General features: G+C 40.4%; 2 protein-coding genes across 2 annotated transcripts; both read right to left on the bottom strand.

Moving 5' to 3' along the window:
• Positions 1-34,804: 34,804 nt before the first annotated feature.
• Positions 34,805-39,897, bottom strand: LOC134503514 (protein NKG7-like). Its single transcript, XM_063312314.1, has 5 exons — positions 39,633-39,897; positions 38,093-38,177; positions 37,629-37,775; positions 35,585-35,722; positions 34,805-35,115 (listed from the first exon to the last, which is right to left on the bottom strand). The coding sequence occupies exons 1-5, from the start codon at positions 39,858-39,860 to the stop codon at positions 35,069-35,071; spliced, it is 645 nt and encodes a 214-aa protein (XP_063168384.1). The 5' UTR covers positions 39,861-39,897; the 3' UTR covers positions 34,805-35,068.
• Positions 39,898-53,406: 13,509 nt separating this feature from the next.
• Positions 53,407-57,792, bottom strand: LOC134503253 (galectin-7-like). The gene is made up of 4 exons (XM_063312004.1): positions 57,665-57,792; positions 55,813-55,901; positions 55,191-55,395; positions 53,407-54,337 (listed from the first exon to the last, which is right to left on the bottom strand). The coding sequence occupies exons 1-4, from the start codon at positions 57,689-57,691 to the stop codon at positions 54,032-54,034; spliced, it is 627 nt and encodes a 208-aa protein (XP_063168074.1). The 5' UTR covers positions 57,692-57,792; the 3' UTR covers positions 53,407-54,031.
• Positions 57,793-72,089: the final 14,297 nt, after the last annotated feature.

Below are 72,089 nucleotides of genomic sequence, written 5' to 3'. Positions count from 1 at the left end.
TCAAAGCTGGGGGAGGAAAACGGAAATGACCGCCAAAGAGTTTGTTCCTCATCACCACCTGTGTCCACAGTACAGATGTGACAGATGCAACAAGACCTAATATCAAGAAGACTCGACCGATATTCATGTACACTGAAAGAAAGGGGTTGGGGAAGAGAAAAAGCGATACAGCAGGTCCTCGGTTGAAGAACATCTGGCTTTACAGACAACTCCTAGTTAAGAACGGACGGCTATAAAGCCTCTTATATTAAGAATCCAAGTTAAGGACAATGTTTCAAGTTAAATACCCAATACTACTTTGTGTATTATTATGTTTAAGATGTCTTAGTGTATTTGGAAATGTTGCTTTATATGCATAGGAAGGTAAAATATAGACTATACACTAAGACAAACATTTGACTGACTGATGCTAATAACTGTTCCGACTTACATCCAAATTCGACTTAAGGTCAGACTTAGGAATGGAATTCGTTCTTGAAACGGGGACCTGCTGGAATGAAATCCCTAGTGCAGCCAGATCAGTTTCTGTGTGAACTGGCGGAGGGTGCTGTTTAATTTAATTATGGATGGCCCTCCCATCCATCGGTCTGATATTCCCATCTGCCTCTGTTTAAAAGTCTGAATTGTAACTGCTGAGTAGATTCCTGTAAGTTCCATCCCTAGGGACTGAGTAGGAATGGTCAAAGTCAGAGAAGCAGCTGACTTTTAAAGCTGTCCCTATAAAATGAAAAGCAGGACAATGCAGCTGGGAGGCCAGGGTCCTGCATTTTACCCAGGTGGATTTCAGGGAAATCTCCTGCACTTTGGAGTTAAAAAATAGAAAAAAAATCCCCCCCAATCTTTATTCAACTCAGTCTAATTATTATTTTTATTTTAAAACATGCATATATACAGGCTGGCTTTGCTGAACATTCTGTCTCAAATTAAAATGAGGTTGGCTAGTTGGTCATTCAGCGCACCATGAAAACCCAGCTACTGACTTAGCATATTAGGTGAATCAGGCCACTGCATTAAGCCATAATATGATTTGGAGGGAGGGAGGAACATGGTATATTATGTGAACACAGCAGTTGTGGTTTGATCATTCTGGTTGAGGGTTTAGTGTTTTAAGGAACCCTTCTACAGAGAAGATCTTTTATGGCACCACACTTCTACACCTATGAAACTTTAAGTTAAGTTTACCCCATATACCATACCATCAACATCTTTCATAAATCGGCATCCAAATTTTTCTGAGCAGATGGTCCAGAGGCCAATAAAATAGAGATCTATATTTGCATAATATGCAAACCAGTTGGGAGATAAGACAACGATTAGGAGGAGCAAAAAGTTAAAGAAGGTGAAGATGGAACTGATGGTTTTGTAAGAAGTCATGGGGTCTCCTGTTACAATGATCTTTTGCTCCTTGTTTTACCAGCTGTGTATCTCTGCAGGAAGACATAAGTGTGGGTGAAAGCAGCATATAGAGACAAGATGGGAAGGGGAAGAAAGGTTTGGAAGAGGAGGGAACCCAAGAAGAGATTTTTCTTGGTTTCCTCTCTATGGTGACAGTTGTCTTCTTCCATCTTGGGTTCCAACTGTCATGGAATGGTGGTTCCGCTGCTAGAACCAGATCCACAAGAATGTAATGGGTGCTAAACTCCCTCACTGGTGAAAGAAATGTAATTACAGAAAAGAAGTATTGGACATTATTTTCTTATTGATGTAGTTTCTGCTTCTCATCAAGAACAATCCCAAAGAGCTTTCCAGGAACAGTAAAACATTTTAGAATAAATGCAGAATTTTAAAAAAATCATTAAAAAAAGACATACACTAAAGAAAATTACTGGTTGGGGATAAAAATATACAGTTTTTTGTTTTTTTTAAGGAGGCATAAAATTCATTAACCACCATAGAAAGTGGCAGGGCTGCAATCACTGCACCAAGCCTGCCATTTTATAGATTTAGGCACACATATACAGTACACATCTGTGTAGAAGCCCCCGAGCTGGGGAAGGGGACGGACCTGCATGTAGCTTATTTCAATGCTAAGGAGCAGCAGAACTGAAAGTATATATTGTTGCAAACTAAAGAGACTGGACTACTAGATTTTTGTATAGCTTTTGTACAGGTGAAAAAAAATTGCTTAGGGTATACAAGTGCAGACACCCAAAAGTATTTGGTGAAAACTCTGATTTCCTCCAAAGGCTGCCACCAGATTGTAAGTGTTAATGTGATAGTAGGGGAAATGATTAAATACAAAATCCATGCCTGGGGAAGAATCCTATCAATTGTTTAATTAATATTATTTACATTACATTGAAATTAAAATTTAATTTATATAACATTGAAATTGAACCCAATGTAGTTTTTGCCTACTACTCTTGTTTCTAATTCTTGGAGTGTAAAGCCAACATGTCATTCCAAGGCCATGCTGGCTAATGATTCTGGGTTTTGAAGACAACGCAAGTCTGGATCAGACCAGGTTGGGAAAGACTAATATGTTGGTGCTCAATGAATCCCTTCCATCTGTTCCACATGTTTATGGTAATAAAATAGGTTGTTGCAAACATGGAACTCACTTATTTGAAATAAAACCAAATAAGGGAAGGCTCTCTGGAATGTCCTGTCACTTGGGCCTCTTAAAGTTGCTTTAAAATGAAGGAAAGGAGGAGTATCTGAATGAATGAATGAACGAACGAACGAATGAACGAATGAATGAACAAATACACTCCTGTCTGTTGTTTAGAATGTAGAGGTGATAATCTTATTATACATCATGGACCTTGGACCTTTTAGTTTGGAGGTTCCTTGTTTTATATTACACTGTTACAATTTATTTAAATATGTCATGGTGTCAACTGCTGTTTTATTCTAGGTCTGCACTTTGCTTAGCTATAAGCACATAAATAATATTTATTATTATTATTATTACTACTAGGAGGAGCAAGCTACAGTCAAGTGCAAAGAACAAATAGATGCATTCTGTAACAGTTTTTGGAACAAGCCACAATGGCATCATCACGGAGAAAATTTATCTATGTGGTCCCCAAGAATCGACAATAACTTGATGGCACATAATCAGTAAATCATAATGATATCATCTGCCTCGTGATGTCATCATGCAATTTACATCAATCACAATGGACACAAATTCTATAATGTGTGTCATTGGTGTATGTCATGACATACATGACATCACTTCCTCTCAAATTGGAATGCCCATGGCATTCCATTCTCCCCCAGAAGGGTTTTCAGCTGTTGCAGAGTTTTTAGTTATGACAATTCCCTTGTCTGTTGTACTTTGAAAGGTAATAAGGAAATGAGCAATTCCTACTCCAAGCATTTAATGTTCAAGTGGGGAACACAAGGACATTAGCAGGCATGGCTCCATGTTCACAGCACTATATCTCAATTCAGAAATATTTCAAATCAGAAGCATCTGCTAGACTAGTTTCACCTGGACAAGCTTAATTTATTTTCTTAGCAAACCCCGATAGTTCTGTAACTCCCATTCAGAGACTTCTCAGGGAAGAGAACTGCAGCTATGGGGAAATAATGCATGATATGTCTTTAGAAACACGGATAACATAGGCCACACATCCTTACCTTTTCTGGTTTTTATTATTGTTGCGAGCCACCCAGGGTTGTGTTCTTAAGATGGGCGGCCATACACAACTTATAAACAAACAAACAAAACAAATAAATGTGCAATGAACAAGGTAGAAGTCATATCATAATGGAAAGATCCACGTGTAGTTTTCTGTAAGAGGATATTTAATAATTGTACACAAACTTGAGAAAGCACAAGAGATGGTGCAGGAAAATAATAAATATTTATGTAGGAAATTCATTGAATGTAAGTTTAATAAAAAGGAAAGAAGTCTTGGAATATTTCCCTGAATAATCTCTGCAGTTGCAAGGCACGGAATTGAAAAATGTGATGACAGCCAAAAAGATCTTCTGCTTAGGGGAGATTATCCCCCCCACCACCACTTAGAAGGCCCATGGTCCAAACTGATTCAGATGTAGAAAGGTAATTTGTTCTATGCAGTTAAGTTGGGGCAACTTTAGATTCTTTTCTAGGCATCTCTGAAGACATTTCTATAGTTGATATTGCTGTTCCCCAAAGTGCCCACTTGTAGTTCAGTAAGTTATAGACACCTGGGAGAAACAGGGACAAAATTAGGTTAGTTTGAGAGGAACAGCTCAGTAGGTGTTCTTAAACCAGTGTGGGCACTAATGCCAAGACATCCCTGGGGTGAGGTGGGCATCTCTTTGGGGCTCCCCAAGTGATTGCAGACACACAGTGCCTTCAGGAGCTGATCTCATCACCTCCTCATTTGAGGGACCACCTCCACCCAATTACATCTGCTCGTCCCACCAGGTTGGGCAGAAGACATATGCTGCAGGTCCCATCTGCAAAAAAGTTTCATCTGGTGGGACCTAGAAGGGCTTTTTTGTCATAGTGCCTTCCCTGTGGAACATCATCCCCCCGAGGTGAGATTGGCCCCATCATGGACACCCTTCCAGAAGTCCCTCAAAACCTGGCTGGGTCAGCAGGCCTGGGGATCTCAAGGCAATCGCAATTTGATGAGATGGCTGCATTGCATTAATTTTCTCAACTATCTTGTTATCAATAATATTGTTGATGTCTTTAAAATTGTATTTGTTTTAATATTTTGATTTTATGATTGTTTTTACTGTCACTTTACTGTGAGATGGATGGCTATATAAATATGATAGATGATAGATAGATAGATAGATAGATAGATAGATAGATAGATAGATAGATAGATAGATAGATAGATAGATAGATAGATAGATACCCACCTGACACAAAGCAGAGAATGCTAATGATGTAGCTTAAGTAAAAAGCCCATTTCCGTGATGCTGGCACAGAATCTGACTTCTGATTATATCTGATTTCAAAAATCAACACCGCTACCAGCACAGAGAACCCTAGAAGAGACCATGGAGAAAGTTGAGGAGGTGTTGCTCTATCAATGCAAGAAGATTTCTGTTGTGCCCAGAACACCGGTTCTCAAGTTCCACTGAAAATGTACAGTATTTTGTCTGCAATGCATTAGGGTCAATGTTCATTTCTGGTACTGGTCTAAGAAAATATCCTACTATTTCATTCATCTGGATGAAAGAAAGTTTACCTTAGAAAGTGTTTCCAAGGATTTCAGAATTTCAGAGAAATCCTGATGAGTGGAATAGTATTCTTGAACTTCTATAGTTATAAAGGGGCCACTGGAGTGGGTGTATTATAAGGTCATCTGCCATGCTTCCATTAAATCCCAAGGGAAAAAAAACATCGAACACTTGATATTTCACACAAATATTCATCAAACACTTTCCATAAGCCTTTTTCAGGCTTCCATGTTTCAGACTATTCCACGCTTCCATGAAACAATAGAAGGCTTTTGTTCCACTGAAATATATGCAACACGACACATCATCACCACCAGCAGCATGCTGGACCATTTTAAACAATAAAATCAACTCAAAAACATATCCAAGAAAAACTTGAAAGAAACTTTCAAGCACCTTGAGATTAAGAGAGAAAGAACGAACGTTTCTTTGCAGAGGATGGTGGGTTTTTTTGTTCTGGTCTTTATTTATTTTTGTCCGGTCTTTAGCTTCACCTTAGCTTTTCTCTGGAATTCTAATCAGAAATTCAGATTTACAAGAGTATCTACAGGGTCCAGTCAAACAAGTTGTGATGGTGTGATTGCAGCTTCGATCACAGCATTACAGCTGCTGCCTTGACTTGTTTGACTGGACCATGTGGACACCTCTGTAGATTGAAAAAAATCATTAAATTATTTGAAGGACAGGAGACTGGATTTCCTTTTATGAGTGTAGAGGGTTTTCCTATGTTTTCTTCTTTCAGCTGTAAAAATGCTGGGTCCTTTTTGAAGGAGCCCCTGCTGTTTCTTACATTTTTAAAAAGGTGTTTGTAGGTTAAAATAAAGGCCATGGTTTATTTATAGGTTAATAAGGTTAGTAAAGAGAGGTTTTGTTCCTGCTGGCTTTTGTCCCATCCTGGATCTGCTGGAAACAAAACACCGGCCAACGTTGATATTCCTACCTGAAATAAACCCAGCCTTTTCCTCACGCTGGTTAGACTTTGCTTCTGAACCAAAAGACATGGCCAGGTAGTCCTCACTTAATGACTATTTGTTTAGCGGTGATTTGAAGTTATGACAGTGCTGAAAAAGCCAACATGTGACTGGTCTTCGCACTTAGGACTGTTGCAGCATCCTCGCAGTCACATGATCACAATTTGGGCACTTGGCAACTGTTTCACATTTACAACTGTGGCAGCATCCCGTGGTCACATAATCGCCATTTTCAACCTTCCCAGCTGGCTTCCAGCAAGCAAAGTCAATGGGGAACCGTGTGATTTGCTTAATGATCACATGGTTCACTTTATGACCATGACAATTCACTTAACAACTCCCACAAAAAAGGTTGTAAAATCAGGTCAGATTCACTTAATGACTGCTTCACTTAGCAACTGAAATTCTGGTCCCAATTGTGGTCATTAAGTGAGGACTACCTGTACAACTTCACAAATCAACTGCTTTTCCTTATGATCCTGTTATTTACAGGAGGCTGCATTACAGGGAGTCAGAATATAACCAGGTCCTCCCAATTAGCCAGTTTAATTTCTCTTCTCCAACTCTACCGAGAATCCTTCTGTCTGGGGAAATCTGCCTTTGTCTTCTAACAAAAATTATGAAGTCCTAAGAGGTCCACCTGCCCAGCTCATAAAACTATTGTCACTGTTACTGATGCCCAAGCAACTGAATTAGCTAAAAAGGTGTGGCTTTTTTTTAAAAGAAAGCTACCAATTACGTTTACTTTTCTGTGTGGTCATTATCAATATTTCTTTCTTCCCAATTGCACAACTGCAACCTGAAAATTATTATTTGTCCAGCCCCAGGGAATTGATTTTATCCACGTATCAATTTTCACATGTAATTTTTAAGAGGAATGTCCAGGAGTACCACAGACCTGAGCATTCAATAAAGAGTTATTAACAACCAGAAGTGGTGGCAGGGCATCTGTCTCTGAAATAAATGAGACGTGGGAATCTTGCTGGTTGCTCTACAGGGTTAGTGATGCAGGATTCTGTCTCTCACATGGCACAAACGCCATAAGGATGGTGCCTGTTCTCTTTCATGTTTCAGCCCCCTAATTACATTATGTTTCTGCACAAATCTACATCATCATCATCATCATCATCATCATCATCATCATCATCATCATCATTATTTTAAAAAGGGATGGATTATGAACCAATTCTGAGCAGCCTTTCCTTTGAGCTCTGCCCAGACAGCAGCATCTTATGCAGCAGACCCTGAGTACTACAGACATCAATTCATTTCACAACGAACAGTACCTGCAATATAGCTGAAGATGGCAGTCATCAAGGACTTTGGGAGAAAAACATGTTTGCAGTGGATGACATGATCCCATTCCACCGACCAAAGCATTGCTATGGCAGCTGCAAGAAGCCCTAGTACCATGAAACCACGAATGGTATTCAGGTAAACTAAAAGCAAAGAAGACAGACCGATTGTGAATCTTACGGCAAATAAACTCATATTTCCTGCCACCAACACAGAGAGAAAAGCTCATTATTTCAAGAATGGTACAAAAGAGCCAAGGCTGGATTCTATTGCTCCCTGCTCAAAGAGCATGAAAGTCTGAATCCATTCTTAAGCAGAGATTACCTGGTTTGGAAAAGAATATAGCTCAGCTTACTGCCAGCCAATAGAAGTTGACCTGGCTTTGCTCTAGAACGCAAAACTACAGCGCATTAAACAATGCAGGGTGTAAAAATCAGAAGAGGGTGCAAATGGTTTTTTGGAAGGCTACACTCTGCTTTTGGACAGAAAAACAGCCGATTTGTCAAGGACAAGGGTGGGCAACCTGTGTCCCTCCCTCCCCCGCCCTTCTCTGACTGCACTGCCAACATCCAGCCTGCTATCTGGAGGCAGGCAACAAAGAAAGATAGCATAAGCTGTAACTTAGGCTTAATGTCTTTTTGAAAACATCAGGAGAAGATTTCTAATTCCCCCAAATTTTCATCAAAGAACACCCCGAACTTTGCCCCCATGTCTGCTGCACTTTGCTCCATCACCCCACTCACTCTGACCCTTCCTTCTTCTAAAAAAAGCGATGTTCTTGGCCACTGTAAAATGTCCCACTTCTACCCTGCAGGGAGAGAGTGTAATCTAGAGTTGATCATCATTAGTCCTGGCCAGAATAGAGCCTCCCTTCTGCATAGCCCACCATATTTGGGACCTCGTGCCCAGTAGGGGAAAAATCAGTGATTGCTATCAATTATATATGAAAAAAAAAAGGAAGAACATACTGGATGAAAATTTAGCAATATGCTCTTTTCCCCCAAGGTGAAAAATGGGTATTTTTTGGCTTTCTGCTTGACAGAAGATGGGAGCACCTGTTTTGCAACTTAAACTGATTTTAAAAAGACCAGCAAAAACCATGCTGTGAAAGGTCATCATTTTGCTACTAAACGTCACTTGTCCTCTGGCGACTGAAATCGTTGGCCACCAAAGCGGAAGAGCTGGGGAGCACAGGCTGCCTATCCCAAATTAATTTTAGCCTGGATCTAACTAGTGATAAGGAAGGCCTTCATTTAAGTGAATGAACTCCTGAATTAGTTGAACATGGACATCTAATTCCACATTTTTCAGCCATTCCCCAAACTTGCTTATTGCTGAAAATATACAGGTGTCCAAATTATGCAATACAGTTGACCAAGGATTACATATGGTTATGAAAACATGCAGTCTGCCCAGCATTCTTTCTACTCTCTCTACCAGCCATGCACTTAGGAGTCCTCTGTATTTTCTTTTGGGTAACAAAGTCACATGTTGCATGGGTGTGCATGAGTCTAATCAGGATAGGTCTATGTGTGTGCTCCTGAGTGTGTATGTCTCTCCTTGGGTTGTTTCTCTGTGTTTCTGTGTGGCTATGTGCCCTAGGAAGCACAGGACAGGCTGCCAATCCACTGTTCTGGGTCACATAACTGAGGAAGACTTAGAATGCACCAATTACCTATATTCCAAACCAATGCCCAACTAACTATTCCCACACCCAATTTTGTCCCATTCTCTTCAGTGGAGAGTTATCCTGCTGATGGGCAGACCAAATCCAGTGCCCCTTGTACATTATTTATTGCAAACATTCTGTTGAGCTGGAAAGAATCAAAAGTAATATGCTTTAGTGAAACGTCCATACCAAAAGGGATCAGTTTCTGAAAATAATAGGCAAAATGTTCCAGTTAGGACAAACAGCAAAGAATTATGTACTTTTGGCAAAATGCAAAGAAAATTAATATGTTTGAGAGCTTGGTGCTTTGAGACGGAGCAAATTTCATATTCTGCTTTGCAGTTGGCTAGTTGATAGCCCTGAAAAATACATAGGAGCCCACTCGTGGTTTAAACGTGTAATGGAACTATACAGGTGGAACCTTAGCAATAGGAAAGAGAAAGGGGAGGAATACATTTGCTTAGTCCTTAGGTTATATTTAAAAATTATGTCAGAAGTTCATAAATAATACTCCAGATGTGAACATACTGCAGAGTCAATATTCTACTGTCTACCAATGTTACACAGTCATTGTTTACTGAACCAATCCATCATGTCAATGACGAGCAAATTGTGGATTACAGACTATGCTGTCAGTTTAATGATAAATCCCTCTACAAATCATCTGTCCATTCTTGGTAAGAGTGATCGGGCTCTTCCCCAGCAGCCTGCAGGGCAGAGAAAGAGGAAGAGAGCTAGAAGTGAATACCAGAGAAAGGGAGAGAAAAGACAGAGAAACAGATCAACAGACAGAAGGATAGGTGATAAATGGTAGGTACTGTAGTTCAACCACGTCTATCTACTGCATGTTCCCTACCCATACCTTAGACATTATACAGGTAGTCCTTGTTTAATGACTACAATTGGGACCCCGCAGCTTGGTCGTTAAGTGAAGCAGTCACTAAGTGAAACCACAGCTGTACTTATGATCTTACTTCAGTTTTTTTTTGCTTTACAGACCTGCGAAGGTCACAAATGCAAGGATTGGTCACAAAGTTGCTTTTTCATCACTGTTTTCACCTGAACATTTATTACAGCCCTAAGGCCAGACAATAGTAACAATCTTACAATAGTAACAATCTTACATTAATACATATATATATATATATATATATATAAACAAAAGCAATTAATATATTACAATCCAAAATTAATTAAGAATGAAAATACTAGAATGAATTGAAATAAAATACTATGTTAAGAAATCCAAAATCTAAGTGATGGTGCGGTGTATTGTGCAGATGGTAGCACATGACTGGGCAACCTGGGAGGATATTTTTGGGTCCTTGTCCTTAAGAAGTAACATTAGATAGAAGTCACTCTCCCTGCCTGGAAATTTCTTCAATAATGGATATATAAGGATCCGTCTAGAGTCCTTATATAGGGAACAATATAACAACATATGGCTTAGGGTTTCTACTGAGCCGTCACCACATGGACATAGTCGAAGGTGCATAGGATAGTACCCTTAAAATGTCCAGAAAGGACTGCTGAGGGCAGAGCATCCAGCCTGGCATTTTTGATACTTTTTGGTACCATCAATATGGCTCTAATAAACTTATTCTGAGAGCCATAGAGAAGCTGAGGGACTACCTTAGCTTGAAAGACCTTGCATTTCACTGGATGCCAGAGCATGGTTCCTTCTTCTTACCTTCTGGCTAAAATTAATTATGTTGCCTATAGGTTTAGCCCCATGAATATTTAGAGATCATTTTAAGTCATCTTGGCTAAAAAAACCTTAGACTAAATTAAATTGTTGGGCTTCTCTATGGAAAGTCTGTGCTCATTAGGATTTGATAATGCTAGAACTGCCCTGAAACAACGAATCTGGGATGTAGATCTCCAAACAAATTTAAGTAAGGTGCTACACCCCAATATCTGTCATTTTCTTCCGGAAGGGTTCACTTCAGCTTCTTATCTATCATCTATCACAATTTTGAAATTTTGTAAAGCTTTCACCTTAGCCAGGCTGGACGCTCTGCCCTCAGCAGTCCTTTTTGGACATTTTAAGGGTACTCTCCTATGCACCTTCAGCTGCGTCCATGTGGTGATGGCTCAATGGAAACCCTAAGCCATATGTTGTTATACTGTTCCCTATATAAGGATTCTAGACAGGTCCTCATATATCCATTATTGAAGAAATTTCCAGGCAGGGAGAGTGACTTCTATCTAATGTTACTTCTTTCGGACAAGGACCCAAAAATATCCTCCCAGGTTGCCCAGTCTTGTGCTACCATCTGCACAATACGCCGCACCATCACTTAGATTTTGAATTTCTTAATGTAGTATTTTATTTCCATTCATTTTAGTATTTTCATTCTTAATTAATTTTGGATTGTAGTATATTACTTGCTTTTGTTTATATATATATATATATGTATGTATGTATGTATGTATTAATGTAAGATTGTTACTATTGTATAGTTTGATTGTGTCTGGCGTTAGGGCTGTGATAAACGTTAATCACTGTTGTAATTGTGAATGGTCACTGTACGAGGCAGTTGCTAAAGGAGGACTGCCTGTATCGTTAATTTAGGAGGCAGAGGTAGAAGTATGAAACATATTCTTAGGTGTATAGTACTGATTTACACCTTGCTTGTCTAGTCCAGGTCTGTGATAATAATAAAGTTATTATCTGGGTCATGCTTGATTCCTGGTGACTACCTGGACATATTCAAGCTGTTTTGCTGGCCATAATATAGAAGTGGCTTGATCTGGGTTTTTAAACTCCCCAGTCTAGCTGTTATAGCCTTGGGATTTCCTTGTGTTCCATCAAAGGACTAGTCATTTGCTAGCTAGGAACAACCCTGCTTAGTTTTTCAAGAGCAATCAAGGTCATCTAAACGCTGCCACCTTCCGTGAGATCACCGTCATCGTCATCGTCATCATCACAAAACTACATTAATGCAGCCATCTGCTCAGAAAGCACCTTCCACAGTTAAGTGAACAGGTGTTTGAAATGCTCAGGTTACATAGCATTCCAGGGACAAATTAACTCCTTCCACCTGATACTATCCATAATTCAGTGTCCTGAACTGGGAAATGCAATCATCAGAGACTTCTCTGAACATTAAGGTTCCTTTTGCAGCCTTTCTTCCGATTTTCCTGACAGAACGAAACACATCCATGAAACAGGCCGCTTTTAGTAATGGAGCACTGGTAAATGTATCTAGCCCTCTCTTCCCCGGGAAAGAGAAGAGAGGTTTTCTCTCTTCCCTTCTCTTGTCTTCTCTCTTCCCTGGGAAAGAGAAGAGAGGTTTTCTCTCTTCCCTTCTCTTGTCTTCTCTCTTCCCTGGGAAAGAGAAGAGAGGTTTTCTCTCTTCCCTTCTCTTGTCTTCTCTCTTCCCTTGTTCTCTCACTGACTGTACTGTATCGTTTTTAATTGTTTAAATTGGTTTAACATTCGTATGGCTGGTATGGTCGCTTTATTGTTTTGTTTGGTATTGTTTATGTTTTAATTGTAAGCCTCCCAGAGTCACTAATATGACATGGGTGGCTATCTGCATTGAATAAACAAACAAACAAAGACTTCTTTATTCAATCAAATTTTGTTCTAGGCCATGGAGCAAAATCTATTGTAAGAATGGCTGACATTTCATCATTTTTCATCATCATCATCATCATTATTATTACTATTACTACTTTACATTATGCTTTTGAGAGGTAGCTCTTGCACTGGCCATCCAGAGAATTTCAGTGACAGGGCCTTGATGTGGAATTGGTCAATCAAGACCCATTTCTGTGCTGCGCAATGTTCAAAGCAAAATCAATAAAGAATGAGACATATTAAACAGGGGTGATTCTTTGTACCTGTATCATAAAAGAAAATTAGGAATAGTCTCTTAATAGTGGCTTGGGTCTAGGGTGGGGTGGCCTAGGGTCAGGGAAGTACCTTGAAATCTAAGGAGTGCACCAGAGCACCTTCAATGATATTACAAGTGATGCTGGGTGAAGAAATCTTGGGTACTAGGTAAGAGAAGGACTGCTTTTCCCTGTAGGTATTTTCCTGTTAGATGACAGAAAGATCCTTCTGCCTTCTCTTGTATTTCTCTATACATTTCAGATGCATACTCAGCTTAGTTCTCATGTTAGTGGTACTATTTTCATTTGACCTTTGATAGCATACCATCAGCAGACTTCAAGGATTGGCACCCATACCTCCTGGAACAGAAGACCCAGAGTCCAGCACTAATGAGATCCATTTTAGGTTCATACATAGTCCATCCATAAGACCCATGCGTTAGCATCAGGAGCATGACATTAAGAAAGCAAAGACAAAAACTTATGAGCCTGGGGGGCATCCTTCGAAAGCATGTCATGAGAGGCATATCTCTTAATTCCTACAATGTGGATCCTTTCCTGCTCCTGATAGCAGCCCTAAAAGATAGGAGGGACTGGCAAGGAATTTGGAAAACAAGGAGGTTCCTAAAGAACATTCCCTGGAGCTGCTGCCCAGTGTAGCAGTTTTATATGTCTTCCTCCAACTGTCATGGAATTTCTATCTTGATGCTGGAACCACTACAAGGGTTGATCAGGTATTGTATATGCTTATATGAATCATAATGTAATGGTACGTGGGAATGACTGTGCAAGATGGGGGGAAGAAATGTTGCCTAGGAATGATCAGATAAGAGAGGACATAGCCCACGGCTGCATGATGAGAAGAGAAAGAAACTCAGAAAGGACCCTCCCTAACTTCTGAGGCTGTAAAAAGAGACAGGGGGAGATTTGTACTTTCAGACTTACAATAAAGTAAAATTAGCACATCTGGTCATGTTTCCTGTCTGATCTACCTGGGAAAGCTGATACATAATTAAGAGTGGGGGACAATTGTTTTTAAACAGTTAACTCTGACAATTGCAGGTGGGGGGAACAAAGAACCCCATGAGGATGATGAATCATGAAAGATGTTTTGCCATCATTCCGCCCCCCCCGCCCCGCTCTCTTCTTTTTTACAAACAGTTCATATCTCATCATGAACGTTTCAGTAGAGGAAGTTGCAGGTATGTTTTATTTCTGGGGGGAAAAGTGTCTGGAAGATTTGGTAGAAAGTCAGCTGGACTTGTCAAAGGGTTTTGACAAAGGATCTTCTTGAAGTTAGTATCAAAGAGTAAGAGATGAGGTCCAGTTAGGGTTCACAGAAGTCCAGAACATATATATTATAGTATTTTTTATATATTTGTATCCTCAAGGCAGCCTTGATTCCTAGCAACTGCCTAGACCAGTTCCTGTGGTTTTCTTGGCAAGATTTTTGAAAGCAGTTTGCCACTACCTTCTTCCTAGGGCTGAGAGGGAGGGTCTCGTCCAAAATCACCCAGTTGACCTTGTGCCTAAGGTGGGACTAGAACTCACAGCCTCCTAGTTTCTAGCCTGGTGCCTTTATGAGGGACTGCGAAATTGTTGATTACAAACTTCACTCCATGTTTACTGTTTTGGGTTATATTGGTATATTAGCACATAGTGGCCCAAAGTAATTTGGAGGGGAAAAATAACCGTGAAAAATCAGAATGGTATGTAACTTTTTGCTGAATTCCCCCATAGTTTTTGAAGGAATTAACTATGCACTCAGTACTTTTCTCTTCTTTTTGCAACATTATACTGGCTGCTTATTCATTTATATGCAGCATAAGGTGCCCTCTTATGCTGTGGCATTTTTAAACAATTAGATTTATGCTTCACACCTGTATCCTCGGAACAATCTCTGTGCTGGTTCAAGTTAATGATTAACTCAGCACCCATCCTGTAAGATTTATAGCTGAGCAGAGATCAGGTTTGAGTTTTCCTAACTCTTATCTGACACTTACTACATCACAGTGCTACTGTGTGTATTGGGAAGAAGGAATAACAACACACACACACAGACATGGGTATGCACACACATACACAGAGTCCTGTTTCCAGCTGAGCACACACACACTGAGTGGATCTGCACATAGTTTACTAGTGAGGAGCAAGCAGTCACCCACAAAGGCAGGCAGAGAGATGATGTGTGCAAATGTAGGCATGGTCCAGAAACATACATGGGTGGGCAAGGTCCTGCCTAAGAGTTGGGGGTTTAGAAAATTCAGTGCAGAGCTCAGAGCTGAAACAGAGCACAGGTACATGCAGTCAACTTTGGCCCAGAAATCTAGTCATCAAGGAAGTTAGTCAGCCACTTTGGGTGAAAGAACCAGGAACACGGATCAGAGACTGGCACAGTTGTTCCCCAAAAGAGGCCAGTGACTTTAATATATCCCAGTTGCAGATGTGGGTCAATTGTTTCTGCTGAACAGAGCAGCTCGGCTTGGCTTTCTGGAAATCCCAAGATGTCCTCTGACTGGGTGGCCTTCAGGGAGTGGGGCCTCATCAACTGCTCCTCCTGCTGAGGGAGGCCGGCCATCTTCTGAAGCAGGCATCTCCCTCAGCCTCTGACTTGTCCAAGTCAGAGGAGACCATAGTCCACACCATAGGAATTGTTTAGAATACAGTTTTTTTTAAAGGGAGGTAAGAAAAAGAGAAGGCATGAAAATGACATTGTCTGGAAAATGTAAGTTCAACTTCAGAAGGCTTCAATTCCGCAGGCAAAGCTCTGTACAAAAGGTGGCACTGAGAGAAAGCACAACAGAGAATCCCTAATACAATATATCAATTCTGCTTCAAGGAAAAGGAAAATATATAAATTAATAAAAGACCACACTGAGTAACTTTAAACACCTAAGACGAGCAGCATTTCCAACGCAGGCATTTTTGGAAGCATTTCCAGTCCATCTAAACAAGAAATATTATTTCCAAATTCAGAATGCACATCCTATGGCCTTATGCTTTTTCAGATCCCTGGGATTACATCCAGTATTTCGTCCTCTTCTTCGATTTCCTGAAGTATGGTAAGACACATTGCTGCAAAAGCTGGAGGGGACAAAGAAGAAAAGCCAAAGAAACATGCATCATAATCTTTAGGATCTGATGGAGACTAGATTTCTCTTGAAAATATACTGAAAATTCAGCCTTGATCCTCTTTACCCTGAAATCTCACCAAACGTCATGCCTTGGATTTGAATATTTCGTTCCTGACTGAGCTACTTCATGATGTAGTTGCAAGGGGGTGGGGGGTAGGAGAGAGAAATCAGGCATCTTATCTGCTTGCATAAAAGTGCTGTTTTGAAATATCAATCATTCCAGCTTCTAAGAACCTACACACACATTACTAGGGGGAGAATGCTCCAGAGCAGGGATGTTCTACCCATCCCGTGCCCTGTGCTTTCCTATCAGTAAATGAGAAGCTGATGGCAGCCCCGAGCCAAACTTTGCTGATCTTGAAAAAGCTAAGCAGTGTTGAAGCTGGTTCATATTTGGATGGGAGACGATTAGGAAATCTCAGAACTCTAGACTAACTGGAAAGGTGACAAAACATCCCAGAAGGACCCAGTGACAATCACTTCTGTATTGTTAAGGAAACAATATGCCCATGTATTCACCCAGGGTGAATTGGATTCAAAGGTCTTATTATTATTTTTTTTTACATATATGCCATATATGTAACAATACAAGTGTGTGGTGGGTGTTGGGGTGCAAGTAAAGGAGAGGTCTGCAATAATAGATTCAAGAATATGCAAGCTTTGGAGAGTGTATGAATTATTCATCTGCCAGAAGAAATACTCTGAGAAACTCAAAGGTTTGAGTTTCAGTAGAAGCCATCATGATATTTATTTTGCATCTGTTGTGTTTTTACTTCCTACAACTCAAATAGCAATTGACATTTACTCTATGTTGAACATTCCTCTTCCAGCTCACTTTGTACTTGAAAAGGACTTCAGATGGGGCTACTGATATCCTGAATAGGAGATGAGATTCAGCCATTCCCACCATGGAGAGGACCATGATCAACTGATTTCCATCTAGGCATTAAAGATAAGTTGCCATCGGGAAAAAGATGGTTGCAAATTGACTTCAGCTCTGCAAACATGGTTGAGCATTCAGGGATACATAAGAAGAGTTTTTAGAGCTAAGCATTTCAACTTTTGTTCTTCTTTTCTTTTGACCTGTTTTGCTTTGTGTGGTTATTTTGTCTCAAGTTCATTCAACTTCATAAATTTACCATAAATTGGTCAATTTCAGTGTTCTTACCAAAGGACATGGACATTTGCATCTGACCATAATGAAAGAAGTAGCATTGTCTAATGAGAAGCTGTTTTTGACTTCTACTTGTGAAACTTGGCAACGACAATAAAGTGTGTGATAGTTTAGCTTTGAGTTTATCCAAACAAGATCTGGTAGTATGCTGAGATACCGCTTAGGCTTCCATGTTGCACACCATTTTTCTTGTCTTTGCTATTTGCATCCCTCTCCCCTTTCTTTCTTGGCTCTGCTCATGGGAGGTTTCTCAATTCACCCAGTCAGTGATGGGCTCCTACAGAAATGCCTGGAGCTGCCCATTACAATGGAAAGACCGATGGGCACAATAGGAGAACTTTGGTGAGAGGCCTCCAACATCTAGAGGTGCTCCTGATCCTGGAAAAACAGCTTGACACAGTTGGCAGAAGTGGGATCAATGTAACAAATGCCAGACCACAGTTCTCATCAACCTTAGCTATAACGGATAATTATGAGGCAAGGAGAAGTTGCAGTTTGACAACAGCTGCATGGCCACACATTATTTTGGGCTACGTGCTATTTGCTTTAAAGGAAATACATTGTTCCCAAAGGGTGTGCTTAGAGTTAAACCATTACTTTGTCTGGCCTATCCAGAGACCCCATATTCTTGAATGATGAGAACCAAGGTGGTATGTCTCAGGGAATAAGAAGCCCAATTTGGAAAAAGGAGCTTCTAAGGATCAAATATGGACAAAACTTAAGTTTCGTAATACTCCCATTGAACTCACCAGCAACAAAAGAGATGAGGAAGGAGGACCAGGCTAGCCAGAAGGAAAACCCACGGTCTTCAATAACCACTTCGTTAGTGTAATGTCCAGTATAAACTGACATTGCGATCAATGTAGCTACCACTAGGAAGAGATAATTTGAAACAGGTTAGAGGGTAGGATCGATTCTAGAGTTCCATGGCTAATCATGATAATGTGAGTGCACATTATAGACTATATAATGGCTACCATAGACTAACACAATAGCTGCTCTGCAGGCAGAGCTGTCCCCTGGATTGATGGGAAGCTATTGGCCTCATACAGCCAGAAACATCCAGTTTTCAGCAAACAGTTCTGCAGCACAGCCCCAGACCACATTGGCCAGCAAGCCTCCAGCATGGTATGGAAGAGTGGAGGGCAGCTGCTGCACAGACAGACTGGATGGTGAGCAATGGCACTGATGTCCAGCTGTTAGAAGGGTGCAGGGGAAGACCAAACATCAGAGAGCTACAGCTGCCTCATCTTCTACCATCAGGAAGGTTGCATTCGTCTATGGCACACAACAAAGATAATCAATGCATAAGCAGCCTGACCCAAGGTATTAGGGGAAGCACACAGGTCGTTTCAGGGGATTAAGTGCTGTTAAGGGAAACACAAGGGCAGTGATGGTAAAGTGTGTGAGAGTTAAGCCTGTAAGAGGAAGTGGTTTAGAGAAGTATCTGCCTGTAGGGGAACCTGATTGTGAGAAGCTAGAACTAAAGCATCTCAATCATGCCTAGCAATAAAAGTGACCTCGTATGTGGGTGAGGACCTGGGGCTCAGAGGAGCCTGTCATTCCACAGAGCATGCTAAGCTTGGGTTCAATCACCTTTTCGGGTCCTGGATACCGCTGTAACTGAAGACACACATTCTCTTGCAAGATTTCAGCATTTTTAAGTAACAACTTGTGAGGTACGACAAACTTGCCACACCAGGAGTAAGTAATTCTTGCAGGATGCATTCACACAACACACTTAACCACATTGGACAAAGACCTAGTAGAAGCTTTCACACTTCATGCTAAGATTGCTTAGCATTCACCCCAGCCTGCTTTTATGGGACTTCAGCCCACTTGTGACAATTCAATAGGTTAACACTAAATCTGCAATAGGCAGATATTTCACACCAACAAGGTGCATAGCAACACCATTCTCCTTGTCAAAGCAGCCCATGATACAATTTACCTGGCTGGGACATTTTTTGTCACATCTCCTCCAGAACACCCAACAAGGTGAAGGAAGATCTTCCTTCCCTTTTTAGAGGCAGTTTGCTTCATGAATTGGCTTCAAAGGGATACTTCATTTTAAACCGAAGGGAATATAAAAAGAAAACTTGTGGCCTTCCATTTTTAACACTTTAGCTAAGAATGACATAAGGCTATATGGCTATTAGGTGTGAATCTTCTTTTAAAGAGTATTTCAAGTTGATTCTATAGCCTTTAGGTTCAGATAACCTGAAACAAATGTATTGTTCAATATGGGTGATGGAATGCTTAATAGATCTTGGGAACTCAGAAGGGGAAACAGTTCAGGGAAAAAACAGGGCCATTACAAAAGAGATTATCGAGCCCAGGTGATGGGGGAAGTGTGGGAAAGAGGGTGTCTTTGCCTTAATTATACTAGGTCAAAGTTGTGTAAGATAATTGCTTGGGGAGGCTTTCAATATTCCGTTACACCACTCTACTAGCAATAAAGATCTTTCCAGATATCCAAGTATTATAAGTTAGGCTTAAGTTGGATAACCAGGAAACTATGAGTTGGCCAGCTTTGCAGGGCTTGATAATATGTTTGCACTATACCGTAGGGTTATTAATAGATTGGGCAATGAATAAACACATTTATTTATTTATTTATTTATTTTTCAAATTTCTATTATCGCCCATCTCCCCCCAAACATATAAAAATATGCTTTGATATGTTTAGAGAAAGGCTCCAGTGGAAATTATTAATGAACGGATACTTCCATGGGATAATAACAAAAAGTTCAACAGGTTAGGGTTGGCCTGTGAGCTAAGCAAATCCACTCTGCATTAGAAGGGGAATTTGGTGTGCACATACCTGGCATTAAGATGCTTTCTCTGAATTTTTTTAACAGCATCTTGTTTGTCTTGAAGATGAGGAGCAGTAGGATAATAACGGGGAGCAAGGCGGAATATGATGCTGCTGTTCCCAGAACTCCGATGACAAAGACTTCATATTCTGCAGAAGAGTAATGATAGCAAATGGTGTCAGAATGCAGAAGCCAGCCAGGCCTTTTGGGTTACATTATTAATAGATTGGGTTCAAATAATAACTGTCAGCCCCTCCAGGTAAACCAGACCAGAAATACAACCAGATGAACTAATGCTAATTTAGTGTAAGGCTACTTTAACAGAATCTTGCAAGCCTGAAAGTATAAATCTCCTGCCCTCCCTCTTCATTGCTTGAGTGGTCAGGACAGGTCTTCCAAGTTTCTTTTTTAGACCGTTACCCTCTTGTGGACTCCCTTTCCTTTTATCTGATCATTCCCTACGCAACATCTCTTCCCTCCGTTTCCCAAGGTCGCCCTCACATCCCATCACAATAACTCTCTAAACCCAAACTCCAGATTAATAAATACAGTTCCTATGTTGACGTTAAGGGTTATGCTCAAGCAAATCAACCTTATGGAGGCTACACATCATGGCTTGTTTCACACAGCATGCTACTACAATGACTATGTTTTGAAAACAATCTGGATCACAAACCGCCCAGTTCCTAGTCTAATACGTTGTGCAAATCCAACCAGTATGTGGTTATTTTTCCAATGTTCAATAGTTTACATTTTATTTTAGTCTGTTGGCCAATCTAGGAATCCTAAAGGCAGAAAGGCAGGGATAAAAATTTGTAAGAATACCTCAGGAAAAATGGGTGCAGACAGGAAAAAACTATAAATGATGGGAAAGTGGGTGGGACCTGACTCTTGTATCCAAAGAGACAGGATATAAATTAATATTTAGTACTCAATCAGTTGAAGCCATCAATTAATATAAATGTCCCAACATATTTTCTCAGATTTAACTTTGAATAAATATCATCCTCAAATCTTAAATGCAAACCATTCTAGATATTCACTTTTTGCTCAGCAGCTTTTCACATCTCAAAACTTTCAGGGAAAATAAAAAAGACCACCCAGCCCTCTGCAGTATAAGTGCTCTTCCAGACGTGGCCAACTAAAAGGCTTGTGGACAATTGCATTGTTAACAATTTTCAGTGGCAAATGAGAAGAGGGTCTGGAGGCTGGGACATTTCAAAAGAGACCTATGAAGCCTATTGGCTCCTGTGTTCAAAAAAATGAGCAACCTCAGAAGTTAAGTGACCCAGGTGTGTCATATGCTAAGTCCTGACAAATATCTTACCCCAACCTTGATTCAAAGATGAGCAACTTGAGTTGATGCAGGATACCATCAAACCTTCATAATATGTTCCCCAGGCAGTAGGGTGAACAACCCAGTTAGAGGTGAACAGGGCACTGAACAGCAGTGCAGAAGCAAGAGTCAGAAGAACTGGGCTGATGATCTTTAGGAAAAGGACTGGCCACCACATAGTCAGTGTTCCTGATTCAGGAAATTCCACGAAGTTGAGCTTCAGTTTTGGCTTCAACCTGATATGAGGTACCTCAAGGAACCTAAGATGCAGAAGAATGAAAAAGAAGGAATACTATCATAGGTAGCTGGGTGTCCCCGATTAAGAGCAATGAACTGCTTGGAGCAAAGTACAGTGAGCTTCATTATGCTAATAATTTATCACTGGGGTTTAGAGATCAAAGAGAGACTGGGTGGAGCTCACTGCAGTTATGCCACATGTTTCAATGCGTTTCAATACTGGGGATAGGGCAGGCAAAATTAAGCTGGTGGGGGCTGGAAAGGGTTTGAGTCTGATCTGCTGTCCCAGTTGGCACCATTCTTAAGATCAGGGCAGAGAATCTTGGGGTTGGTGGAGAAAACCTAGCCCTTTACACACTCCCCAACCTAATCTTATATTCAAAAGAAAGCTGCAGGGAAGATGGTCAAAAACTACATTTCCTTACCACTAAAATCAGGACCAGAAATAATGGGTAGAAGTTACAGCTATCTAAGTTTCATTTAAGGAAAAACACTTCCAGTTGGTGAGATCTGTCCAACAATGGACCAGTCGACCTACCAAAGTTGCCCCTTTGTGGGAGATGGGCAGTGACAGAAATTTGAAATATAAATAAATAAATAAAGTTGGTGGTTCTCTATCTCTGGAGGTTTTTACAAAGGGTCTGGACAGCCCCTTCTCATGGAGGGTTTAATTGGTTTTCCTGCAGATTGCAGAGAGTTGAACAAGATGATCCGTGGGACCCCTTCCAAATTTACAATTCTGTGATTCTAAAGCCAAGCCAACTAGCACACCTCAGCTGGGTTCAAAGAACTAGGCCCTATTAAATGTTGTTATTGAATGGATATTATTTGCTACTGCTCTTCACTGTAATTATTTATCCTTATTGTTTTAATCCTTTTTATGGACAGTGGATACACAAGGTGTTCAGAGTCTAAGTTGTTCTATCCTATCAACCTCCACCAGCAGGATGTAGCTAGACCGAATTGGAGATGTAGTTCAACAGCCCGGAAAGCCACATTTTGCTTCCTGTTGAGTTAACAGCATAATGGAGAGGCTCCAGTTTTCCTGAAGTCCTACCAGCTACAGACCAAAGAAATGTTGCTATTTTCTCCATTCTTTTTCAAATTTGAGAAATTCTATTTCACTGAGAATATGTTCAAACCAGCTCTCACTGTAATCTAAATAGTCCTCTAGACTGTGGGCATGGAAGAGGTAGGCCACCTAGCCCTTTGAGAGTTTCTGGAGATGAAGGTAATGGGATCAGATGTCCTATCTGACTTCTGGATTTAAATTCAAGCAACTCTATAGTCCAGAGCTGCACGTGGTCCCCAAAAATTTAAGTTGCAACCCTCAAGTTGTCCTTCAATGGTAATTTTTCAGGCCACAGAAATGGAAAATATATTCAGTGCATGATGTTTAGAGGAATTACAGGCCTTGATTTAATTCTAATTCACTTTAAACATAAAGTAAAAACAACCTTTTTTCCCCTGCCCCTACCCACTACTTAAGAGATTGCCATCTAAAGACTGAATCTGGTATTTAGCCTCAGAGTAGGGGGTGGGGAATGTAATCCTGCTACAGCTCTGAGGACTTTACTCCAGGCACCAGAAGGCTGGAACTTAACTTTGCTGCTGGACACATGTCTATGACTAACCCAGCCCAGGCAGATGTTACGCACAGTAGTTGTCTGGTTGAGAATTCCCCTAATTATGTCATGGGATTCCAGGAATGTTAAACTGATGACTGCAATGACACAAACACTTCCTGTATGAATCTTGACCCTCCAGTCACAGTAAAGTGGCTGACTTTTTCCATCATATCCATATGCCTCTGAGTTTCCCTCTAAATCTGTGTTTCTCAAACTTGGAAACTTTAAGATATGTGGACTTCAACTCCCAGAACTCTCCAGCCAGCCAAGTTTGAAAAACACTCCTCTAAATGAAGTGTGGGCAACATTTTGGTACCTGGGAGGCTGTCCTTAATATTTGGATGGAACATGGAGAATATCTACGTGGTTGCTAGGAGTTGAAAATGACTTGATGGCCCATAATCAATCAATAAAGGACAGCAGTGAGTGGGGTTTTATTGACACACAAGATCGGGGCTGTAATTTTCAATTTCCTCCTGGGTTTTTTCCTTTGATTATTTTATTCTGGGTTGTAAAATTGTGCTTAGCATTTCATGCATTTTGGTCTTCCAAGTGATGGTAAAGCACTTTGCTGAGCTTTAGCTTCATGGTCAGAGGATGGTCTGGGGAGCCAAAAATGGGGTATCAGGAGTCACATATTGAGCATATTTTCTCTAATGATTCCATTGGCCCAATTCAATGCATATATCTGAGATACGTATAGCAATCCATCAGTACCTGAGTTCAGTTTTCTCAACAGAGAAATCATATTTCTCACTATTTCACTAGGATAAAACATAACATAGAGTCAAAATTTCAATATTTCCTGCAAGTAAAAAATTAGTGGAACAGGAATGGTCCATATTAGGAACGTTCTCCTTGTGATACAGTATATGTGGGTGGGTGTTTTAAAGAAGGCATGGCATTTTCCTTTTTAACAAGGGTGGGCACTCAAAATTGGCAGCACTGATTTGCAGGCAGAAGTGCTGATCTATCTGAGATTCTACTTCCTCATTCGGCTGTTTATGTGTCAGTTACCTACAGGACAAATTTCCAGAAATGTACCTATATCCATATGAATGGATGAACCGATCAACTGGGCTAAGCAAGCTACTGTGGGATATGTTCACTGCAATTTTTTTTAAATAACTTTATTAAGTTTTAAAACAAAGAGATAAAATCTAACAGAAACTAATAAAGAAAGAGAAAGAGAACAGAAGTGAGAAAAAGAAAAAAGAAAAGGAAGAGAACAGAAATAGAAAAAGGAATCATCTCCCGTGTGGGTGAGATGGGCGGTGATAAAGTTTGATAGATAAATAAATAAATAAATAGCTCCCAACACCATTTACAATGGATATAATTAAAACTTACATTAAACTCTTACTTTGTTACAACATAACATCCATTTTCCTATTGTCAAGTAATATTATTAATCATCAAACCTGGATATCATAATTTCATTCTTTTCTGTTTCATGCAAAAAGTCCAAAAAAGACTATTTGATTATTAATAATCTAACTAATAGAAAGGACTTTCTATCTGATTATTAATAATCTAACTAATATTATTAATCATCAAACCTGTATATCATAATTTCATTCTTTTCTGTTTCATGCAAAAAGTCCAAAAAGGGGCTTCCAATTTGCCATGAAATTAGTCACTGTCTTTTCTCTAATCCAAGCTGTCAGTTTTGCCATCTCAGCCAACTCCATCAATTTTACCATCCATTCTTCCATTGTAGGTAGTACTGAGTCTTTCCACCTCTGAGCATATAAAAGTCTTGCTGCAGGGATCATATATAAAAACAAAGTTCCATATGACTTTTCCAATTTTTTTATCCATCAGTCCCAAAAGAAATATCTCTGGTTTTGATTGTATATTAATCTTTAAAATCTTCTGGATCAATATGTGTATTTGAGTCCATTTTTTAAAGCTTTTTTACATGTCCACCAAAGATGATAAAAGTCCCTTCTTGTTGTTCAATTTCCAACAAATATTTGAAGTCCCATTATATATTTTTGACAATCTTCCTAGTGATAAGGTGGGTTCACTGCAGTTCTGAGCAAGAATTCCCCAGTTGAGTTAATAGCGGTTGTTATCTTGTTTACCTTTCTGTTCATTAAGCAATAAACAATATCTTGTTTACCTTTCTGTTCATTAAGCAATAAACAATATCTTGTTTACCTTTCTGTTCATTAAACAATTGTGTTCCAGGATGTACCTGAGATTCTTCCCTTAATTTCCAATATATTTCATTAGCCAGCAGACTGAAATAATCTGTGAATGGAGCACCCACTCTAGAGCCACAATGGGGCTTTCCAAACCATTCCCCACTTTCCACCACTGTCTGTTACAGATAATGATGAACATCTAGGATTTCTGGTGTGCTTCACAGTGCAATGTGTTTGCTTCACCACATTCCCTACCTTCCCAAACTTGTCACTGTGCCCATCTCTGTAAAACACAATGCTACGGTGCAGATGACACGCAGAATGTGGCTGCTTTCCACACATTTAACTAATACTGGGGTCCCCAACCTCTTCAGCTCATCAACCTCTTCATGAAGTTTCAGATCGTTCATTGACCCCCAAACATTTATTATATGAAAATACTTTAATCTATACTACTTTAACTAATAGTACTATGAATTATAATAATTAATAAATAATAGAGACAACTCAAGGCCATTTTTGCTGATGGCTGACCATCCAACCCTGGGTAAAGCCCTCTCGCCGCTAGCCACCTCCCCTTCAGGACTAGGGACTGGCGTGGAGCTCTACAGAGACCCCAAAAGATTCACTGATCCCAACTGACCTCCCATCATTTATCAACTACCTATTGACCCCTGGACATTTATTGACCCCTTGGATAGTCCCATCAATCCTTGGGGGTCCATATTGACCACTTGGAGGAACCCTGAACTAATATATCATAGGAATTAATGTTGTTGAAGGTGAAAGAATAACCTTCAAAAGTTCCAGCATAAATACAGAGCAAAATAGGCTCCAGCATTATGTATCCTTTGAGAAGCTCTTTGCCTATTTGACTGGATCATAAAATTGGCTCATTCGGTGGCAGGAAAGATCACTGTATCCATCAGTGAAACTTCAATGCCATCTTCTTTTTCTTTTCAATTGTCTCCTCTCCTTTCAACTGTCTCTGAGCTGCCATTGGTCCTATTTATAACCCCTGCCTTTGGTAAATACCAGATAAATGTTTATGACATGTACTGTACTTCAGCTCTCTGCCACCAGAAAAATTATGCTGATTAATTGAACAAACTACTCTCTAGGAGATGCCTTCTGTCCTAACAGCCAGGAACCACGCTGAGACAAGGAGTAGGTCTCTAGCGTTTATTACTTCTACATAAACAGAATCCTAACAAACTGAAGAAGTGTGGGAAAAACCCAGACATATAAACCCCAAAGGTTAAGGCGGTCCCGATCTGTGTCTCTTGGAATGGCTACCTGATTCCTCAGTGCTACGCATGCGTTTTCCACCCTGCATGGGAGCCCCCTGCTCGCCATCCTCACTCATGACACCTTCTATTCTCTATAATTCTTCAGCCCTGAATCAAGCAAAACTCACTGGAGTCCAAACTCCAACAGGTGGTGTAAAATGGGCACCATGAGACATTTATTTCTTTATCATTTATATTTATCATTTATATTTTTTTATCATTTATATTTCTAGAGTTAGCCTTTGGACAGCATACAAAGATTAAAAACAGAGAAAAAATACTTTAAAAACACAGATAAAAGACTGTCATATCAGGGGAGGAAAAAAAACCCTAAACTGTTAACATGACACAGTCTTTCTTCCATAGTATAGGTAGTCCTTGTTTAGTGACTGCCTCATTTAGTGACCATTCACAGTTACAACAGATGAAAAAGTAACTTTATGACCAATCTTCACATTTACGACCTTCGCAGGTCTGTAAAGCAAAGGAGAGCTGAAGGGAGATCATAAGCACAGTTGTGGATTCACTTAGTGACCAATTCGCTTAACAACCAAGTTGCTGGTTCCATTTGTGGTCTCTAAATAAGGACTACCTGAAAGTACACAGCCCATCCTAGCCCAGAGCCTGGGGAAACAGCCAGGTCTTCAAGGCTGTCTTGAAAGATAGCTGGGTCAGGGCTGTGGGGTTCTTGGCAGAGGGAATGGTGTGATTCTTAACCATTAACCATGGAGAATGGTTAAAGAAACTGAATATATTTAACCTAAAGAAGAGAAGATAAGGGGAAAGATGTTGCAGTCTTCCAATTCTTGAAGGGTGCTGTCACAGGGAAGAAGGTGTGGAATTCTCCAGTGTAGGCCAAGAACCAGCATACGGAAGCTTTATAGAGGGAGATCCAAAGTCAAAATAAGGAGGAATTTCCTGATCATGAAGCCGTGGAACAGCCTGCCTCTTGTAGCCATGGGGGCTCCATTACTGACTATTTTCAAGCAAAGCTTGCACAGCATTTTGCTGAGATGGTATGAGGACTCCTGCTCTCCAAGGCCCTTCTATCCCCATAATTATATAATTCTGAATGACAAAGCAAAGCATTGCTTGAAATTTGGGTATTCTCCTTCTGAAATTTGTGTAAAGGTTCTATGTGTTTTTTAAATATGACTTCTGAAATGGAGGAAGCCAAGTACTTTTCAAATGTTGAGGGTGTAGCCCAACTGGCTGCTGCCATCAGCATGAATGCTCTAGTGGCATGAAGATACAAGAAATCAAGAGAGAGGGATAGGATGGGATGGTGTGTGTGGGGAGGCACATAGTTATCCCTATGAACAATGATGTTGTTGTTGATAATTCAATCAGCCCTCCACCTCTTACCAATGTTCAAAGTAACCAGAGCTATCTTGCTTCAGCTGGTCCAACATCATCTTGATGAAGCTCTCTTTAATCTGAGTATCTGTCTATAGTCATTGCAAGCACCAGCTGGGAAGATGTTCAATTTATGGGATCATTTAAGTTAGGGTTGGGTTCTGATTTTTGCCTGCAAACCCCTACTATAAAGCACTCCAGCCAATAAAACAGCCTAATATTTCTGAGAGCTATGTTCCTAAGACCAATTCCTGGGTTTTTTTTGAGTGCCTCGGGCCTGATTCTTCAAATTGACTCGTGATTCTTTGGTCCTTCTCATTCCTTTTGCAGAAATTGAAAGCTGCCACATCACCATTGCTGAAAAACGATTTGTAAGTGCCTGTTTGGTCAATTGAGTTCAACCCTTAGTCTAATGATATAAGATCAGCGCTTCAGCCCTGTGCTGCCCCCTGCTGGAATGCAAAAAGTTATATTTCTTTTCTTTTTCTTTTTTTAAAGGTCCAGGTCCAGATGCCATTTAGTGAGATTTTGTGCAAGAATAAGAACCCTTTGCAACACCTTGGGAGAGAGATTCAAAAATCTAGTGAAATTTGGTTTGATTACAGCTGTTCAATTTTTTATAAAATCATTGCTGCTGATCATGTGATGGCAACTTCCATCTGAAAATGTTGATGAGCTCTTATCTTACCCAATATTATTAATGTGCAGTGGTAGGAGCTGCCTGGGCTATTTAGACAAGAGTTTTGGTAGCTCCACCTGGATATGGTAGGAGCCATAATGCAGCAGTGCCATATAGAGATTAGAAGGTGGGCTGGGCAGAGAAGAGAGAGAAGAATTGTCCCAAAGTCACCACATGCTTCATGGGTGAATGGAAACTGGGCCACTCCACTTCTAGTCCAACATTCCAATCTTTCCACTGAATTGCTTCATTATCTTTAGTCACAGGATTTTCAAGTGAATTGAGTAGTTCAGCCCATGCATATCTCTATGCATGTAATAATACACTCTGTGAGTATAATATTGAGATTAAGTACTGCTGATCTGCTGATGCTCGGATCTTTACTCCTTGCTAATGTGGACCTCCCACCCCCTGATTCAAGACGTTGTAGTGGTTAAGGTGCTGGACTAGGACCAGGGATATATGGATTCCACTCCAGTCTCAGAAGTGACACCCAGTCACTTCAGGTCAGTAACTCATTCTTAGATCAATCTACCTCAAAGGGTTGATGTTGGGCAGGATAAAATGAAGGGAGAGTCCCATAGAAATCACCATGAGCTCCTGCCTCCTGGAGAGGTAGGTTATACATCTAACGAACGCTGGTGGTTACTAATGCATCTCAGGACCAGTGAAGGCAGTCAGAAATCTACCTACAACATATAAATACCTGAATATACATGGCAGGGGTTGTATGCATGAATATGTGCATGCATATTGCGTGTAAATACAGGCTTTGTTTTTCACAGCGGAAGTACAGAGTAAAACGTAGTCAACTCCTTTTTCCCCACTCCCAATAAAAAGATTTCTCTTGGAGCCTGGATTAGATCTGAGCTCTGAACTGGGCAACTTTTTTCCAAACAATCAACATTCAACCCTTCCAGTTGTCCTAGGAGAAACTTTTAATTTTTCCACTTTTTCATAAAGTAAAGGGGCGGGGGGCTACCCAGGCCAGGGAGGGTACTGCTTTTCATTCATGGCCCCAGTTTGATGGAACGGCTTCCCTTTAGAAGCCACGTTTGCCCCATCCGTTTTGATTTTCCAGAAGTAAAATGATGGATTCCTTATATCTCTATTCCCATATCCCAACAGATAAATGAGACCTACACTATGTAAATGTTTCAATAGAAACTGATGGGTAAACTCCACAAGCAGAAATTCTGGCTGGATTGTAGCAATAAATATAGAGATGCATAGCATTTCAGTGGGTTTTTTTTTGGGGGGGGGGCGAAATACAGGAACAGAGTATATCGTCTTTCCACCCTGCCCTTATCCAAGGCTCAAGGCCCTTCCCTTGAGTCTTAAGAGCACCTGTCCTGATGAGGAGGGAGAACGGGACTTTGAACATTTGCAACACAGGAAGAACAGCTTGTAAAAGGAAACTATACGTATGCATTTGTTTTATGAGGACGAACATTATGAGGAAGGATGTGTGAAAACCAGATTTATTTGGTCAGAAAAGCTAAAGTCTCTTCTAAGGCTTTCTGGGGGGTGGGAGGAAAGCTAAACATTTATTTATTTATTTTTATTTATCAAATTTATCACCGCCCATCTCCCCCACGAGGAGTATAAAGTATGAATTATACTTTATAATCTAGCCACGACTTGCCCAAAAGATAAAGATAAAATTCTTACATGGAAGTCAGGGAAGGAGGAGGCTGTTACATTCCATCTCTCAGTTACTCAGAGTACTTGCTGGTTATTTATTTATTTTATTTATTTTATAAATTTATTCACTGCCCACCTCTCCCCAGTGGCGGGACTCTGGGCGGCTTACAATAAATTTTATAAAAAGTTAAATAAATTTTAATATACATTTTAATATGAATTTTAATAAATAAATTTTATAATAAATTTTATTATGATCAGATGAAGCTTATATGTACCCAGAGAGTACCATATCAGTTGTTTCACTTTTAAGAAGTACATCAACAAATCACCTTTTCCATGTTTACTTCCAGAATTATTGTCTAGTTTGCCACAAGGGCTAACGTCCCTTTTCTTTTCAGTATATTGGTTATCTCCTTTGCCTTCCCCAATTTTACCCCATTCAGTTGCCCGCTGCCTTTCCACACCACTTGGGGACTGCACCGGTTGCCTATGACATCCCTCCTTATTCGCTCCTTTTTCCCTCTGCTAATATCAGAGGACTGAAGTTAGAGAAACTGCAGCCTTGGAAATTTCCACAGGAACTAGGAGGCATCCCTAGTTTTTCTTTTGCAACACTGGGCCATTCCCCCTGCACTGTCATCAAGACCTTGCTCATCAACATCTCTGGCTTGGGACATCCACCCAGGGATCACAATGTTGCCATTTAATTTCCTTCCTTCCTTCCTTCCTTCCTTCCTTCCTTCCTTCCTTCCTTCCTTCCTTCCTTCCTTCCTTCCTTCTTTCTTTCATCTGTCTTTATATGACCTGATATTAAAGCATAAAATGGCATCCATAATTTGTGCTTCTTTCCAACTGAATTTCTGCCTCTCTTAGACAGATAGGTATGGATATTTCCACAAGAGCAACAGGGATCATGGTCAAGAGCAGGACCGCAAGTTTCTTTTCTTTTTAAAATAAACCCATACAGGTAGGTCTTGATTACTGCAGTTAATGCATCCCAAGAGATTGTCATGTTATTCAAATTCACACTATTCGAAGTGATATTTCTATGGAAAATAGGATAATTGGTCCCAGCTCAACAGAAATAGGCAATTAAAATTTTTAAACATAAATTTTTGTATGTTTATTAATTGATTGAACTGAGCAATTAACTCTCTTTCCATGAAGAATCATGAGGAGGTGGGAGAACAATCTCAGGCGTACCTTCATATATCGTATATATGTACTATATGTCCCAATGGGCATTCTGCCCTTCACAAAATATTGCTGTTGTGTTAAAGTCACAGTGACTATAACATGCATTTTATCATGTTGGGACCCTTTAATCTGTGCTTCTAAAAAAACCCTGTGTTTTTAGTGATTTATCAGGATTGGTCAAACACCAGGTGCTTTGGCATTCCTTGAGAGTGTTTGCATGCAGCGAATGATTACAAAACACCGATTTATTTTTTTAAAAGCTAGGCCTACAAGTATGCGGAAAGTATGCATGACCTCTAGACGGCATCAAAGGGATAAAGCTCTACTCTTTGCTGCCATCTTATATCATTTGCATATATGCAGCCTGGATATGATTTTTGAAACCCATTCCCCTTGACATTGCAGAGACTTCATCTAAGGAATGGGTAGATCAGGAGTGGGTGGAGGTGCCACTCAAAAAACAAGGCTGAACTTCTCATCAAAGAAACTGAAATTAAGCTGATCTGCCTTTGTTCCTGGAAGAAATGTCTTTTCTGAGCTGGCTTCAGAGCATAATTTTATTATATCAAGATAGCACCTGTAAAGAATAAGGAAACACATAAAGTTGACCTTGATTACTTAACAGTCTTAACTTTATTACTTCCTGATATGTATCAAAGTGCACAGTCTTGAGCAGCTTCCACCTGGCCCACCCTGAATACTGCATTTCTTTCCTCCTCCTCCAGTGGTTTTAGGAACAGCCCCTGCAGTGACAATATTTGTCTTTATGTGAAACTCCAGTGTCCATCTCATTTTACTGCACCTTTTGTCGAGATAAACTTAAATAATACCATATTGTCTTTGGTTAAAAGTTTGTGGGAGGCTCTCATTCATGTTATGTTAGATATCTTCTGGATGACCACGGCCAAAACACCACACTCTGAGTTGCTAAGTTTGGCTACTCTGCCTGTAAAGACTAGGTGGCAACTTAGAACTGAGTAGCACATTGTCATGCGCATATGGAATTATAAAAACGTAGGGTTAGAACCAGCAAGAATCATCATACCACCTCAGCAAACATCTGTCCAAACTTGGCTTGAAAATTTCCCATGACTGAACCCCTATAGCATAAGGAGGTAAGCTCTTCTACTGCTTAATACCTCTCCAAGACAGGAAACACCTCCTTATTTCAAATGTCAATGTCCCCCTGTAAAGCTTCCATCCATTGTTTCTTGTCCTGTCTTCTGGAGCTATGGAGAAAAATCCACATCTTCTTCCCTGTGACACCCCTTCAAGTACTGGGAGACTGTTATGATGCTATTATCTCCCCTTAAACTTCTCTTTAGGCAAAAGGAACATATGTAGTTCCTTTACCATTCCTCATAGGATGGAACCTCCAAGCCCCCCATCACCTTCATTGCTATTATGTCAGATAAGAAAGCCTCCTGCTTATTACATTTTATTGTAATTTATGAGTGACATTCAGCTGGTCCCATGTATTTTGGTCTGTGATTAAATAAAAATGTCTTTATATCCATTTCTTTCTCCTTATTTATCTAAGTATTGGCCATTGAACATATTTGATCTCTAATATTACTGATTCTTACCGTTTCAGATGAGTTTATTATCACAGGCTTAAGCCCCAAGCTGGACGCACTAGGGTACAAATAAGTCTCTACTGAAACTCATGAAAAAGTTAATGATTACTTTGTTCCCACTGATTTCAGTGGCACTGAGGGGCAGCAAACTTAATTGGCATCCAAATCAAACCATGTTTCCCTTCTCCATTGAAACTCTCATGAAACACTACAAATATTTATGTCTTTTTATTAAAGAATACATTTTGCAGAAAACAAGTTTTCAGATAAAAAGTTCAGCCATTGATACTAAAACAATCTTTCAAAGTAGTGGCATTAATTTCATTAAATCAATCAAATTGGAAATATCAATTTTCCCCAAATACTTTCAGAACTGAAGATTCTTTTGGAGAACATGGTGACAGAAGGCTTCATTCATACAGACAGGGTTATAAAATGATGTAGCCTGAGACCATATGCCAAGAATTATATAATTATTTGGATTTCCCTATCTAAGTTCAGAAAGTCCAAAAGCTCTGATTCTAGAAAATCAAATTTTAAAGCTGCAATATCGTGACTGGAAAAAAGGGGGAAAACTGAGATGCAACAAAGGTGAATTTGGGGTTGTATCCAGAGAACTCCCATACTTGATCACTAGCAGAGGAAGGAATGAACACCAGTTATAATTCCATCCCATTTCTTTTGGAAGAAGGAAAATCAGTTCTAATCCCTGGAACAGGAAAGAAGGGAGAAGAATAGAAGAACAGGCCTGCTTCCTGTGGCCTGCTTTCAGAAGTCTCCCAATGATCTTATCATTTGCAATGTTCACATGGGCTTGAGAAAGAAGCTGGAATGCCATGTAATGCAAGTGTGTGTGTGTGTGTTTGAGTCAGTGTTAACTCCTGGCAACTGCCTGGACTAGTCTGTGCAGTTTTCTTGACAAGGTTTTTTGGAAGTGGATTGCCATTGCCTGCTTTCTAGGGCAGAGAGAGAGTGACTGGCCGAAGGTCACCCAGCTGGTTTTGTGCCTCGTGTGGGACTAGAATTCATGGTCTCTGGTTTCAAGCCTGATGCCTTAATCACTACTGCAGACTGGCTTTCAAGAATGCAAGAATACCTGTGACTATTTCTGAAAAGTGCCTGCCTATTCATCATAAAACTTTTTTGAAAAAAACCAGCCTTAAGTATTTATATATAGATTTAAACACATTTCACACTTGACAATTTGAATGCACCTACTTGATATGGGAAGGGCTCTGCCAAGTGAGTTACAAGAATTTGCAAATATATATCCAGACAAGTGAGGAGTGGAAACTATTGACTCGAAGGCACACACACACACACCGGAAAAAGAGAAAAGTGCAGGATGGCTGCGCTACTGAAAAATGCTTTCCCAAATATAGAACACAAGATTTTTGTACAGGGATGGACACTCAGTTCCAGATGCCCTGAAGGGCGTGATGCCAGTCGAGCTGAAATAAGCAATGAATCTATCAAGAGACTCCTTGATTGTTTCCACACAACACACTTAACCTAATTCCTGGATTAATACATTTTCTTGATTTCTACAAGATGCTGAAGCTTAAACTGGCCAGTCTAAGCTTATACTAAGCCCCTGTCAGGCACAAACTAGCCAAGGATCAAACCAATCAAGCTTAGCAAGTTTAATCAAATTAGCAAGTTGTGTGAGCACAGCCACTAGGTTTATAACCTGGTTAAGCATGTTGTGTCAATACAACTATCCTGCTTCTTCAAAGAAATTGAATGTTTTAGAGAAAAGAGGGTGGGGGTGGGGAATCATGGCTGCCTTCTTCTAAAACTAAAGTCATTCTTCATCATTTGTCTTATAGATTTGTGGATTTGCCCCAGTGCATATAATTCTGATTGGACACTATCTGTGCCCCCAGGTTACCAATGCAGCTTCAAGGGTCATCTCAAAGGCAGCGTCATATTTCTCCTACGTTGATACTGCTGTATCCTTATGCAATTTATAAGCAAGCCCACCTGTCCAGAGAAAAAATACGGATTAGCTTCACAGCAGATGAAGTAGAATTAAAAAAAAACCCACAAAGAACAAAAACAAAAACCAGGAACCTACGGACCTCTGGACTCAACCTCATCTCTTTATTCATCTCCTTATGACCAAGTTCTGAGCCTCAAAAGTCAGTGGTCCAGAACAGCTCTACTTCTCTAAACTGCATACACTCTTGATATCAGGTGTATCAGGTAACCTAGTGTTCTGAACTTTAGATCTCTTCAGTCCCAACCAAGCTAGGGATTGCATGAGCTGTAATCCAAAGTATCTAAATCTTTGGATGTTTCGATGTTGCTGTTTCCTCTCCAGACAGGGAAAGCCGGCTAGTTCCCACCCCAAAAATGAAATAAATTTCACAGTTGTAAAAATATACGGAATGCATAAAGATGTATTTTTAAAAAAAAAAATCTTGCCAGAGTATCCATACAATATACTTACCAGTTATAAGGTACAAAGGAAAGGAGGTCCAACCCAAGCCAAAAGACCATCCATATGGGATGGTGGATAGATTGAAGGGTTTGAGGAAGGAATCAGTCTGTCCACTGAAAATGGCCATAGCAATCATGACACAGAGGCCTGGAAATCAAGAAAGAGGTAGAAACATCTCTTTCAAAACTATGGATGACAACAATGGGCTCTTCTGCCCTCACAACAAAGAAGGCAGCAGCCTCTTGAGATGTTTCTTGCATTGGGATAGTCCAAGTACTTCATACTGAGAGCCAGTTTGGTCTAGTGGTTAAGGTGCTGGGCTAGAAACCAGGAAACTGTGAGTTCTAGTCCCTCCTTAGGCATGGAAGCCGGCTGGGTGACTTTGGGCCAGTCATTCTCTCAGCCCAACTCACCTCACCGGGTTGTTGTTGTGGGGAAAATAGGAGGAGGAAGGAGTATTAGGTATGTTTGCCACCTTGAGTTATTTATAAAAAAAAAAATAATAATAAAGGCAGGATAAACATTAAATAAATGAATATTTGCTCCAGTCTCAAGAGCTGGCATTAGAGAATGGATTAATTTGCCAATTTTGTTTTCTCAGTTTCACATTATTTTGTGTATAACACTGTTCTAACACTGAACTGCATCCTTTCCTGGATCAACAGACCCTTCTCATGGTCTGAAAAGTGGCCTAGTGGGTATTTTTTTCTCACAGCCACTCATGTTTAGTCACCTCTTGCCTGGGCTAGTGTACTTGGGGCCACACTTGAAGACACACTGGAAAGATGCACTGGAAACTAAAGGTGGTCCATAAGGTGACTACATGAGTACTTATGAATGCACTTCAGTATGTCCATCTGACACCACTACTTCATGCACTGGTTGCCAGTTGGTTTCTGAGTGCAATTCAAGGTGCCAGTTCTCATCTATAAAGCCTTTCATTATTTGGTTCCTGGCTCTTTATGGGACCGTCTTTCTCCAATTATCCCTGTCCATCCAGTAAAACCTGACAAGATGGCCATGGTCCATCTCCCATCAACTAAATAGTGCCGTCTTGTGAGATACTGGAGCCGTGCCTTTTCTGATGCTTTTTCCTGCCCTTGGAAATACTCACTAGGCCTGAGGTTCATTTGGCCCCAACCATAGTGTCCCTTAGAAAAGCTTTAAAAACTTGGCTTTTCTAACAGGCCAGAGATTGGGGTAACCCTGTCTGGTTGATGATGGGTAGTGGGAATAATTACAATTACACAATTTCCCCAATACTCTAATTTCTGTATTTGGTCTTGTGGTTTTTTTTTTAATGTTTTTAACTTTGTACACTGCCTCACATCTTTCTGATATCATCATCATCACCATCATCATGCATAGACATGCCCATATTGTTGCAGTCTTGGCAACAATATGAAGTGGTTGGCCTTCTTTTGGGATGCCTTTTCAATTTCCCCATCTAGACTACATCTCTGGGACTTTTGGGGTGGTACCCCATTCAAGTATTAGGCAGGTTCAGTTCTTCAGTTCTGCTTAGCTTTTGAGATCATCTGAGGACAGGTGGGTGCTACCATCTGCTGAGGTGGTAGGTAACACTACCATTTTTTTAAAAAAAGAAGTGTATGAAATGAAGGGTTTCAAAGCCTGTATGTTTATTTGTTTTGAAAGCACTCTATACTAGTAATTTGAAAACTCCCCCCCCCCCCCGGCCCTGACATTCCAAATTAAAAAAAAAGCTTTAAAGAAGATGTTTCAACCAATATACTGGGGCGTGAGATCTGTTGAATTCAAGCGAATTTTCTCTTGTGCAGTCATATAGAAGATGCCCATTTGTTTGTTTATTTTAAAAGTTAACTCTTTATCAAGTAATTTGAAAAAAATCACACATACCACCATTTCAAATTCTACATTCTGCCTGCTTTTGAAGTTCATTTCAGTTCAAGTTTTCTCGGCACAAGTCTGGGGAAGTTTCAAATACTGGTGATAGTACTGAGTTAAGCAACACAAAGGATAGGAGTCATATCCGGGAAAAGACTCCTTTAAAGATTCTTATTAAACATAATACCTGCAGTAAAGCTGGCAATAGATGATATGAGGCCCATGGAGATATTGCCAAGATTGGATTGGCTAAGCATGGTGCCAAGCCCACCGAGAGAGACAGCTCCAGCGATCATCCCCAGAATCATGAAGGCTCGGATGGCATGGAAAGCGCCTGTAGGAACCCAGTGGATAGACAAGATAAGAATTAAAGGCAGAGGTTCCTGCACATTTCAGGCTGGTGACACATTTGGAATATTGAGACCATGCAGGAGCACTCTCACAAAATGGCTGTTGTGGATGGTTGCTGATTCCCATAATGGCTCCCAAGTGGGGCAAGGCCAGCCACAAAACATTTGGATTACCATATCTGCCCTGCCAACTGGAAGGCAACCCACGTTTTCATCTTTTCTGTGCCACTTTGCTGCCATCTGTGATTTTTGCGACCCAAATATGCTAGGTCTGCAGCCCAAACCCAACCCGAGCCCTAACTGTAATCAGATTTCTCCACCTCATTCATTCTAACTCCTGTTCCTCCGCATGGGTGTCTGTTGATGTAGAGACCCATGGAGATGGCCTTGAGGGAAATATCTGGAAGCCATTACAGACACAAAAAGGGCAGAAGCATTCCTTAAACTCTGGGGAAGGAGATAGTTTTAGGAAGAGTCAGGCTGTCTCCTCGGTGACTCACTGGGGTATGAGAGGGAGGGGAGGAAAAACACGAGCAGATCTGCAAGATTTTGTTAATATGGCCTATCTCAATAAAGCTTGGTTCTAGTCTTCTTGTGAAGTCTTGTTTCTTAGTCTGGATAACCCTGAAGGGCTGACAGCAGAAACCAGGGTTTGGTCAAAATGGTGGAACACGCACTGAGATGTGACGACCCAAGTTCTGCCCCTGACATACTGGCAGGCAGTGTCACAATGCAAAACCTGAAAGGGGTGGAGTTTGCATCATGATGTTGTGATGCATGTTTTGTCATTTGTTTCCCGCCTCTCCTTGCAGACACCCACGCCCCCCACCCCTGGTTAGGATACTTCCTATCATCGCTGTTTATTCCTCTCTTCCTTGGGTAATCGATGGTGTACTAGTTAAATAAATACAGCAATGTATTTTCCCCCAATGCACTAGGATGCAATCCATCATTTTTTTCCCCTAAGAAAAGCTTGGGGCACCCTATTCTCCTTTACACTGAATGCCTACAGTATGCCTGGCATCTGGGATCTAAGGAGCCATCCTAACTGCCTCAACTCTTTCAGGCAGGATAGCCCTGGACTATCTACAGGTGGTGCAAGATCCAAGCTGGGCTACCTTAAAAAAGAAGATTGGACAAATTGATGGAAGATAAATCTAACAGTAGCTATTGGATATGGTGGGAAAATGGATCTTCTGTATACAGGAATTGCATACTACGTATTGTCAACCCTCCAAGATAGACCAGACTAGGAAACCAAAGTCATGCACGTAGACCAATACTACTTTTATCATAAGGTTACAGTAACAGAATCTTACAAGTCTGATTGCAGCTCTCCCTTTCCTCCCTTTATCTTTGTGTGGAATAGGGAGGGGGTTGTCTGAGATGTTTGTGTATATTACAGTTCTGTCCATGGACCCAGGTTTCTTTTATCTTACAGTTCCCTGGCAGCAGCTCTTCCTCCTGTCTCTCAAGGACATTCCCTCTGCCTTCTACATCTACTCCTAGCTACCTGGGGGCAGACAGGCCACTCTTGGAGACTGATCCAGAAGCTGATGGACTTAATTAAGCTGAGGCCAAGCTCCCTTCATTGATCTCTATAAGATAACTTCTTAGTCTTTAATAATTCCTTGTATTGGGATTGGGATTGGATCAATAACTGAATCATACAGTATAATCTGTCCTGTCCTCCCTAACTCTCCTCTGTAGCTTTCTCAGCCCCCCTAGAGAGTGACTTGATGAAGTTTCCTGATTGTCCTCTCTGTTAAAAAGGCCCTTAGTTGAACTGGAAAGGCCTTCCCAGCCTTAAACCTTCCCAGGATTTCAGCTCAAGAAAGTACCCAGGAACTCATGAAAAGATCCTTGTGGTCCTTCTCCACAAAGACAGAGAAGATCTTACCTGTCAGCCCTTTCAGACCAAAGAAGGAGCATTGGTTGCCCCCACACAATTTCCACAAACCAAAATGGCCCACTGAATCATCTAGCCAATAGTCTGAACCCAAGGCAAGGAGCAGGAACAGAAGGCTGATGCAGGAACAGACTGCTGCACCAATATTCAGGGCATTCATTTGTAGAGAGTGTTCTGATCTGTCACCACCCAGGAGGTCTGTGATGGAACTGGAGGAGAACATTGATTTTATGTTATGGATGTTCCTTATTTTTATCATCTATGGTTATGCATCTTCATTACTTTGCATGTTAAGGATTTTATTGGGTGATTTTAGTGCATGGTAAACTCCCCAGGAAAAATGAGAACCATCAACATCAGTACAAACTTTCAAGTAGGTATTTGAGTAGAGGGCCTTATCAGAAATGAGAGCGTGGCCAGTTTCTTCCACAAGGTATTTCTGTTGATGGAGTCAAAAGCTATCAAGGTGGTAAACAATTTCTTGCCAATGGATGTGTATTTCACAATGTGTTGTAGAGTAAAACAATTGTCTATCGTGGGGCACCCCAGTCCGAATCCAGCCTGTTCCAGTCCTATATCTTGCTCAAAAGATGTTTTGCGTACATTTTGGCCACTGTACAAATAAGACTCATGGGCCTATTGTTTTGGGGATCTTCCTTGTCTCCTTTTTTGTATATAGGAACTATGACGGAAACTTCCCATTCTACTAGTAGAATGTGTTATTTATGGAAGGAGACAGTCCTGCCAGCAATGGGGCCCACCAGTCAGTATGTGTCCTAAAATGTTCTGGAGTTAGAAAGTCTTCACCGGGCATCCTGTTAGACTTCAATGTCTGAACAATAATAAGTTTAGTTTGTGTCATTGACAGTGGTGGACAAGGAGGGAGGTTTTGAGGAATTAGAGTCACAGTGTCTACTTATGTGAGGAGCACTGGTTGGGGTTGGCAAATAGATTAGCATAAAAATCCTCCCATGATGATGCTGGAATGGGAATGTCAAATAGGAACATACATTCCTTCCACATCCCAGATACAGTATTCCAAAATATGACTGAGTTGGTCCCTTTCACTGATATTTCTAGATGTGACCAAAGTGCTACTGTGTATTGGGCCTTCTTGGTGGTTATTAAATTGTTTTAGTGACAACTTTGCTTTAGCATTTTAGCATGATTTTTTGGGATAGGTAGCTATTGAGGCTGCCATCAATATCTTTCTCATGTGTAGACAGAGTTGAACCAATTAGATCTTATTGACTGTAGGTTCCTAACAAATAATTTGTCTATTAGGAAGTTTCTTAACATAAAAGACAGGCTAGTATAATCAGTGAGAATTTCACCAGGATCTGGATGGGTGAGGAGATTGCCTTCCTCCAAATCTGGGCTGCTCTGGGTTTAGAAAACTAGCTATTGCTTTGATGTCCACCTCGGACAATTTGAGCCTTCTGTTCTGCCTCACTTCAAGGTTAGCTAGTAACCTCTTATCACTTGGCATGAGTGGTCTAAAATCAGAACTGCCATAGAAGTTAACAGTGATAAGTGATGGTTGCTGTCCTTCCTCATGTGGACTTGAATATCTGAAAATTTCATTTCATTTCATTTCAAAAATTTATAAGGCCTCCCATCTCAAAGAACTCCGGGTGGCTCACAACAACAATAAAATCAATAACTATAAAACTATCATAAAACAGTAAAACAATAAAACAATAGCTCAGCCTTGCTACACATACAGAGTCCAAAATGCTTTTGGAATTCCCTGAGTAGTACATATAAGGAAAAGTAAAACCAAATTCTTTGCCTCCTAAAATATGGAGGTTACATTTATTTGACAGAGGGACCACTTGTGATCCAGCCGTGTTCCTTTTAGAATTTGTAGAACCCTGGGTGAGGGTCATTTAAGAGATATGCCTCAGGGACATCACCCAGATGTATGTATTGATGTAGAGAGGCACCCACCCTGGCATTGAGGTCTCCCAGTAAAATTGCAATGGCTATAGGGAGTGTTGAGTTTATCTCTTTTCTAGATTTACCCATATATCTGGGGAGGAATGGGGGGAAGAGTGTGGAGAAAGACATACTGTATTTCAACAAAACTTTTGGAGAATTTATACATAAGTTTAACTGCTACGTAGTGGGTAGAATCATCTCTAAACACCATTGATTCTGAGTAAGCTGGAGGAGAGTCCCTGCTAGAGAGTCCACTTTGTCATTTCCTGCTGGCAGAAGTTCAAAGATGGGGAGCACCGCTTGTGCTGTCAATAGGCATTGCCTGGTGATGGAATAAAGCTACGTTTTCATTTTTTAAGCTATTGAGGTTGGAATCCTTGTCTCCTTTCGGTATAAGCCCTGCAGCTGCTGGACAAACAGCTGGTACAAATGCTTTAAGGCCATTTGTATTCTGTCCTTCCTTCCAGAGCTAAAGTAGTTCTCTCCATGAGAGAGAAGAGACCCCATCGCCATTTTATCCTGCTCAGAAACTTAAAAGTTTGGTAGCTACTGCTGAGAGAAAGCAGACAACCCAAATTCACTCAGTGAAAGTGGACACTGGCATTTAAATCCGGGTCTCTCCATTTCTGGACTTACTTTCTACTGTAACTATTTCTCTCACCTTTGCACTGGGGAAGGTTGAAATAACCGAGATTATTTAAAGAAAAATCAACATTTTTTTTCTTTTTTTCTGGGAAGTGGAGAGAAGGAAAGAGAGAAAAATCTCAGATATTTTCTCAGAAAATGAATGTCTTTTCAACTATTTCTGTTCATCTTCAGGAAGCACCTCTTAGCACCACATCACCCCAGATCTCATTGAAATTGACAGATTTGTCACAGAAGCTCTGACAACTGGATTCAATAGCTCATTTTCTTTTGCATCCTTCCGTTTATATCCAGTTCTAACACATCTTCCATTCAAAAGCATTCATTCACCCAGAGTGCTATCATTCAAACTGAGAAATCATCACATTTACACGAAATTAATGACCATTTTAAGAAGCCTAGGTATATCTTGAGGTTCAAGATTTCTCAAGGAGTCTTGAACTAATAAACTAGGTCTCTATTAATCTCATGGGTTAGAAAACTAATAGAATTTAAAAGTATTATTTAACCAGCAAAAAAGATGCAACTTTTCCTTTACCTTGTCTGAATGAGTCTAGTGTAAAATATTGATTTCATAAACTTGTTGTTAGATCTCTTCAGTACTTCCTGGGACTCATGAAGAATAAAATTTGCCAGTCCTTAAATGATTAAAGAAATAAAGAAAATATTTTTTGTCCTGTAAAAATCTAAAGAAATACTATCTCACCAGCTTAGAATCTGTTCCTTGGCCTTTCTGCAGGTGATAACTCTCTGGCGTAAGTTTCAAGAATGCTTGGGCTCCACTCCCCTGTTACTATATGTTTAACACGTAACTAGGACACCTCCTTTAAAATGTTATGAGATTGATATCCAGATCCTCTCCCCACCCATATAGGGTTTGTTTGCTATTCACTTCCTTAATCCTTGGTTCTCTGAGATCTTGAAATGATGTCCCAGTTTCTTTTCAAGACTGTTCCCTATCTAGGGAGGGAGGAATGTGTTGGCTTTTTCCTATGTTTGATTCTCTTCCATCCTTCCATCTCATTCATGAATGAAAATTTGGTCAACAAATAGTTCTTCAGCTATCTGGATTGGCCACATTCAGTAGGTAGAGTCCTTCCCAGTGAAGAGGGGAAGAGCATACCTGCTTGGTACAGAGCTCTTAATGTTAAGGAGCCTTTCAGAAGAAAAGGAATGGAAGTCTTCATCCAGAACCAAAATCGTGCTTTTCAAAGCCAGAACTAAGAACATAAAGTTATGTCTGTTCTGCAGTCTGCAATTTTTAAGTTAAAAAGATGAACCTCTCTGATCAGGTCCATGGTTTTCATGTAAGGCTATGCAAATTTTGTTTTGTTCTTATTAAAACATTGAAGCCAACAAAATCCTTACCCTTCATAGCTCTATTCACAAGGGACATGCTGCAAAAGTTAAGAGAACCTCTATTTATTGATGTCGTCTTCCTTGTGAGAAGGAAATATTAGAGAACAGCTGTGAGAAAGTAACATCTTCTGATTGGGGATTTAACCTGTCAGTGGGATGTGTTCCTCCTGTCGTTCACTCAATTAAACCCTGGGCTACTCTCACAGGAGGAGAATTGCCTGGATCAGGAGAAGTCAGGAATTTTGCTTCCATGGTGACCTAAGAGGTAATCATCTAGCCCCCATCAAAGTGTATTCATAACCATCTTCAAAGCAAAAATGAACAAGAGATAAATTTAATCCAGAATCCTCACTCAGCTATTGCAGAGAATTCTGGAAATTGCTCCACAGGTCTGAAAGTTGCCAAAGTTGAGAAACATTAACCTATAAGCACTGCTATTCTGGTTTTTGATTCTGAAACAGCACCATAATATCCAACAGAGGTGTCACCACCAAATTGCTGAGGATTAGAGAAGAGAATGACATAGGAAGGATAAGGTGTGAAACCAGGTTCTCTGAAAATAATAGCCTCCATGAGAATTGGTGTTCTGTAGAAGTACTAATGAAAGCCAATTAATACCAGACTGGGCTCAATACCCAAGAGCAGGGTTTCTCGACCAGGGTTCCGTGGCACCCTGGGGTTCTGCAAGAGATCACCAGAAGTTCCCTGGGAGATCATGATTTATTTAAAAAATTATTTCAAATTCGGGCAACTTCACATTAAAGGGGTAGTTTCATTCTTTATTTTTCATTTAAGAACACTGTTAGTGCATATACAGTAGACAGGCCTACCCATGAAACGAATATAATATTTTTGTAACTTCTGGCCTCTCTTTGAGCCTGAAGGTGCAGGGGTTCCCCGAGGCCTGAAAAGTATTTCAAGGGTTCCTCCAGGGTCAGAAGGTTGAGAAAGGCTGCCCAAGAGAATAAGGATCTACAGTGGGGTCTATTAAAAATACCTGCTTCCTTAAAAGGATCAAGTATTTCATCCACAAATCTGGAAACAAGGAGAAACACTGGGCAGTTTCTACTTTTGAAAGCCATAAGGAAGGCTGCTCCCATGCTACACATTAAACATTGACTGAAAACAAATACTTACGTCAGCTTCTGCAGTACCATAAACTCTGTTATTTTACATACATCTTGTAGAGAAACATTTTAAGTCCAGTCTGGTTCACTCATACAGGAGTTGGAAAAAACAATAGGTCTGCTTTGGAAGAGTTCTCCAAGATCAAGGGGAACATGCAAAGAAACCAGAACTATTTTTATTGGGACTTATGGATACTGAATTAGAAAAGACTCATGGAAGGCTAGTTTTGTAAATGGTAATGGCAGCACGATTACTATCCGCACACAGATGGAAGAATATTGACATTCCCGCAGTGGAGGAAGGGACTGTAAACAGGTCAGAAGTAGCGGAAATGGCAAATCTGACCTGTCTGGTCAGGGAGAAAACAACAAGTGCTTTTTTCGAAAGACTGGAAACCTTTTATGGGCTTTTTGCTAAAAGAAGAGGCATGATGGTTTATGAATTTAATGACTGAAACACATGAGAATGAAATAAGGGATTGAAGGGATTTCTGGAAGGATTAAGAGGGAGGGGAGACGATAGGTTTGTTAATGTCTGTTGAAGAGAAGGTCGGAAGTCGTTATATTTCATAATTTTAGTTTTTTCCCCTCTTCCTTGCTTTTTCTTTCCTTGCACCTCTTACTTTCTTTTTTTCCCCTCTTCTAGCTCTTTTTTTAGATTTGTCTTTTACTTTATGCAAAATCCTCAATAAATATAAATTGTTTAAACAAGAACATTATTGTTGTTGTTTATTCATTTAGTCGCTTCCGACTCTTTGTGACTTCATGGACCAGCCCACGCCAGAGCTTCCTGTCGATCGTCAACACCCCCAGCTCCCTCAGGGACGAGTCCGTCACCTCTAGAATATCATCCATCCACCTTGCCCTTGGTCGGCCCCTCTTCCTTTTGCCCTCCACTCTCCCCAGCATCAGCATCTTCTCCAGGGTGTCCTGTCTTCTCATTAGGTGGCCAAAGTATTTCAGTTTTGCCTTTAATATCATTCCCTCAAGTGAGCAGTCTGGCTTTATTTCCTGGAGGATGGACTGGTTTGATCGTCTTGCAGTCCAAGGCACTTTCAGAATTTTCCTCCAACACCACAGTTCAAAAGCATCGATCTTCCTTCTCTCAGCCTTCCTTATGGTCCAGCTCTCGCAGCCATATGTTACTACGGGGAACACCATTGCTTTAACAATGCGGACCTTTGTTGTCAGTGTGATGTCTCTGCTCTTAACTATTTGATCGAGATTTGTCATTGCTCTTCTCCCAAGGATTAAGCGTCTTTTGATTTCCTGACTGCAGTCAGCATCTGCAGTAATCTTCGCACCTAGAAATACAAAGTCTTTCACTGCTTCTACATTTTCTCCCTCTATTTGCCAGTTATCAATCAAGCTGGTTGCCATAATCTTAGTTTTTTGAGGTTTAGCTGCAAGCCAGCTTTTGCGCTTTCTTCTTTCACCTTCATCATAAGGCTCCTCAGTTCCTCTTTGCTTTCAGCCATCAAAGTGGTATCATCTGCATATCTGAGATTGTTAATGTTTCTTCCAGCGATTTTAACTCCAGCCTTGGACAAGCCCAGCATGTCGCATGATGTGTTCTGCATACAGGTTGAATAGGTAGGGTGAGAGTATACAGCCCTGCCATACTCCTTTCCCAATCTTCAACCAGTCCATTGTTCCATGGTCTGTTCTTACTGTTGCTACTTGGTTGTTATACAGATTCTTCAGGAGGCAGACAAGATGACTTGGCATCCCCATACCACTAAGAACTTGCCACAATTTGTTATGGTCCACACAGACAAAGGCTTTAGAATAGTCAATAAAACAGAAATAGATGGTTTTCTGAAACTCCCTGGCTTGTTCCATTATCCATCGGATATTGGCAATTTGGTCCCTAGTTCCTCTGCCTTTTCTAAACCCAGCTTGTACATCTGGCAATTCTCGCTCCATGAACTGCTGAAGTCTACCTTGCAGGATCTTGAGCATTACCTTACTGGCATGTGAAATGAGTGCTACTGTTCGATAGTTTGAACATTATTTAGTGTTTCCCTTTTTTGGTATGGGGATATAAGTTGATTTTTTCCAGTCTGATGGCCATTCTTGTGTTTTCCAAATTTGCTGGCATATAGCATGCATTACCTTGACAGCATCATCTTGCAAGATTTTGAACAGTTCAGCTGGGATGCCATCGTCTCCTGCTGCCTTGTTATTAGCAATGCTTCTTAAGGCCCATTCAACCTCACTCTTCAGGATGTCTGGCTCTAGCTCACTGACCACACTGTCAAAGCTATCCCTGATATTGTTATCCTTCCTGTACAGGTCTTCCGTATATTCGGATTCGCCGTTCACCACCAGCACCGTCGGCCGCTAGCCGTCCTTTCGGCTTTGAGCTAGCTGCGTCATCACGTCTGGGGCTAGTTGAACTCATCCTCTGTTCCTCCCCAGTAGCATTTTGACCATCTTCCGACCTGGGGGTCTCATCTTCCGATGGTATACCGACATATCTCTGGTTGTACTGATCCATTGAGTTTTCACGGCAAGAATCCTGGGGTGGGTTGCCATTACCTTCCCCAGGGATCACATTTAGTCTGACCTCTCTGTCATGACCTTCCTGTCTTGGGTGGCCCTTCACGGTTTAGCTCATGGCATCACTGAGGTGCTCAAGCTCCAGCACCATGACAAGGTAACGATCCTTTGCTGAAGAAGAACGTTATAGGTAAAACATATTCAGAATATAGTCTCTCAAAGTCTTTAAAACAACCATTTAGATGACCCGATTTAAGATATTTATCTCTTGTTGGGCCTAGCTACTCCAGTACAGGTAATGGACATTGCTTCATGTCCATTCATTCAGTAACCATTCTAAATTACAATGGCACTGAAGAAATGGACTTACGACTGGTCCTTGAATTTCTGGCCATCGCAGCCCGCTCACATTTATGGCCCCCTGCCACCACCTCCCCCATCCCTAGCTGACCTTCGTTGTCTTCGTCTGCCTCCCCTCCATTGGGCTCACCATCCTGGCCATGCTCAGGGGAGGTGCCATGGAAACGTCCCACAGCATGGATGAATGAGTGTGCCATGCCACACACCGCGAACCACTATAGGTAGCCCTCAACTTAGGATGGAAATTGGGACAGGAATTTCCATTGCTAAGCAACAGCAATATTCAAATCTCAAATTGTATTTATTTGGTCAATGACCAGCAAAATTTAAAAGTAGAAAAGCAAAGTAAAACAAAAAAAATACAATAATTTACTACTGACTAATAAGATATATCACATAATAATATAGCATTCACTCTGCTATTACTATATGAATACATTTGTTACCTTAGTGGTGTGAGCCTAGAACATTAGGAATTATAAAATAAAAATAAAAATATATATCCCCTGACAATTTATTTAGAAGTTTCAAATTTAAAAGTACTGTTTAAAATAGGGAGTTCTTTCTTTGTCTGGTTTTGTCTTATTTTCATTGCAGCAACACAGAATTTGGCAACTGTACATGTAATGCATGGTTTTAGATCCTGAAGTAGATAGTTCACATAAAAATTATCTGGATACCCAGGGAGTTTTTCTTTTAGGGGCAAAATGTAAATTGACCTGATATCCCTGTAAAATGTACAGTGAAGCAGTACTTGTGAGATGGTTTCTACTTCCTCTTAACCACATGGGCAGATATGCTCAGCTATAGGGACTTTGTTATACCTGCCTTGGAGTAGTGCAGATGGAAGAATATTGGATCTAGCTTTGAAGAATGCAATTCTCAATTTAGGGAAGGTTTAGCAAATACCTTGCTGGTTCCCACATGCCCCTGTTTATCCAAATTCTGTTATGCTGTGGGAGCCTATTAACTTCATTCTGGAACCCCATGTCCCTTATTCTGTGGATGACTAGTTGTTTGGCTTGGTCACAGCCTAATGATATTAAGAATAGAGGAGAGAGTCCATACAAAGCCAGCTTATATTCTACTGCCTGCTTCCAGGGTGAAGAGAAGTTACCTATTAAAACTAGAGGAGTTAAACCAACTGGGAAAAATTGGATTTTTAGCCAATCATTTATCATCAGCTTCCAGGCCCTCACTGGAATTGACGGCATTCCTGTCTCAAGCCTTAACTGGGCATTCGATGTACCGTTGGGTGGAGCCAAAACTATCTATCTATCTATCTATCTATCTATCTATCTATCTATCTATCTATCTATCTATCTATTTATCATATTTTTATCACCGCCCATCCCACCCATACAATTTTGTTTGCAATGTTTCCTGTGGCACCTTCTTTATATAAATTCCTATTGGTGCCCCATAAAGAATTTGAGCCAGTGTTTTGACCTCAAAATGTTTTAAAGCGGCAGGTACTAATTGTCTTCCACCAGTGTAAAAACAGGTTTAATAGCGTTCATTGACCTACGGGCTGATTGCGCCACGTAATTCTGGTGTGCATTCCAAGTACTTTTTGAGTGGATGACCACCCCAAGGGATTTAAATACATTGACCTGTTCTAATTTAGGCCCTTCTGTTCTCCAGAAATGCTGCCTAGCTCTCTTAGCAAAAACCAGAATGTTTGATTGATCAAAGTTGAGAACCAAATGGTTTTGTCTGCAATACCCTAGTGTTGCTGCAATTGCCCTTTTCAATCCAGTGAGGGTTTGTGAAGTTAAAGCAGCATTGTCAGCATATAGGAGAATTGGAATTTTGCGCTGTGCTAGGTTGGGTGCGTGAATATCCATGTTATGTAAGAGGTCCACGAGTGAATTAATATAGAGATTAAAAAGGGAGGGGGCAAGAATGCATCCTTGTCACAGTCCTTTCTGCACATTTACTATGCCAGAGAGGGTCCTGTGGGGGTTACACCTCACTCTTAAGGTGGAATTGGAATATTATTTCTGCTTGAGGTGGAGAAGGCGCCTATCGGTCGTTGTATTTTTTTTTAATTTTTCCCAAATAACATTTCTGGATATTGAGTCAAAGGCTTTAAAATCAAGGAAGGCTACGAAGAGGGATGGTTTCTTTTTGTACATATTTTTTTGTACAAGATGATGCAGTACCAGTATGTGATCTACGGTTGATCTCCCTTCTCTGAAACCTGCCTGTTCATTTTGAATTATGCCCTCTGTCTCAACCCAGTCTTGTAGTTTGAGATTTAAATATTTGGCATATAACTTACTGACAACACTCAAAAGGCTGATGGGCCTATAGTTACATGGCTCATTCTTGTTATCCTTTTTATGAATTGGGACAATTACTGCCCTCCCCCAGTCTCTTGGGATGTGACCAGTCTGGTCTATAAATGTGAACAGAGATGCTAACAGAGGTGCCCACCAACTAGAGTTCTTTTTAATCATTTCAGGCATAACACAGTCAGCACCTGGAGCCTTGTTGACCTTAAGAGATTCGATCAATCAGGATGCCTCTTGGACCGAAACTGGTGGCCAATTATGAACTTGCTCCAGATCAATCTGACTCTCATTCTCAGTGCTGGCTGGGTCTACATATAACCCTCTAAAATATTCCTCCCGAGCTTGAGCTGGTACCTGATTAGATGGAGGGGTCAGCGATTTTCCCAGCCCTCTGGTAATATACCAGAAAAGGGATGAGTCTCTCATCCTGACTGATTGGATAAGTTTCTGCCAGGACTCCTTCAGTGCTGATTTTTTCTTTTCTTTTCTTTATTTTTTATTTTTCAAATTTTGTTACCGCCCATCTCCCCCAAGAGGGACCCTGGGTGGTTTACAATACAATTTTCCCTTTTCTTTTAAGAGGGATTTATACTGAATTTGTAAGTTCTTTAAGAGATATATTTGGTCCTCTGAAGGGAGGTTTTTACTATTTCTATATGCCCTATTATATGCACATTTCATCTGTGCGCACTCCTGATCAAACCAATTTTTATTTTTTATACCTTGGTTTCTGAGGCATTGTTGTGCTCCTTTGTGAAAAAGTGGTTTGAGATTAGCCATTAACATTTCATACCATTCTAAATATGGTCTTTGGGAATTATTATTTAACAGGTGTGCGTGAATTTCTATAGTTTCTGGGGCTACCATCCAGTTAGCAACTGCCATTGCATTATCATCATTCCATTTAATTCGCACCTCAGTATTAATGTTTTCAACCATTGGGGGAAAGATTATTTCAGCTCTAACATATTTCCAGAGATGTTACATGGTTAATGTTAAGGGATGGTGATCACTTTCTAGTCATGAGTCTACCTCTAGCCACTGTAGGGCTTTCAAAGATCACATCACACAATCCAGTAATCGACTGTGGAGCTCCTTCCTGCCCCCCAATAAGTATATTTTGCCGTGTGGTCCCCTTCTACAGAACCATTAAGAATGTACAGCTCTAGTCGAGCGGTCATCCATCTAGCACATAGGCCTGCCCAGTTAGATTTTGAATCCTTAGATTCTCTTGTATACAAAGGTTCCTCTAAGATATTCTCCTCGTAAAAAATCTTAAATTGACAAAATAATGCATAATCGTTTGGTCCCATCCTTGCATTCAGATCCCCACCAATTATTATTGATGCTGCAGGATATTTATCTAAACAGGTAAGGATAATGTTTTCTATACTCACAGGTGGAATATAAATATTAAAAAGCAACACTTCAGCTTGATTGAATGAAAGCATAGAGGCCACTATCCATGGCTTCAGTGAAGGCAATGATACACATTTAAGTTGCAGAACTCTACTAACTAAAGTCGCAATGCCACCCTTAGGTTTCCCTCCTGCCTTGCTTGAGGTAGCCAGAATTGAATTAACCCAGTAGCCATCTAACTCCACCTCTAATGTGGCCCAAGTTTCCTGGAGAAAAAGAAGATCAAATCGTGACAACTAGTCAAAAAAAAGTTGGTCTTTGGATGGTGGTGCCCAGCCTGCGATGTTCCAAGTTAAAAGGGAGATTATATCAGCACTCGAGAACTGTCACAAGGCTTGATTTTGACGAGCCAATGATGTAAAATCATTACATCATGCTCTCCTGGAATCCCAACATCCCGTGTTGATCTTATTCAGGGAGATACAGAGAGCAACCTGCTGTGTTTGAAATATGCGTTTTTGCTTGCAGGAAAGTTCTTCAGTTGAATCCGTGGTGGAATTAATATGTATATTACCTCCTTTTGCCTTATCAGAGGGTTGGGGTTGATTAGTACTGTCATTAGGACATTGCTTGCTTTTATCAGTTTGTTTTCCTTTAACAACTTGCTCTTTAGCCAAGCATATATCAGGAAAGTCTTGCTTTATCATAGCTTCCGCCTTTGATTTAGTGATGGCAGTGAGTCCGGTGTTGTGCTTAAAAATGAAAGCCTCAAAGTCTTTTTTCAACAGGGCTCGGTTGTGTTTTATATCAGACAACTGGTCAAACAATGCGATAACGGTTTGGGCTGTAAGAAGGCATTGCTTTGGCATGTATTCTGTTGTGTTTTCCCAGGGGAGTCTCTTCAGATTCTTTTTTTGTATCCTGTTTTTAAACTTATTTTTATTTCCCTTGAGATTGGGTGAGCTAGCTAATTTTGCCGGAGACCCAAAATGAGAGTCTGAGATGGAGACCAAATTTTCATTTAGCTCTTCCTTAATAGAGAGTGAAAGGTCTAGCAACTGTTGCTTTTCAAGCTTGGTTTTAAAGTCCCATTTGAAAGATTCAAGGGCTGCTGTGGGGGCAATAGGTGAAGACTTTGCTTTACTTACAGTTTTCTTTCGTTTGAAGAGTTCTTCTATCTTTGGTTGTTTTGCAGACTTTGAAGGAGAGAGCTTGGGCTATTTCCATAACGATTCTTCCTTTTCCCCATATTGTTAGAAACACTCCGAGACTTTTGCCAGAACCTTTTACTCCACGCTCGTCTCACCGTGGAAAAATATGAATGTAGTTGAAAAGGTGTAATATAAAAATCAAATTTAAAAGCTACAGTGTCCTAAAAACTTATTATAATTAAAAGAATCAAAAAAGAAACAAAGATAGCTAAAATAAACTATCTAAAAATAATAAAATTATTAAAAAGGCTTACAATGGCAATTGGGACAGGAATTTCCATTGCTAAGAAACAGCTGCCGCAGCAGGTGGCAGGTTGATAGGTTTTTGTATTGTGGCTTTTAATTTTGTAAGCTGCCTGGAGTCACTGTTGGGTAGCCTTATAAATTTGTTTAATAAATAAAAATAAAATAAAAAATCTGCTTTTCTGGTTGTGAGGCCATTATCAGGAAAGAATGAAAACCTGAAATGATCAGAAGTCATTTCTCCCTCTTTTGGGGGAGATGGGCGGTAATTAAATTTGAATAATAAATGAAAAAAAACTATTATCCAACACTTGTTTGAGGGTGCCACACTGGAGAAACAAGCTATAAATTAGGGATGGCAAGATTTGCATAATTTCCAGCTTCAGGTGAAGTCACAGGAAGGAGGAATGATGGTGTTATTGGAAAAATGTTGACAACCCAGGAAGATGTGGGAGTTCATTTTTGGATACAAAAGCCTATAGCCCAGATCGTATTTTTCAACTCTAACAATGTTCATAGACAGTTGACTTGAAAGTGCAGAGGGAGAAAAGCAGTCATTCTGATACCTTCAAAACAGGGAAGTAATTTTTCATGTTTGCTACATACTCTGAAACCATGAAGTCCCACAGCTTGGTGATAAAATTAATTCGCAATTTCTCACGTTCATTCTCAGGTTTATTATTATTGCCTTTTCATTACAACTATCATGCTCATTAGTGGAAGAGCTAAGAGACATTGAGAAAGACTATCCAATTATTGAGTTTGCACATTATGAAGCAAATAAGCAATACATATACAGAACTTCCCCACCCTGCAGTATATTTCCAAACTACTTGGCTTCTTTATTTGATATTCATACGAAGCTGTACATTTGATACTTTTCTTTTCCTATTTTGTAAAGGCTTAAAGTATTATTCATTTTATGCTTTATCATGTTTTTTGGAATCCTTTTATCTTTCATTTTCTTGCTGGATGTGAGGCAGGCAGGCAGGCAGGCTTATGTTTTTCATTATGCATAAAAATGTGATCTCTGTTGCCTGACCTGAATAATTATAGACTATTTAAAATAACTAAATGCATGTCCTAATTGAATGTCCAAGCACCCCAAAAGAAAATATGACCTAGTATTAAGATCTTCCACTGCCTCCTCCTCTGATAGTGATTAGTTGAGAAATAAAAGAACACATCAATGATCAACTGATATTGATTGAAGAGAATCGTGTTGGAGAAGCTCAGGCCAACAGCTTGCTTGCCATATAGCTGCAGTTTTTTAACATCTGAATACAATCAGCAACAACACATAAAACAACCACAGTGGCAGCAACGACGACAATTGTAATAATAATATGGTTGACATGGTGCACATGGCATGCATACAGGCATGACTGGTGCGTACCCAAAAGACGGAGCACACATTACCATGCATCGGGACTGCACTTTTATTTCCCCATCTGTTCCTTCAACTTCCTTTTCTTTTTCACCTGCCAGTTTGACTCCCTTGACATCCACGTCCCCTTCCACCTGCAGGAAGCGCACTTGCTCAGCTGAGATATAATGCTTGCGCTGGCAAAACTCTTCACCGTTGATCAATACCTGGATGTCAAGAAGGGGACAGTGAAACTAGGGTAAAAGATTGCTTGCTGTAAATTGAAAACACTCAAATTTTCCATTACCTTTTATTGTCATTCTTATTACTTCCTGCTCAGAGTCCTAAAGATCTCAAGGTCAGCTTCCAACAACCCTGTCTGGCAGTTGGGGTGGAAAGCCTTTGTCTGAAATTCTGCAAAGTGCTCCCAGCCTGCTAGGATAATACAGGCTTCAATGAGGTAACAGAATAAGGCAGCTACCCATGATTCTGACATCTACAAAGATTCTTCACTTGAATAGTTTCAGGCAGGGTTTCCCAACCTTGGCAACCTTCTGTCTGGGCAATTGAAGTCTACATATCTTAAAGCTGCTGAGGTTGGAAAACACTGGCCGTGGGTACTGGAAAACCTAAATTGGATAAATCTCACTTTTCCAGGCTGGTTTTCGAATCCTCCAGGATAGGAAGTACCTTGCATGGATAACCAAGAAACTTATTATTGCTGGACTCCTAGAGATGAGCAGAAATGTTCATCTTGCTTTGGCAATTTGTGAAATGCAAACACCCTCAAGACTTGGATGGAATGGGGATTGCTGAGGGAGGTTCCTGCCTTACTTTGGGAATTCCCCCCACCCCAGTTTTTTCTGAATTAAAACATCTTTTCAAAGGGGGATCTTGACCAAGCCTGCTTATAGGTAGTTTACTTGTTCCTTTTGTTGTTGTGGGGAAAGTAGAAGATGGCCCTGCTTAGGTATGTATGCTCTCCTGAGTTGACTAAAAGAAAGGCAAGAAAAAAGAAATGTACTAATAAATTAAATTTTTAAATGTAGGGCTTCTTCATGACCTTCTTCATACCCATACCTTGTAGCCTTCTTTTTCAATGATAAAAATCAGGTCAAAATTTTCTCCTCTGGCTAAAGGAACATTACTGAGCGTCTCTTCTTTGCCAAAGGTTTTATCCAGGATGTTGTTCAGTATAACCATATTAGGGTCACCCAGTGTGAACAAAAGCAACAAGGCACTGTTGGCTTTTTCCTCCTTACCACACAGGAAATTCACCATGAAGCTAAAAAACAGAAAAAACAAACCAACACCTTGCTGAGACTTCATTCTTTCATGCGCCTATCAGATTTGCCATTCACCTGACAAGATCCCCATTCCATTATAACTTGGTTTCCATTTATGAGGTTCTATTTCTCAGACTAGTATTTTGAAATTCTCAGAGAGCCCTGGAAGACCAGCTGATATAAGGAATGAACCACCCCAGCCACTTCCTGTGCTCAACTACGATTCCCAGGATTCCACTGGAGGCCATCTTATCAACTGATTTGGTTTTCTCCATCAAAGGGGATCTCTGCTGACTACACAATCCTGCTTTCATTGGATGATTCAGTTGAAGCATCACTTGAAGCTTTGCACAGCCTTAATTTCAAGAAACAGCTGTCCAGCCACCCTTCTGAAATGTTGGAGGAATTATGGTTACCTGACGCAATCCTTGGGCAATGAGGCCTCCATCTTCAGTTGTTGCCCTGCAGCGAGTCCTTCAGGAAAATCTGTGCAGTAAGGTGTCCTCTGCAGGATGAAGAAGGCCAAGGCAGACCTTGTTAGTTTGATGCAAAATCCACATGCTTTGGCCAGACATTTTTCAGTATGAGGTGTTAGTAGGATATTTGTTAAACACACATACACACACAAACATTTTCTTAGCCTAAAAAATGAACGTTTACTTCAATTTTGATTCTTGATCATGAACCCATAGTAATATCACTGTCAAAATATCTTAATTAGTGGAGGTTGTATATCTTAATATATCCTTGTTGGAAGATTTGCACTTTGAACAATAAAAGAAAGACATATTCTTTCAAATACTCATAGGTTCTACCAATTTGGGTGATACAGGTAGTCCTCACTTACGAACTGTCTTGTTTAGTGACCATTTGAAGTTATAGTCCCAATTGTATCACTAAGCAAGAACTACATGTATTATAATTTATTAACTTCATCCTTCTACTGGTATAGTTACCGATGGCTTCATATAATTAAGAATACTACTACTAATAATAATTTATTAAATTTAATTGCCACCTGCCTCCCAATGACTCTGGGAGGCTTACAATCATGAAAACATTTAACAACAAAGAACAATAGAAAAAAGAACACACACACCCCAAGAGCACAAGACAGAAGAACACTGATGGCAAAGAAGATAAACCCAGACAGGAACAGAAAGAATGAAGAAACATCAGTTGTCCTCTCCGAAGGCCTGGGAGAAGATCCAGGTCTTTAAGACCTTTCCAAATACCAGTAGGGTGGGAACTGTTTGAATTTCAGGGGAACCTCATTCCAGAGGGCAGATGCCAGGGCCTTAAAGACCTGGATCTTCTCCCAGGCCTTCGGAGAGGACAACTGATGTTTCTTCATTCTTTCTGTTCCTGTCTGGGTTTATCTTCTTTGCCATCAGTGTTCTTCTGTCTTGTGCTCTTTTGGGGGTGTGTGTGTTCTTTTTTCTATTGTTCTTTGTTGTTAAATGTTTTCATGAAGGTGCCCTTTCGGAGCCCCCATAGGTGGCATTGTATAATCGGTGGAACCTGGAGTGCGCCAACCCTGCCAGATCGAACCAGTCGGGCAGATACTATGGGAGACAGGCAGGCCCTCAAGTAACCGGGCCCTTTGCCACGTTTCACCAGTAATTTCACCCGTAATTCAAGGCATTTGCTTATCTGAATTTGAATAAAACTTATAATCTGCAGATAATTTTGGTTTTGTCAATGAGATGTCATACAGTTCTATGGTAACTATTCTGAACATGGTATAAATCTGAGTAAGAAGTTGCCAACAGCTGTAGGGGGTGGGGAAAAGATTTGTATACCGTTCAGAAGCTGTAAAATACTTAGGGGTTATCCTCCCAGGAAAATATACAGTTTATGTCACTCTTATTATGGTTATAATTTTTTTCTAATTTTAAACAAAACCATTGGGCTTGATTGCAAGTGTCAGCCACATACTGGAGTGGAAGCAACACTGAGGGTTTGCTACACTTTCAGAGCCTTCCAAAAGGCAAACAGGAATGGGGCTAACCTCACCTTGGGGGTGAGGGTGGGTGGGTGATGTTCCACAGGGTCGGCACCACTGCAGAAAAGGCCCGTCTCCTGCATCCCGCCAGATGTAACTCCTTAACAGATGGGACCCGCAACATACCTCTTCCGCTGGACCCCTGACAGGACGGGCAGACATGATCAGGAAGAGGCAGTCCCTCAAATAATTTCATTTTCAAGCTCTGAATCTGCAAAGAAAACCTAGAAGGAAAAGCTGAAATGCTGAGAGACAGTGCTCACCTTTTTGTCACCCGATGTTTGAGCCATGATGGCAACTCTTGTGCTGATGCTTGATGTTGCTGTCAGCCATACAGTACATATGAGGAGTCATCCTTTTATATTTAATCCCAGGAAATCTTAGAGATTCTAGGGACCAATCAGGTCTTGAGGCCTTTTTACTCCTTCTTAGTAAATAACCGCCTCTGCTATCATGATCTCCACTTTCTAAAGAACTTCAGGGTTTAATCTGCCAAACACGTGATAGCACTGTTCTCAGGAACTCCTGGACATCATCCAACTGTAGCAATTTCAGATGTTGTAAGCTGTTTTCAAAAGAATTTCCTCTCCTGTCACAATGCCCAGCTGCTATTTTTTTTTCACCTAATGCAGCATTATATTATTATTGTTACAAATTCAAAAGGTCAAATAGTACAATTAAAAAAAAAAAAACAATTCTTAAGATATATTCTTCAGAATTGTGACCATCTTTGTTAAAAGAAGCTAGGCCAAGCACCAACACATGTTGTGGTTGTTTATTCATTCAGTCACTCCCAACTCTTCGTGACTTCATGGACCAGCCCACGCCAGAGCTTCCTGTCAGTCAACAGCCCCAGTCCTCTCTTCTCATTATGTGGCCAAAGTATTTCAGTTTTGCCTTTAATATCATTCCCTCAAGTGAGCAGTCTGGCTTTATTTGATTTGATCTTCTTGCAGTCCAAGGCACTCTCAGAATTTTCCTCCAACACCACAGTTCCAAAGCATCTATCTTCCATCTGTCAGCCTTCCTTATGGTCCAGCCATATGTTACTACAGGGAACACCATTGCTTTAACTATGCGGACCTTTGTTGCCAGTGTGATGTCTCTGCTCTTAACTATTTGATCGAGATTTGTCATTGCTCTTCTCCCAAAGATTAAACATCTTCTGATTTCCTGACTGCAGCCAGCATCTGCAGTAATCTTCGCACACAGAAATACGAAGTTTCATTGCTTCTACATTTTCTCCCTCTATTTGCCAGTTATCAATCAGGCTGGTTGCCATAACCTTGGTTTTTTTGAGGTTTAGCTGCAAGCCAGCTTTTGCACTTTCTTCTTTCACCTTCACCATAAGGCTCCTCAGTTCCTCTTTGCTTTCAGCCATCAAAGTGGTATCATCTGCATATCTGAGATTGTTAATGTTTCTTCCAGCGATTTTAACTCCAGCCTTGGATTCCTCAAGCCCAGCACATCGCATGATGTGTTCTGTGTACAAGTTGAATAGGTAGGGTGAGAGTATACAGCCCTGCCGTACTCCTTTCCCAATCTTAAACCAGTCCGTTGTTCCGTGGTCTGTTCTTACTGTTGCTACTTGGTTGTTATACAGATTCCTCAGGAGGCAGACAAGATGACTTGGTATCCTCATACCGCTAAGAACTTGCCACAATTTGTCAATAAAACAGAAATAGATGTTTTTCTGAAACTCCCTGGCTTTTTCCATGATCCAGCGGATATTGGCAATTTGGTCCCTAGTTCCTCTGCCTTTTCTAAACCCAGCTTGTACATCTGGCAATTCTCGCTCCATGAATTGCTGAAGTCTACCTTGCAGGATCTTGAGCATTACCTTACTGGCATGTGAAATGAGCACCACTGTTTGATAGTTTGAACATTCTTTAGTGTTTCCCTTTTTTGGTATGGGGATATAAGTTGATTTTTTCCAATCTGATGGCCATTCCTGTCTTTTCCAAATTTGCTGACATACAGCATGCATTACCTTTACAGCATCATCTTGCAAGATTTTGAACAGTTCAGCTGGGATGCCATCGTCTCCTGCTGCCTTGTTATTAGCAATGCTTCTTAAGGCCCATTCAACCTCACTCTTCAGGATGTCTGGCTCTAGCTCACTGACCACACTGTCAAAGCTATCCCCGATATTGTTATCCTTCCTATACAGGTCTTCCGTATATTCTTGCCACCTTTTCTTGATCTCTTTTTCTTCTGTTAGGTCCTTGCCATCTTTGTTTTTGATCATACCCATTTTTGCCTGGAATTTACCTCTGATGTTTCTAATTTTCTGGAAGAGGTCTCTTGTCCTTCCTATTCTATTGTCTTCTTCCACTTCCACGCATTGTTTGTTTAAAAATAATTCCTTATCTCTTCTGGCTAACCTCTGGAATTTTGCATTTAATTGGGCATATCTCCCCCTATCACTGTTGCCTTTTGCTTTCCTTCTTTCTTGGGCTACTTCTAGTGTCTCAGCAGACAGCCATTTTGCCTTCTTGGTTTTCTTTCTTTGGGATGTATTTTGTTGCCGTCTCCTGAACAATGTCGCAAACTTCTGTCCATAGTTCTTCTGGGACCTTATCTACTAAGTCCAGTCCCTTAAATTGATTCTTCACCTCCACTGCATATCCCTTAGGAATATTAGTGAGCTCATATCTAGCTGATCTGTGGGTCTTCCCTAATCACTTGAGTCTGATCCTAAATTGTGCAAGAAGAAGTTCATGATCTGAGCTACAGTCAACTCCAGGTCTTGTTTTTACCGACTGTATCGATGTGCGCCACCTTTGGCTGCAAAGGATGTAGTCAACCTGGTTTCGGTGTTGTCCATCTGGGGAAGTCCATGTATAAAGCCGTCTCTTAGGTTGCTGGAAGAGAGTGTTCATTATGCACATTGAGTTGTCTTGGCAAAATTCTATCAGCCTATGTCCTGCTTCGTTTTGTTCTCCCAGGCCATGCTTATCTGTAATTCCAGGTGTCATTTGACTGCCCACCTTAGCATTCCAGTCTCCCGTGATGAAAATAACATCTCTTTTAGGCGTGTTGTCCAGTAGGTGCTGCAGATCCTCATAGAACTGCTCTACTTCAGCTTCTTCAGCATTTGTGGTTGGGGCGTATATTTGGATCACTGTGATGTTAGATGGCTTGCCCTGAATTCAAATTGAGATCATTCTGTCATTTTTTGGGTTGTATCCAAGCACTGCTTTAGCCACTTGACTATTAATTATGAAGGCTACTCCATTTCTTCTGTGGTCCTCTTGTCCACAGTAGTAGATCTGGTGGTCATTTGATGTGAAGTGGCCCATTCCAGTCCATTTCAGTTCACTGACGCCAAGAATCTATCCAAGAGTCTATCTTTAATCTTGACATCTCACCAATAACCACATCCAATTTGCCCTGGCTCATAGATCTTACATTCCAGGTTCCGATGGTGTGTTGATCCTTAGAACATCGGATTCACCGTTCACCACCAGCACCGTTGGCCGCTAGCCGTCCTTTCGGCTTTGAGCTAGCTGCATCATCACGTATGGGTCTAGTTGAGCTCATCCTCTGTTCCTCCCCAGTAGCATTTTGACCATCTTCCGACCTGGGGGTCTCATCTTCCGATGGTATACCGACATATCTCTGGTTGTACTGATCCATTGAGTTTTCACGGCAAGAATACTGGGGTGGGTTGCCATTACCTTCCCCAGGGATCGCATTTAGTCTGACCTCTCTGTCATGACCTTCCCCACTTGGGTGGCCCTTCACAGTTTAGCTCATGGCATCATTGAGGTGCTCAAGCTCCAGCACCACGACAAGGTAACGATCCTTTGCTGAAGCACCAACACATACTCCAAAGAAAATACTATTCTAAGATTTTTTCCTAATTTGTCGTGGACACTGCCTAACTACAATTCACTCTGGGTGGCTCCTAGAGTTAAAACAAACAAAGCAGACAATCCCAGGACAAAAAATGAACTTTATTTTAATTTGTGTTTACATTACATATATTTAAATTGTTTTGGTGCATGTTTTAAGCATCCTTTTCTCTTCAAAACTACTTTATATGTCTTGAATAAAGGCTAAGGAATCCACGAAGCCTCCATTACTTTAAATCACACCCATTAGTTCAATGGTACCAGCAGTTCTTCCTGACTGTCCACTTAGTATTGGCCAGAAACCCCAGCTTAGGATTTAAGGGTGAGCATTATATATGTTTGCTGAAAGTTGTTACACCAAACAGGAAGAAACACAGATAATCAATTCTGGTCATTATATTAAAACCAGCTTTTCCACATTAAAAAAAAAAAGCTAAGGGAAAAGGAGGCATCTTTAACTTTTTTTTTTTACTGTTATGCTGTTGAAAAAGTCCCTGTCAAGATGAAGAAACAACATGTAAAATTGCTTAAAGCAGAATGACGAACAAAGCACCTTTTTCACTTTTCCTTGATCATTATGGGCAACTTCGTTCAGAATGAATTCCCTAACTTTGTTTGTTACTTTGATTCCTTCGAGCTGATCAGGCAGTTCCTCATACTTTTCTTTCTTTCTCCCTTTCGCTATATAATTTTGATATAATAAATTAGGTTTCTTCTTTAAAATATAGAGTGTTGTAGGCAATAATGATATAGCTACATAGGCTACATAAAATTGTCAGAAGGATTAACTCCTTCCTTTCTTCCTTTGTTCATTTGCCAAACTGGGGAATAAAGCAAACCAGGCGGTCAATGGAGATCAAGGAGAGGTAAACTGTTTTGTAATGACACTCCTCTCCTGTCACAATCTACAATTTCTGTTTGCCAAACTGGGGAATAAAATAAACTGGACCATCACTGGAGGTCAAAGAATGTTTGTTCACCCAGAGTTGTCTTTGGATGGGTGACCACAAAAGGGGATTGCTTCTCCATCCTTTTTATAGGCCAATCTCTATTAAAAGAATGAAATGTATTGTAACTATTATTACAATAGTTTCTGCTGTATCAGCATGAACATCTTCCTTTCATATTCTGTTAAAACAGATGTTTCTTTATCTTAAATTTATGGCAAACTTCCTTATTTATGGTTAAGCAGATGTCTCTTTATCTAGAGCTAAAACAATGGCCATTTTTTCTTCCCTAGACATTTGTTTCTCTATACATGAGATATATGTCTTCCTTTACATAGATTTTGCCACATGATATATTCACTTGTTTATTCTGACAGGAACCAGCATTACTATTGATAAGAAAAATATTCCAACAAAATATTGCATGTTAATAGCTTTTTAAAAAAGAATTAAACTACAAAAATGAAATGAAATGAAATGAAATGTATTTCCATCCCAGTATACCTAGGAGAAATTTAGTCAGGGAAGACCCAGAAAGGGCAAATAAAGCCTTAGAGACTCTGACAAATCAATCAGATCTTGACTTTTTACTCCTTGTTAATAAGTAACAGCCTTTGCTACCATGACCTTCATTTTCCAAAGAGCTTGAGGTTTTGAACTGCCAAACACAGTAGCATTGTTCATGTTGAATCCTTGCCTTCATCCATCTTCAGAAAGTTAAGGTGTAATGAGCTGGTTAATAAGTAATTTCCTTTCCTGTTACAATCTACAATTTCCAAAGCACTGCAGGTTTTGTGGGCCAAAGGTGTGGGCATTGTTCACTTAAACTCACTGACTGCAACCATCTGCAGAAATGTTGAGAGGTAGCCTGTCTCTGCTCCCAGAAATGAAGATGTCAGACAGTTTTTGATCAAATAGGCCCCATTTATTAGCAGAATTGCCATGTGGTCATCCCAGAAGACCAGGAATGAAAAGGCATGGGATCAATGGCTCTTGAAAGGGGGGGGGGGGGAAATTGCTTTGACTGAAGAATACAGACAAAAATAAAGATTTTGGAAAAGTGCTACGGTGAAGTATAAATGTTGTCCAACCTGTCCTTATATCTTTGTAAAATGGGCACAATGAGTCATTACTTTTTAGATAAGAAATGTGGCCTGCAGAGAAGAAAATGCCATTTCTCACACAGTTATAATATGATAATATGATCTTTCTACGGGTCTTTTTCTTGCCCTATTCAAAGTAAATATGGGGGTAGAGTCCAAACAGTTGGAACATGTGTGCAAGGAGCTTGCAAAATGCAACTCTACTGAATTTTACTTAGCTCTATGGGCACTACCTTCAGAATAAACACCCTAAGTTTGTTTGTTACTTTGATTCCTTTGAACTGATCAAAGAGCAAGCAAACAAGCTGAAATCCTGGGATAAAAAGCCAAGAAGACAGTTTGTCTCCTGAAATTTAAGTTGTGGTTCCAACTTTTGTTTTGAAAATGGAAACTCCCAGCAAGAAGCTCTTTCAGAAAGCAGGAAGGAGGAAGAAGGAAGAAGCTTTCCATGTAGTTCTCACTGACACACAGAGACTGTCAATCACTTCATGAGAACTCCCAATAATGAGATCATAACTTATCAGAAACTCAATTTTCCACAGAAATGTAAGTTTCTGAAGTGACTGGTGTTAACATGTTTTCTACAACAGATTAAGGTTACTATGGTAACTAATCATTTTGGCCGAGTGAAGAGGTTGAATTTAATTGTCTCCTTTTCAGATGTTAATTTTTGCACCTGGGGGGAAGAACTTGCCTGGACTTGTTTTAGTTTCAGTTTCCCTTCTGTATAGGCATGTAGAGAGTTAAGCAGCTCTCACTGAGAGCCTGTAAATATGTTTGCTTTCTGTAAATAAAATTATTTTTATAGAAATGCCTGGTGTGTGACTTTTCTGATCTCTCCTGGGCCAAAGGCTTTCCTAGCAATCTGCTAACAACTGGCTGTAATCCTACTCCCCAAATGGTCTGCTTGAGAAAACAGAACAGTTTATTACAACTTTGAAGTTCTTTGGCATAAAAGCCATTTGTGATGCATTTTTGCTTGAAGATTGGTGATGTCACAATTCACTTTTCTAAAGGTCTTCGGTCAATCTGACCCAGGAACAAGTTAATTCAAATTCAGAGTAAGCCCTAGAATCTTTTCCCCCTTTATTATTAGAACTGTTTAATTCAACAGCAAAAAAGTTTGATTACTTTTCTGTCTGTTGCTTTAACCAAATAGGACACTGAGAATTTAGAATAGACACAAGTTCAAGACACAGACTGAAAATATATGCTGTGTCTTGGAACTCAGGAGCATTTGTTGGAAAAAGATTAAGGCGGGATGGGATGGGTTGGGGGGGAGAGTTTGTTTTGTTTTTCTGAAGCTGCACGTTCATTCATTCAGCAACTCTATTCCTGTGGGAAGATAGAGAATGGGAAGAAAATATGCCATATGCAACAACCAACAGCACACTCCTGATGCCCTTTCCTGGAAAAGGCAGAGGACCCTCCATTCAGATACTAGCGGTATTTAACTGAAGATGGGGGAAAAAAGCATAGCCCTGCAGTACCTCCCTTCTTCAGATGCACAGAATGGATTTGTTATTACACAACTTTAAATTCAGAGAAGGGGATGGGTTGGGTTAGCTCCCAACCTTTTTTTTCCTCCACCCCCCCTTTGCCTCTCTGTATTTAAAATCCTGCAATGGTTAACCCATTCTGTGCACTTCTGCTGCAGATATGCTACTTGCAAAAGTGTATGCACCAATAAAGTTAGTTGGTGTTCAAAGTGCTCCCAGGCTTCATGTCTCTTAACTAATGTGGACTTTTTTTGTGGAACTCAACTGGGAAACTTCGCTGATGGGCAGAAACAAGAGCTGATCTGCAGTTTCACCTTAGCATTCCTTTCCCAAAGAGTTCATTATGGCATACTTGGCCACTCTCCCCTCTTCTTTAATCATACAAGCCTTCAAGATCAGACCATGTGCAGAGAGTAGCCCTAGATTACCAACTGTGCTTGCAGGTCTCAGTTAGAGTGACTGGGGGCAGGCAGAGGGAGGTGAAATCACACCTACCTAATACTAAAAAATGTCCATATTTAATCTCAAAGGAATGAGGAAGGATCTCGAAAGATCTCCAGATGTTCAAGAGAAGTCAGAGGTGAGAAACAACGCAGAGAGAAAGGACACCTTTAGCTAAGAAAGCAAGCTTATTGTTCAGCTAGAAGACTTGCAAAACCCAGCAGCTGCATTTTCACAGCATCCTACACTGCTTTGTTTTATTTTAACCTTGGTTAACTCTTGGTGGCTCAGCATGTTGCATGAACTCAGGCCGCTGGCTTCAATGTACTGGGCAACCACTTCTCCAAAAGAGCTAATTCAGTGGCCCAGTCTCTTAGGACATACTTAGTACACTGCATTTCCAACCGAGGCACAGGACGACCATTGTATTGTAACCGTGTCCCTATTCCTAGCATGGGCCACATTTAATCTGGCTACGACAACCGACTGGGGGAAAAGCGTAACAGGAAATAATCCGAGCTCTCCTTGGTGATTATCCAGGCCAGTTGGGCATCCAGCAGCCCCAGGATCAAGGGGAAAGGATTCGGTGCGTCTTCATCAGCAAAGCACCTGATGGGAAAAGAGAAAGAAGTTAATAGAAGACTTCGCTGAGACTCATCCAAACTAGCCCTGATTGTTTATCAAGAGTAAGGCTCCCATACCTGGAACGTAACCACAAGCCCCCACCCCCACCCTGCAGGCACCCCTGGCGCTAGCAGACTTTATTTATTCAAAGTTAATTACTGCCCATCTCCCCCAAAAGAGGGACTCTGGACTTCAGCGCTAGCAGACATCCCACTGCAAAGTTTGGATGGGACGCAAAGTTGCTTCCAGCAGAAATCAGGGGATTCCTTTACATCTCTGCCTAGTTACCGAACACTTTATTCCGGAGATTTTCTTTGCTGCTAAAATATTTGCTTTGGTTACTAAGTTGTTTTCTCACATTATTCTTTAGCTTTTACTGTATTAATGCCTAGTATATATTGGCGCTTATTAACTCTATTCACTCCTGGTTGAGTTCCTGGCTGATTTTTTTAGATTTTCATCTCATATTCATGTTATTCCAGCTGTATTATTTGTTTTAAAGAGATTCTTCCTTGCTTGCTTGCTTGCTTTTTTTTTTTTTTAATATATTGGTTTTTACGTCTGTTTTCTTTTACCTGATATCATTTTAAGTCAATTGTATGGTGTCTAAAGAACTTATCTTAGAACAAGAATGTCCACCACTAAGATAGTTAGCATTCTGCTTCCTCCCTGCAATAGTTAAAAATTCTTTATTCTTTAGTTTCCAGTTCTCAATATGGTAATTTTTCCTTTGGCGGGCATTCTCTCTAAGCCAGATGAGCCGCGATCAGATGCCAGGGCTCACCTGTTATGAAGAACATTGGAATGCAAGCCCAGGCCAAGCCATAGGAGGATCCAAAGGTAACTAAATGCTGGATATAAGGCCTGCTGTTTCTGTATATATATGTGAATATACACATGCCAACAAAGAAGAGAATACCTAGGGCCAAATAGGAGGAGGAAGGGAAAAAAGAAGAAAGGGGTTTGCTTCAAAAGAACATTGCGTATAAGATTGATTGATTGATTGATTTATAAACATTTGCATGGCTGCCCAACTCAACCAAAGGGACTTGGGCTGGCTTACAGCAAAACTGATAAAACCTAACATAAAGCCACAATACCTAAGCTGATAAATAATAAGGAAATAAGAATAGGGTGGCCAAACAGAAGTGATACATCCGCCAGTCCAGGTGCCAATACATCATGTCCCAAAGGCCCAGGGGAACCAACAGCTCTGCCTTGTCTCCCACTGATAAGAACAAAAGAATAGTCCTGCCAGATCAGGACAAGGCTCAGCATAGTCCAATGTTCTGTTCCTCACCATGAGCAACCGTGGTCAGCCAGACACTTCTGGTGGACTTGGAAGCAGGACCTTTCTCCTGCCCTGGTTCCCCCTGCAATGGGATTTGAAGGCATGCTGTTCCCAACCTGGAAGTAACACTGAATCTCCAGAATAATACCCCATGAATTCATCCGTTCCACTTCGTAAGGTTGTCCAAATTAGCAGCCATCCTCATGCACAGGTTCACAATATGCAATGTGAAGAAAAGCTTTCTATGGCCTGTTCTAAATCACTGTTCCCTCAGCTTTAGAATGGGTATCCTTCAAGAGAGAAGGGTGGGCCTGCCATGCCACAAAATAACAATGGAGGAACCCCAAGCACCATTACCTGCTGTGATGCTGAAGATAGAGGAGAGCAAGATCAGGGAGACTGAGCTGACCTGGATACGAATGAAAGAGAGAGAGATGCAGCACCAAGCGAGGAAGCCACAGGTGGTTCCAAGCACTAGGAAGGTCCTGGTAGTGTGGGCAAACCATGCTGGGAGCCAGGGAGAAAAAGGACAAGAAAAGCATTATGTAATGATGGTACGTAGATGGATGGGTTCTCCTTACCCCACCTTCACAAAAGGAGGGTAAGTTTTGCCATCAGCAAAATCCCCAGAGAAAGAAGATGAAAGTGGCTGTTCTAGCAGTCTGTTTTCTTGTTCGCTCTTTTAGCAAAATTGCTTTCATGGCAAACTGCTTCCTTATTTGCGGTGCACTGCTCCACGCTACTTCAGGAAGAAGAGCGTAATAACAAAAATAACAACAAAAATTCCATGCATGTTCCATGAAAATTATGCTTTTAACTCTTTAATGCTTAAACAAAACTAGAAAACAAGAACAATAAATACATCTGGGTTTATTGCAAAAAAAAACAACAACAAAAAACTACAGGTAATTCTTGCTTAATGACAATTGGACCAGAATTTTGGTTGCTAACTGAGACAGCCATTAAGTGAATCTGACCCAATTTATGACCTTTTTTGCAGTGGTGTTAAGCGAATTGCCAGGGTGTTAAGCGAACCATGTGGTCATTAAACAAATCACGTGGTTTCCCATTGATTTTGCTTGCCGGAAGCTGGCCAGGCAGGTCAAAAATGGCAATCACATGACCATGTGATGCTGCAACGGTCATAAATGTGAATTGGTTCCCAAGAGCCCAAATCATGATCATGTGACCGTGGGGACATGGCGACAGTCATAAGTGTGAAGATTGGTTGCAAGCTGGTTTTTTCAGTACCGTCATAAGTCTGACCTGTCACTAAATGAATGGTTGTTAAGCAAGGACTACCTGTATTTTGTTGTCAGCTACAGGACAATGATATTTATGCAAAAAAAAAAAAAAAATCCACTCCTGACACCCCTTGGGTCATTTTCTCTGGATATAATCTGAAAATTAGTTTGAGTCTTTTTTCCCCCATTTACATGAATTATATATAAATTTGAATATACTTACACACCATGACAATTTTGCATTCAATGTTTTTTATTTATGTTTAAGTGTTTTTAAGTGGTTTTCTAGAATGTTTTAATTGTTGGTTTTATTGTACGCTTCCCAGAGTCACTTTGTATGAGATGGGTAGCCATATACATTTGATAAAATAAATTAAGTAAATAAATAAAACCCCATGAACATGTAAACTTTGGATGACACTGCTCCTGAAAACACAGTTATCAGAGGAAAGGGCCTGTTATAACCTTATACAGAAATCTCATGTACTAGGATTTTCCCTAGTATGGTAATATTTACCAAAAGCTTGCACACCAGGAAAATAAATATACAAATATATCTATATCTATATCTATATCATCTATGAAGGGAATAGAACAGTGCTTCCCAAACCTGGGTAAATTACCCAAAATTGGGTAAAAGTGTTTTTTCTTTGGGTAACAACACACAAACCCATGACCCAATCACAACAGGGATATTTAACTTGACTTAAAAGTGTTTTACCTACCTTGGGTAAAAAGGACTTTCTGATAATCAGTAATGAAGGAAAAAGTTTGGGAAGCACTGGAATAGAACCTGCTAATGCCTAAAACCTTTTCTGAAATTTGTAAGTCAATGTAGATGTAGCATAATTCTATTTATGTGTGTATGGCAGAAACGGGACCTTGAGAGAAAGTAAACTTGAGAGATCCATTGCATAATATTCAAAGTGGGGAGTCTTACCTAGGTTAATTGGATAAAAGTCACAGTTTGGATCTAAGCAAATCCTCCAGAGACCCCCATGAAGCAGGCCATGGGGCGTACTTTCTGTCACCCAGTAAGGGGTGAACAAGGCCGTCAGCATCAGCGTCAGACTCCCACTGCAGAAAACCAGGCTGCTGGACCAGAGGGGCTGCCTCAGGAAACGGAAGTTACTCTGAGAATACACTGATAGGGCTGAGATACTCCTAGGAGGGAAGAGAAGGGAGACGTTATCCCCATTTGCCGTGAAAGAGAAGCTACAGGGCAAAAGATGCAGGCAATAGAGGTGGACCAAACCCTGTCCCTGGAGTTTGCAGGGTACTTCACAGTGAGTGAAAAAAGATAGATAGAGATCTCCCCACCACCATGCTTGCTTTCCATTACTTAAACAAAGACTTTCAGCCTACAAGATGTGACGGGATGTGAGGGTGACCTTGGGAGAAGCGGGGAAGAGGTGCCGCCTAGGGAACAATCAGATAAAAGAGGAAGAAGCCCACAACAGAATAATGGCAAGAGAAAGAAACTTAGGAAGGACTGCCCTGACCACTCAGGCAGTAAATAGGGAGGGTGGGAGTTTTGTACTTTCACACACGTCCAACTTTCATGACTGGGACAAAGGAAAGGGGAGTGAACAATTCAGAATAGCATGTCTTTTAGAAGACAATATGAAGATCTATGTCCATCAAGCTGGTATTTCTCCCTCTGGAAATAAATAATGTTGCCTATTATGTGGAATGGTTGATTGGGTTACATTTAAAATTAAATAGGCCATTCCTCCCGGTTAGGGACCCAACAGCTAAGAATAACAAACAATTTAGCAATTCAGTTCAGTGCCTGATGGACGCAGAAGATGAGGGCAGATTCTGACTGTGCCTAGAAAAACCAGAGGATGGGATGGCTTATGGTCACAAGACTGGCACTTAGCTTCTCAGGCTAAGTAGAAAACAGCCCTCCTGCCTTCTTGATTCTGGGCCATATCTTCTCCTGGAGATCTCAGGAGACAATGTAAAATCCTAAAAAATCAGATCAAGCCCTACCACGTCTGCCGCATCAGGTCACAAAACTGGATAGCTTCACACGACCCTTCTGCCACACAATACCCCAGGTATTCCATGACATTTTGTCTGTTCTACACTTCCTCCCTTTCCCCTACCACAATGGATTTTCCTGTTGTCACACCTGTCTGCCATACTTGTGGAGAAGCATCAACCCCTTCAGAAATAAATCCAGTTGCCTAGGATACTACAGCTGATCCAGTCACTGCCAAGCAACATAAAATTTCACCAATCAGGATCTTGGAGTATTCTACAGGCAGAGATTTAAACCAATCAGATAAAGCAACAAGGAAAGTTGTCATCTGCCATTCTGGAAACGTTCGGTCTGCCTTCAGGACTGCAGCAGCTGTCTGGATCCCTGCTAAGGTGCCCTGTTTTCCACTCTGCTTTCGTTGTAATCATCCACTTCAATTGCTCCTCTAACGTCCGGTTTGTTTCATAGAAAATGCAATGGCTAATGAACGCAGCTGATGCTTGACTTGGTCAGTTCATCCTCAATACCCAGCCCTGCAGTGTAGGAGTTAGTTTTAGTCCTTAGCCAATATTGGTAATGATGTCTGTGGTGTATCTGTTCGCCTATCTTTCCATCCGCCTACTTTCCATGCGCCTGCTTTTCCGTCTGACTAAATATCTATCCTCTGTCCGTCCTTCCATCTGTCTGTCCATCTGTCTGTCCCTCCATCTGTCCATCTGTCCATCTGTCTTTCTGTCCATCAATTTTTATGTCTGTCCATGCCTATGTTCTATATATGTATGTTCTGTGTATATGTATATCCATTGGTCGTTATGTATGTGTGTCCCTCCCTCTGTGTGTCTGTCCATCCATCTGTCCATGTTTGTCCATCTCTGTCCGTCTCTCTGTCCATCCATCTGTCCATTTGTCAGTTTAATTTGCTGTGAAACATTTTTCCTTTCCAGATATCTTTTTTTATATAATATATTTTATTAACCCTTAAAATACAAAGATAAAAAACTAATATGAACTAAGAAATATATAAAAAGAAAAGAGAAGAAATGAAAAGTGCAGAGAAAAAAAGGGAAAATAATAGATATATTTCTAGAAGATATATAAAGAAATGACTTTACAGATGGACAGATAGGCAGTTAATTTCAGTAACATCACGTTCTCTAACATTTCAACCAAAAATCTCTTCTTCCCATATCTTATCTCTTATCTATAAACAAACTATAAAGCCTGGTCACTGAGTCTTAATCAGCAAAAGTCCATTAAGAGCTACCAGAAAGAACAACAGGTATATTTTAACTTCAGTCAAAGAAATCAGTTTCTTATTCCTTTCCTTTCAACACAGCAACTTATCATTTTCTCTAAAAATACAAATACAAATACAAATACAAATACAAATACAAATACAAATACATATATATATATATATATATATATATATATATTCTCATATCTTATCTATAAACAAAACTTTAAAGGTCCAGAAAATACCACTGAGAGCTTTTAGAAAGAATATCACATATATTTCAGCCTTGATCAACTTTATATTCTTTCTTTGTGCTTTTAAAAATCTTGATGTTTATTCCCTTTAAATAGTGTCCCAAAAGCTGATTTATTTTCATTTTCTCTTTGCCTTTTCTCAGGAATTCCTTCATAACACAACTCTTTTGTAAGTCCAAGATAAGAAACTTGTCCAAATCACTC

This window comes from Candoia aspera, chromosome 10, assembly GCF_035149785.1.
Source record: "Candoia aspera isolate rCanAsp1 chromosome 10, rCanAsp1.hap2, whole genome shotgun sequence".
NCBI classification, from domain to species: Eukaryota; Metazoa; Chordata; class Lepidosauria; order Squamata; family Boidae; genus Candoia; species Candoia aspera.
The sequence above is the reverse complement of the archived record's forward strand: the minus strand, read 5'-3'. Positions and strand labels throughout refer to the sequence as shown.

Excerpts from the sequence above, each read along its gene's own strand:
- LOC134503514 (XM_063312314.1), bottom strand. The coding sequence starts at position 39,860 with ATGAATGCCCTGAATATTGGTGCAGCAGTCTGTTCCTGCATCAGCCTT. Across the intron at positions 38,178-39,632 it reads ATCTTTTCATGAGTTCCTGG|GCCATCTCCATGGGTCTCTA; the intron begins GTACTTTCTTGA and ends ATTTCCCTCAAG. Across the intron at positions 37,776-38,092 it reads GGTGGAGAAATCTGATTACA|GCGCTTTCCATGCCATCCGA; the intron begins GTTAGGGCTCGG and ends GGGTTCCTACAG.
- LOC134503253 (XM_063312004.1), bottom strand. The coding sequence starts at position 57,691 with ATGGCTCAAACATCGGGTGACAAAAAG. Across the intron at positions 55,396-55,812 it reads TTGCCCAAGGATTGCGTCAG|CTTCATGGTGAATTTCCTGT; the intron begins GTAACCATAATT and ends TCTGTTTTTTAG. Across the intron at positions 54,338-55,190 it reads TTGAAAAAGAAGGCTACAAG|GTATTGATCAACGGTGAAGA; the intron begins GTATGGGTATGA and ends CTTGACATCCAG.